Source organism: Anguilla anguilla, chromosome 8 (assembly GCF_013347855.1).
Source record: "Anguilla anguilla isolate fAngAng1 chromosome 8, fAngAng1.pri, whole genome shotgun sequence".
In the NCBI taxonomy this organism is placed as follows: Eukaryota; Metazoa; Chordata; class Actinopteri; order Anguilliformes; family Anguillidae; genus Anguilla; species Anguilla anguilla.
Genome location: NC_049208.1, coordinates 46479709 through 46546946, shown reverse-complemented (window position 1 = coordinate 46546946; position 67238 = coordinate 46479709). Strand labels below are relative to the sequence as shown.

General features: G+C 44.8%; 4 protein-coding genes across 5 annotated transcripts; all 4 read left to right on the top strand.

The window, feature by feature from the left end:
• The first annotated feature begins 15990 nt into the window (after positions 1–15990).
• Positions 15991–26720, top strand: LOC118233659 (cathepsin K-like). 2 transcript variants are annotated; one of them, XM_035429469.1, is made up of 8 exons: positions 15991–16471; positions 18047–18188; positions 21741–21863; positions 22508–22660; positions 23751–23966; positions 24619–24784; positions 25223–25331; positions 25800–26720. In XM_035429469.1, exons 2-8 carry the CDS (start codon positions 18057–18059, stop codon positions 25897–25899), a joined length of 999 nt encoding a protein of 332 aa, XP_035285360.1. In that variant the 5' UTR covers positions 15991–16471; positions 18047–18056; the 3' UTR covers positions 25900–26720. The 2 variants fall into 2 exon arrangements, with proteins under 2 accessions (XP_035285360.1, XP_035285359.1); XM_035429468.1 differs by having other exon boundaries at positions 18043–18188.
• Positions 26721–27866: 1146 nt separating this feature from the next.
• On the top strand, positions 27867–38599 carry LOC118233658 (cathepsin K-like). The gene is made up of 8 exons (XM_035429467.1): positions 27867–28157; positions 29741–29886; positions 33235–33357; positions 34850–35002; positions 36099–36314; positions 36935–37100; positions 37539–37647; positions 38092–38599. The coding sequence occupies exons 2-8, from the start codon at positions 29755–29757 to the stop codon at positions 38189–38191; spliced, it is 999 nt and encodes a 332-aa protein (XP_035285358.1). The 5' UTR covers positions 27867–28157; positions 29741–29754; the 3' UTR covers positions 38192–38599.
• Positions 38600–40212: 1613 nt separating this feature from the next.
• On the top strand, positions 40213–52256 carry LOC118233651 (cathepsin L1-like). The gene is made up of 8 exons (XM_035429457.1): positions 40213–40473; positions 43389–43534; positions 45418–45540; positions 47370–47543; positions 48124–48348; positions 48900–49065; positions 50654–50759; positions 51564–52256. The coding sequence occupies exons 2-8, from the start codon at positions 43403–43405 to the stop codon at positions 51661–51663; spliced, it is 1026 nt and encodes a 341-aa protein (XP_035285348.1). The 5' UTR covers positions 40213–40473; positions 43389–43402; the 3' UTR covers positions 51664–52256.
• A 4707-nt stretch (positions 52257–56963) lies between these two features.
• LOC118233657 (cathepsin S-like) lies at positions 56964–63976 on the top strand. The gene is made up of 8 exons (XM_035429465.1): positions 56964–57106; positions 58243–58389; positions 58880–59002; positions 59764–59916; positions 60961–61185; positions 61729–61894; positions 62762–62864; positions 63659–63976. Exons 2-8 carry the CDS (start codon positions 58258–58260, stop codon positions 63756–63758), a joined length of 1002 nt encoding a protein of 333 aa, XP_035285356.1. The 5' UTR covers positions 56964–57106; positions 58243–58257; the 3' UTR covers positions 63759–63976.
• The last annotated feature ends 3262 nt before the right edge of the window (positions 63977–67238 follow it).

The following is a 67238-nucleotide window of genomic DNA, read 5'->3' as shown; positions in this document are numbered from 1 at the left end:
CCGCGGGGATTACAGTAGTACCAGTTTTGGATTTTAGTAACAGTGTTATTTTGCTTTTTGCAACATTGTGTCCCGGCTGTAGTAAATAGTTTTGATATATCTTTTGATTACGCTATTTTCTTGGTAGCGTTTGTATCGCCATTTACCACATACCCGTACCAGTTTATTTTCGGTATTTTGTTGCCGCTGCATGAAAGCTGACCTTCTGTTGATTGCGGAGCATTTTAAAATCGAAGTGCTCCGCTCTGATACCAAACTGGCCCTCAGAGCTAAGATTACGACCGGTTTACTTGAGAGTAAGGTACTGTCTGAGGAGGACGCTGTCCCTGGAGTATCCAGCGTTAAGGTCGAGAGCCCTGACATTACTAAAAACCAGCAATACGCTCTGGAGGTGAAACGGCTAGAGCTGAGGGAGAAAGAACTAGAGTCGAGAGGTAGAGAGTTGGAGGCTCAGGTGCGTTTGAAGGAGTTAGAGGTGGAAGCTATGCGGGTTGGTAGCAGGGCACAACCAGCTGAGTTTAGTTTCAGCAGGAACGCTAGCTTGGTTCCTCCCTTTCGTGAGGCTGACGTGGATAGATATTTCCCCATGTTCGAACGCGCTGCCATCTTGTTGAATTGGCCCAGGGAAGCCTGGCCACTGATGCTACAGGGCGTGCTGGTGGGTAAGGCTCAGGCTGCTTTGTCGTCGTTGTCGTTGGAGCAGTCTCTCGATTACGACACGGTGAAAGCTGCAGTCTTCAGGGCTTACGAGTTGGTTCCGGAAGCTTATTGTCAAAAGTTTAGGCAGTATCGTAAAACCGACCGTCAGACTTCTGTTGAGTTCGCCCGTGAGAAGGAGAACTTATTTGATCGCTGGTGTACTGCACAGGGAGTTGAGACGTTTGGGCAAATGCGTGATTTGATTATCATGGAGGAGTTTAGGAATTGTGTGCCTGAACGTGTTGCCCTCTATCTGAGCGAACAAAGAGTTACTCAGATCGCTCAGGGTGCGATACTGGCGGATGAGTTTACCATTACACGTAGGGGCGTGTTTTCGGAGAAATCTCCACCGCGTAATAATTACGTCACTTCTCGGAGGGATTCCTCAAATGGCTTTGCCGGTCCGTCTAAACCCCGTTCTCCCGTTTCTGGAAAGCTGGAGGATTCGGAGGCGGAACCGAAGCTTGTGTGCAATTTTTGCAAGAAGCCAGGTCACATCGTGGCTGATTGTTATGCCCTGAGGAGGAAGAACGAATCTTCGAAAGGGGTTGCTCTTGTCAATACGTCTTTGCCTAAGTTTGAACTTAGCGGTATGTTACCCCTTAAAAGGGATAGTGCTCTTAAGGATTTTGCACCGTTCATTATGGACGGTTTTGTGTCATTAGCTGATGAGCCTGGGGTTTCTAAACCAGTTAGGATACTGAGAGACACAGGTGCGGCAGTCTTTTATTTTGGAGGATATTTTGCCCCTGTATGAGAGGTCCTCCATTGGCACGAGTGTCCTTGTACAGGGTCTTGAAATGGGCTACCTTAACGTGCCGTTACATGGTATTCTGTTAGAATCGGATCTCGTGACTGGTCGCGTTGCGGTGGGTGTGAGACCCAGTCTTCCTGTGGAAGGAGTGTCCTTCATTTTGGGGAATGATTTAGCAGGAGGCAGAGTTTTGGCTAGTCCTGAGGTAACACCCGTTCCTCTTGTCAATGATCCTGACGAACTTGCGCAGAAATTTCCTGACGTTTTCCCCTCTTGTGCTGTCACCCGTGCTATGACTAAGCGATCTGAGAATGACGATGACAAGTCTAGTGATGTTCCTGTGTTAGAGGACGTTTATGACTTAAGTGACTCGTTCTTTGGGAAGCTGGAGCATGGAGTGCAGTCACCCCCTACTGGGGTAGACGGGGATGACAAAGCATTTGCAGTTGTGTACACAAAGGTTGATTGTGTCGACGCGCTCGAGAAGCTGTCTCTGGTGCAAGATCAGTTGATCGTAGAGCAGAAGAGAGACACAGATATATCTGCTCTCTTTGAGACAGCAATTTCCGAGGTGGAAATTGAATCAGTGGCCTCTGGTTACTTTGTCAGGGGCGGAGTACTGATGCGTAAATGGACACCAGTTGACGCTTCAGTTCTGGACGACTGGCACACTGTCCATCAGATTGTGGTTCCGTCTGCTTATCGCAAGGAGATACTTGGCCTTGCTCACGATAGCTGCCTTGCTGGACATTTAGGCGTGAATAAGACATATGACCGTGTGCTGAAGCACTTCTTTTGGCCTGGGTTGAAGAAGGACGTTGCCAGATATTGTCAGACCTGTCCGGTGTGCCAGGTTACGGGGAAACCGAATCAGAAAATTCCCCCAGCCCCGTTGTACCCCATTCCGGCAATCGGAGAACCGTTTGAAAGGGTACTTATCGATTGCGTTGGTCCATTACCACGGACTAAGACGGGTAACCAATATCTCCTCACTGTAATGTGCGCGTCTACCCGTTTTCCCGAGGCGATTTCATTGCGGAAAATAACGGCGCCAGTTGTCGTTAAAGCACTCGTTAAGTTCTTTTCATTGTTTGGCCTTCCTAAGACTATTCAGTCTGATCAGGGATCAAACTTCATGTCTAAGGTCTTTGCTCAAGTTCTTGAGCAGCTTGCGATTAAGCATTGTACTTCGAGTGCTTATCATCCCGAGTCACAGGGTGCACTTGAGCGTTTTCACCAGACACTCAAGAACATGTTGCGTACGTACTGCCTGGAGTTTGAAAAGGACTGGGACGAAGGCGTTCATTTAATGCTTTTTGCAGTGCGGGAGGTTGTTCAGGAATCCCTTGGCTTCAGCCCTGCTGAATTAGTTTTCGGACACACGGTACGCGGTCTTTTGAAGCTACTTAAGGAAAAGTGGTTAGCTGACGGAAGTGCCACGATTCTGCTAGATTATGTGTGCAATTTCCGTTTTAAACTGCATCGGGCGGGTGAGCTTGCTAGGGCAAATCTCGAGTCCTCACAAAGGAAGATGAAATTGTGGTTTGATCGGCGCGCCACACTGCGTACTTTCTCGCCAGGTGATAAAGTGTTGGTGTTATTGCCCGTCCCGGGGTCCGCGTTACAGGCTCGCTATACGGGACCATACATAATAGAACGCCGGGTGGGTGACCGTGACTACCTCATTACCACTCCTGATCGCAGGAAGAGGAACCGTCTTTGTCACGTTAACATGCTTAAGTTTTACTGGGACCGTCAGGTCGATGAAACGCATGAGGTGAGGGGCGTGGTGTTGTCTTGCGTTCCTGCATCTCCCTCCGATGAACATGAGGGAGACGGGGATGTGGTTATGCCCCCAAAGAGTTTAACAGAAGGGAGGCTGCGGAATTCGGAGTTTCTGGAAAATTTGGAGGTGCATTTGTCTCATTTGTCGGAATCTGAAAGAGCCGACATTACTAAACTTATTCTTGCGCACATGTCCCTGTTCTCTGATGTGCCCAGTCGCACTCACCTGATAGAACACGACATTGACGTGGGTGTTTATCTTCCAATTAAGCAACACCCTTATCGCGTGAACCCAGAGAAACGTGCACAGTTGAAGAAGGAGGTAGCATACATGTTGCAGAATAACATTGCTGAACCCAGTTCGAGCGATTGGAGTTCTCCCTGTCTGTTAGTTAACAAACCTGAAGGAACTTTTCGTTTTTGCACGAACTATAGGAAGGTTAACACAGTCACAAAGCCTGACTGTTATCCTCTCCCGAGAATGGACGACTGTGTGGATCGTGTGGGTTCTGCTGCCTTTGTTAGCAAATTCGACCTGCTTAAGGGTTATTGGCAAGTTCCCCTATCTGAGCGTGCTAAGGAAATCTCTGCGTTTGTGACACCGGATGACTTCCTGCAGTACATCGTTATGCCATTCGGGATGAGAAACGCCCCTGCCACTTTCCAGAGGTTGGTAAATCTCGTGGTGTCTGGGTTGCCAGGTTGTGAGGCTTACCTAGATGATCTTGTGATTTACAGTGAGTTTCAGGACTGTTGACTGTAACTTTCTGAGAAGCCGCCTTCATAACAGCAACTTGGGCTTGGATCTCTGTGACCTGTCTCTTCAGTGCATTGATCTCAGTCGCATCGTGGTGTTTGGTCTTAGTCTTTGGTTAAAGCGGTGTTTGCATTGCGGTAACTTGAGCTTGCAGTTCTGCGACTTGCCCCTCTAGGGTGTCAGTTTCAGCATCTGCGGCATCGGAAGCATCACAGGAGTGGGCTGTTTGGCGGTGTGCTGCAGTTCGTAGCTTGGGAGCAATGGGAACTTGCTTGTATAGGCCATCCTGATGAGGAACACCAATTCAGCAAAGGAAGGTAGTTGTGTTTTTTTCCGTTCCAGTTGTAGGTCTGTGATCAGCTCATGGTTCCAACAGCCTCGGCAGCGACTTCGCTCAGAAGACAGCGACTTCGCTCCTCCTCTGCAATGCCACCTCTTCTGATGGCTGTACTCAGGATAACTTGCAATCTGTGCAGGTAGCTTTAGGGCTTCTCACCCTCATTCTGCAAGGTGCCCATGAACTTGGCAACCAAATCATCTCCATCTTCTACTGAGCCATAGACTGAATCTAGGAGCTCAAGATACACTATGGGTAAGGCTCGAGGACTCACCTGCTTGATAACGTCTGTGGCAGGAGGCAGTAAACTGTCTATGATTTTCTGTGTTCTATGCAGGTCAGAAATGAATGGATCAGTCATCAGGAATTCAACACTCGCACGCCAGGTGTCGTAGTCTGGTTCGCCATTAGGGCGGGGGCTCTTCCCAGAGTAGACTCGAAGACGAAACGAGACCTGGTGGGAGACGGCAGCTTCGTTCTTCACAATGTGTTCTATTACCATCTTTTGTACACTAGGAGGGTTAACTGTGTTCATGGGGAGGGCTGAGTGGATTATCACGGGGGCATCGACACCATCTGTTCCTGTTGGGAACGTGGCTTCAGGGTCACGGGGGCTCTTGTAAACTAGGGGCAGTCGGGGCCTTAATGTCTGCATGGCAGAGCTGCCATCAAACTCAATAATTACATGACGGTGGTATTCTGAGTTTGGGTCATCAATTAGCAAGTGGCGATTAATAGGGCCATGGATCACTAAACTTTCCTCAAGCTCTGTGTCTAGGCTAGTTTGGGTAATGCCACTAACAATTACAGAGTTAGGGATGTCTACTTTTTCCAATTTTCAGTATATCCATTGTGAAAGTCTTTTAAATGGCTTTTATCTACTTTTGGCATTTTTTTGGTGGGATCACTCTTGGTGCAAACACAATTGCTGTGTCCCAAACGGCATACTTCCATGCTCCGAGTGCGCATAGCGAGCATGCCTCCATCTTGGAGTGCGAGTCCAAACCGAAGTTCGGTAGTGCGGAGCACGGATAAAGTACCCGGATGCGCACTCCATTTGATCAAAATTTGAAGTGTGCATCCGTGCATGCTCCGACTGGGAAAAATACCATAATTCCTTTCGCGAAAACGGTCAAAAACAACGGTAATGGCGGATGACAGTCTAGTGTAGGCTACTCTCTCGGATTGGAAACTGAAATCATGTCATAGGGAAATGGTACACAGGAGTTGGTATATAAATAAAGTGGTACAGTGTTAATGAATAACGCAATATGTAAAGTATCAGTTGTTTTTTTTAGTTTAAAGATATGTACTTTTAAAGAGTGTAACGAGCAATATTGAATACATTGGTGCTAATCGTCGGGTCCCGTTTTGAATTACAAACTGCCGTTTTATCCTCGCCACTGCCCATCTTTTCATTTAATTTGAAATACACCCCTTGCCTATGGAGTAGCCACCACAAACATGACCGGCTCCATAAATGTTGCCTAACTGAGTACCCAGCGCGAAAGTATACAGCGCGAAAATAATGAAAAAACAGACACGACTGTTTACAATGAAATGGCAACTTTATTATGGGGTTGACAGTGCACTGAAAGCTATCCAAACTGCAATTAATATTTTCCAAGCTATCGTTGCCTTCCACTGCTCTTCTGACAGCAAAAAGAAGAATTCAACTGAAGTGGCTAGCTCGCAAAAACTTGCTGATATTAGCCTACTGGTTAGTCTAGATCATAATATTTCAGTAGCCTACTACTTTAGTGTGAGCATCTATCGACCGGGTTCGTTAGGTAGACAGAAAAACATCAGATTTTCAACTGTAGTCTATATAAAATAGGCGAAATATAACTAACAACCTGTACCTAGTTATGTAGAAAAAAACGTCCTTGTTATCCTCCGGAGGTAATTTTTTCAGTACTTTCGCAATTTTTTTCTGTGCCGGGAAATATGTCAGAGGTCGCCCAGTGCTAGCTTTAGTTGCTACGGGGACGTGTATCTGCCACTGCATAGAGATTAATGGAACCTGTCTTTACTTGAGATCATATTGTAGAAGTGTCCCGTCTTGTGTATTTCAGGTTAATATGAAAAAGGCTGGTCCCTACTAGCATTTCTAGCGATCCGTTACATATTCAGTTGTAACCCAAGTAGCAGGAAGCAAAATAGCCATTAAGAAGAAGCGACATTTGCACTACTTAATGTTCGCGATTATGGAATTAATTAGTATATCAATATAACTAAAATGTATTAAGTTGGATTTTTTCCCATTTAGACAGTTGTGTGTAATTTTTACAAGACTTGCATTTAAATAGGTAACGGAGTCCGGTCCGCTTGATTAAATATGAAATAAATGCGGTACCATTTCAGATGGTCGATAATATGTCCTCTCACTCTCACGTTATTCCCCTCAGGTTTATTACCGGAATTTTACCGATAGTTACGGCAAAGGTTAAAGGTTATGGGTCAGATGTCGTCACGAAGTGCATCCCACTCATTTAACTGTTTCTCCATGCTACTGCACTTCCATGGTTTGGAGTGCGTAGTCCCAAGCATTGCCTGGAGTGCGTATTCCGGAGCACGGTAGTGTGGAGCATGGAAGTTTGCGGTTTGGGACACAGCCAATCTCTCTCCTGGCTGGCTCGCCAAATGATTTCCTCTGTAACAAGTGTTTCAATGCTAACACCGTTACTAGAATGGATAAAATCAGGTAAGTATGGACCAGATCAGAAGACAACAGATTCGACTCGAGAGAGAGGCGGTTTGCACATCAAGAATGAAGCACGTGGAAGCAGGATCTATATTTCAAAGGTAAGAGAATGATTTTTTAAAATTAAGTTTTCCCTTTTTGGTTCTCTGTACCTTTTGTTTTTGTTACAAAGTAGAAAGCATTAAACAACAACAGTACACATATATACAAAATGGGAAAAGAAAAAAAAATACAAGTTGGTCCCAAGACCTTTTACTTTGTGTCTGTATTTATATTTTCTCTGGTTCCACTAATTTTTGACTATTTTTCCCATTTTTATACCTTAACCATACTTTTAGTATTTCTTTGATGTGTTTCGGTCTAACCCATATTTTTAGTTATTTGGTTCTAGTATAATTTGTCACTAATTTGACTTTATGACTTTTATTTGGGAACCAGGACTTTTATTTTGAAACCAAAACCCTTATGTAGTACTATTGAAAGTACCTATGTAAAGGAAACTTATCACACTATAACACCAAAACACTTTTCTAAAATACTAACTGCAAATCAGTCCGTGTGGTTGTTGGACCACTTGTTGCTGAGTTCCAGTTCGTAGAATTCAAACACTTGTCCTACCACCGTTGTAGAAGGCACAATTTAACTCTTTTCTTCTCTTTAAAATTGCAGGTCGATCACATGGGTGGCTCGCCAGTCCGCGCGCCGCTGTAGCTCTCCGGGGAAGGCAAGCAGGGGCAGACGAATCCAGGATCCAGCACAGCAGTTCAAATCGAACAACAACAAAAAACCAACACACACAAAAAGAAAAACCCGGCCTTGCAACACAAAGCCAAAAGACTCATCAGTAGTCTGTACATTCAGATTATTAAGACATAGTATACACTGTGAACATCTAAATTGTATAACACTTGCAACTTCCCATTTACTCTGTTAAATAAACTTGGTGAAAGCCCATATCAACTGTCAATCTGTTCTCATTCTGTCAGCATATCTAGACTCCGATTAACTGGAAGTTGAATTAGCCACCATTAGCTCACTCAATTCACTACTCATATCTTGCAGTGCTTCCAAGCTCACCCACTGACGTTTCCTCGCAGCACTAGCTAGCTAGCTAGTTAGTTAGTTACGTTAGCTTTCTAACAGACGGTACCACGACATACACTCGTTTTAAGTAACGTTAAACAAAGAGTAGGCCTACGCCGATGTGGCTTCGATATGCGATTACACAGGAGATACACTTTCAGAACACAACCGGAGAATTCTCAGATGCCCTTATTCTAGCTAACGTTAGCTAGATAGCCGCCCTGCAAAGATAGCTAGCAGCAAGTTAGCGTTACATCACATTGTCCCCGCTTCAATATATTTTCAGCTTGCTATGTGGCGAACTGCCTGGTTCGTCTACCACCACTGTCACAAAGCAGGAAACAGCCCTGCTGTTAGCCCGGCCTACCCCCCACACAACAATTATACACATTTGCCTGTTTAGCCGCGAGTTGCTATAGCTACCCAACTTAGCTAGCTACTACTACCAGAGCTTTAAATCACATGAAGCTAGCTACTTAGCGACCTTCATTTTCGGATTTTTTTGTATTACGACTACATTTAACGTTATCGTTTCTGAACACACCCAAGCTAACTGATACTACGGCAGTGAAATAAGATAGATAGTCTTAGAATGGGGACTCGCCAAGGGAATATGTCCAAAGTTGATCAAAGTTCAGTTTTCAACGATCTTTATGGCGAAGGCAGAAAACTTTCTTTCACGCGATCGTCGCCCAGGGCGATAGAAGAACGCTGGAAACCTTCGTTATTTATTTATAAATCTCTGGTTCTTTTCAAGTTACTGTCACTCGTCCATAAAATATCTGCAATTGTATCCTAAATTCACTTGTAATTCACTTCGAATTAGCTTAATCTGTTCAGAGAAATTTTTGCATGTCTGCTGTCACTCAAGCCATCTTGACCAGAGGAAGTTAGGGCGGGCTTGTCATTAGACTGACCAATCACAAAATTTACAACAAGTATCGTTATCCGCATTGGTTGTCTAATCCTTCTATCAACTTATCTTTCTGCACGTAAAGAAAATGTATTTTTCCTTATTAAAAATCATTTTCTTTTGTCTCTATTTTGAATGATAATTTACTTATTTACTTGCTACTGGTTATTTACAAATTTTCTTTGTTTCACTATCTATTCAATTTGTGTCTTGGAACCCTGGGTTACAGTTGGAACAAAAACCTGCACGCAGATCGGCAATCCAGGACCGGAGTTCTGCTCCCCTTGCTGTAAATTCCCTTAAAAATTCTTCTTTAGGGCCTCTCCCTGGGGAGAGCAGTCATTTTCAGGGGCGCTGCAGACATTTTTATACAGCTTTAAGGATGGTCTGAGGCAGTTGTGATATAGCCAACTATAATTTTTTATGTGTCCTTGAATTTGGGGGGGATGGAATATTGATTTGATGGGACAGGCAATTTTGAGCCTCTGGGATCCCGCTCCTTCCCTGTGAGTCACATGACTTCTGTTGTACCCTGCTGGGGAAGTTTCTCTGGAAGTATAAAATGTAAAATTAAGCGTGAGGATTAATTTGCCCTTTTCCTCACTGCGTTATCGATCTCTCCTGAGTTTAGGGGCCTGACCAGGAGGGTGCAGTGAGTACGGACCGCACTGCGTGACACCATCACGAGTTGAAACAGCTAATTCCTCCGATGCAAATTACTGCCTGTTTATTTTATTAGCTGTATTAATGTGACGAGAAGCGCTTTGTCGTTTGAATGCATGACATGCAATCCTTTGCAGCCATACCCACCAGCACCGACCCTAGTGACGCCACTGCACTGAGTTATGCACCGAACAGGGAACGTAATTCCGGTAAAGGGTGTGACCGTTGCCCGGCAACATACCGTCTTGGCTGGAGGTCAGAGGATCGCAGTCTTTCCTGTCTGGGGAGTCAAAGATATCAACTTGAACTTCAACAGTGGGTTTCAACACAGCGGCCACTGATCTGAATAACGGCACAGATATTACTGTAGACCAGGGGTCCAATCAAAAAGTGCCAGAGTGGCCTCAGATTTTGCTTTAGCCCAGTACTAAATCACCTGATTCTACATTAGGTCTTGATTGAAGACCATGATTTCTTGAGTTGCATCAGGTGTCGTAAAGCTGGGCTAAAACAAAAACCTGCATCCACATTGACCCTTTTCAGGTGAGACTGGACGGTCGTGCTATAGATTGACCAGATTTTCAACTCTGCAATCTAAACATTAAAAGTGGGGTCTCCATTGGCGGCAAATATTACAGTTTGACGTAACTTCTGAAATATACCATGTAGAATCAAAATGTGTGTTAGAATCCTCAGACACTTCTGTTACTTAACTACAAAGCCTTCTGTAGTTAAGGAAAAGTAAGACCAAAAGAACGTGAAATCCGGTTAGTGGTTTGTCTGTGATAGCATCAGTTATATCTCGTCAGGGTGTAGCACAGGGGTCTGTAACCTGGGCCCTAGAGATGCACAGGCTCTGCTGGTTTTCATTGTTGCTCTTCACTTAATTAGTTAGAGCATTTAAATATGCAGTTATCTCATTCTCTTGGTTTCTTGGGTCTGAACTGGGTGCTGATTTTAAGTTGAAAACAAAAACCAGTGTCATTAACAGTACACAGTCACCTTTGAACCTGTAGGAGGAGGAGGAGCAGCGCAGGTCAGTCTGGGAGAAGAACACGTTGCTGATCGAGGCCCACAACCTGGAGTATGAGCAGGGCACGCACTCCTATCAGCTGGGCATGAACCACCTGGGAGACAGGGCGAGTACCCAATCTGCACCACCAAACATGCACCCCACAACCTGCACCGCCCATCCTGCACCCCACAACCTGCACCCCACAACCTGTGCCGCACAACCTGCACCACCCAACCTGCACCATCCAATCTGCAACACCCAACCTGCATCACCAAACCTGCACCCCACAACTCACACCATCCAACCTGCACCGCTCAACCCACACCACCCAACCTGCACCACCAATCTTGCACCCCACAACTCACACCATCCTACCTGCGCCGCCCAACCTGCACCCCACAACCCACACCATCCAACCTTCACTGCCCAACCCACACCATCCAAACTGCACCGCCCAACCCACACCACCTGACCCACACCACCCAAAATGCACCACCCAACCTGCACCCCAGTACTCACACCATTCAACCTACACCCCAAAACCCACACCACCCAAACTGCGCAACCCAACCTGCATCGCCCAACCTGCACCCTAGAAATCACACCATTCAACCTACACCACACAACCCACACCACTCAACCTGCACCACCAAACCTGCACCCCACAACTCACACCATCCAACCTGCACCACCAAACCTGCACCCCACAACCCACACCACCCAACCTGCACCACCAAACCTGCACCCCACAACTCACACCATCCAACCTGCACCACCAAACCTGCACCCCACAACTCACACCATCCAACCTGCACCACCAAACCCACACCACCCAACCTGCACAACTTGACCCGCACCCCACAACTCACACCACCCAACTTTCACTTCCCAATCTACACCATACAAACTGTACAATCAAACCTGCACCATCCATCCTGCACCACCCAACCTGCACCATCCTATCTGCTCCCCACAATTCACACCACCCAACCTGCACTGCTTAATCCACACCATCCAACCTGCTCCACACAGCCCACACATCCAACCTGCACCACCCAACACGCAGCACTTGACCTGCACCCCACAACTCACACCACCCAACCTGCACTGCCCAATCCACACCATCCAACCTGCACTGCAAGACCTGCACCATCTAACCTGCACTGCCCGACCTGCACCACACAATTCACACCACCCAACCTGCATCGCCCAATCCACACCATCCAACCTGACTGCCTGTCCCACACCACCCAACCTGCACCGCCCAACCTGCACCCCACAACTCACACCATCCAACCTGAACCGCCCAACCTGCACCACCCAACCCGCACCACCTGACCCGCACCCCACAACTCACACCACCCAACCTACACTGCTCAATCCACACTATCCAACCTGTACGGCAAAACCTGCACCACCCATCCTGCACCATCCGAACTGCACCCCACAATTCACACCACCCAACCTGCATTGCTTAATCCACACCACCCGACCTGCACTGCCCAATCCACACCATCCAACCTGTACCACAATACCTGCACCATCCAACCTGCACCGCCCAACCTGCACCCCACAACTCACACCATCCAACCTGCACCATCCAGCCTACACCACCCAACACACACCACCTATTCTGCACCACCCAACCTGCACCGCACAACTCACACCGTCCGACCTGCACCACCCAACCCACACCACCCAACCTGCACCACCCAACCCACACCACTGAACCCATGCCACCTAACCCAACCAGCACCCCCCAAACCGCACCACCCAGCCTGCACCGCCCAACCCACACCATTCAACCTGCACCACCCAGCCCACACCACCCAACCTGCACCATCCATCCTGCACCATCCGACCTGCACCCCACAATTCACACCACCCAACCTGCATCGCTTAATCCACACCAACCACCCCACACCACCCAACCTGCACTGCCCAACCTGGACCGCACAGCTCACCCCATCCAACCTGCACCGTCCAACCCACACCATCCAACCTGAGCTGCACCGCCCGACCCACACTCCAGACCGCTGAGGAAGTGGCTGAGAAAATGACCGGTCTGGTGGTTTCTCAGGCCAGAGAGACCAACAACACCTTCACTCTCGATGACATCCCCACAAAACTGCCCAAGGCCATCGTTTACCGCATACTTGGCTTCGTCACGCCGGTTATAAATCAGGTCAGTGTGTTTATAAAGAGACGAGGAACCAGGAACCGAGATCCAGGAACCAAGAACCGGGCCATTTTTAAACATTTCTAACCGAGGCCACAATTAGAGGTGAACTTATCTCCATGCTTCATGACCAGAGAGACAGGGATTAGTGGTACATTTAAATGATTTATCTAAATGAACATTAGGTCAAATTAGATTAGTGTTCAGTCTGTTAAACCACCGAAAGCACAGGGCAGCAAGTTCAGGCGGTTCCTGGGATCATGCATTGAGGCACAAGGAGCAATACCTGCCCTCTGGTGGCAGCAGGGGAAAACTACTAGCTCTGTCACTTTTGGGGACATCTTTTCCTGGATGGAGAGTAGTAGCTGACGCTGTACATTACTCTCTAAACAAAATCTGTTTAATAATCTGAGTACCCAAGAAAAATGTTATGTTTGGTCTCCTCCTTTCAGTCTGAACAATCACGGCAGACTTGTCAATAGATAGCTCTTAGTGACGTTCTGTACACCTGTGTCAGATAACTTGGATTATTTAGTGTATTTAGAGACAGAACGCTCTGAGTGTGCTGAAACTAGCGATGGGAGAGTGACACTTCACGAACCCCGTAATTGGCGAAGCAACAATGAGTTGTCAATCGTTGCTTTGTTCAAACCACTGAAAATTTGTAAGGCCAAGGGTGAAGCCACACATCCTCCGATAAGGAGCTACTCTGTAATCGTCTCAGTCCATTTCAATTGGAGGTTATTTTTCACGTCCACGAGGATCAACCCATCAGATTAAAGATCCGTCATGTTCACACGATCTGATGTGAAAAGTCAATGTAGGATAAAAATACATTTGACGAACGCTGTTTAAAAAACAGGAAACGCCCACATGCTCCAAAGATATTTGGAGAGGCGAGAGTGAAGCCAGCTGATCACGTCAGAGGATGCCTACAAGTACGCAATGAAGATAGGCATCAGCTCTGAGAGGAAATATCCCTACATGAGCGTGGTACATAAACCCCCACTTCCTCATAAAACATACTCACAGGGCACTGTACCTAAACAGCTTTTTTAAATTATTTTTTTTAAGAAATACAAACCTCAGCTGTACTGCCCTGTACCCTTACTGAGTCAAACTGCTGTAGCTAAGTGGCTATTGGCTTGTTTTGTACTTGGATGGGAGATCTCTAGTAGAAAATACCTTAAAACCTTGGGTCTGAGTTTCGTGCTGGGTGGGCAGTTCTGGGCCTGGAGAGCCGGTCTATATGTAGGTTTCTGTTTCCACTAATTACTCTGGCTAAATTAGATAAATGACTGCATACACCAACACTGGTTCTCTTGTAAATTAGATCACAGCAAATGTTTCACTTAGTGACACAAAAGCAGTAATTTACACGCTACATTTCAACAAATGGAGCTAATGTCAGGGCTGATTAAATAATTTAGGCCAGAACCTGCAAGAAAACCAGAAACAGATACGGCTTCCATTGCCCATCTGTGGTCTAATGTGTGTGTGTGTGTGTGTGTGTGTGTGTGTGCGTGTGCCTGTTTGTGTGTATGTGTGTGTATGTGTGTATGAATGTGTGTGTGTGTGTGTGTGTGTGTGTGTGAGTGTGCGTGTGTATGTGCCTGTTTGTGTGTATGTATGTGTGTGTGTGTGTGTGTGTGTGTGTGTGTGTATGTGTGTGTGCCTGTTTGTGTGTATGTATGTGTGTGTGCGTGTGTGTGTGTGTGTGCCTGTGTGTGTATGTGTGTGTGTGTATATGTGTGCCTGTTTATGGGTGTGTGTGGGTGTGTCCCTGTGTGTGTCTGTGTATGCCTCCTCAGGAGCAGAAGTGTGCCTTTGACAGATCAGACAGGGTTGCCCAGATCTGGGACTCTAAGGAGCTCCCTGAGGCGAACGAGCGGGTCTTGCGGGCAGTCGTGGCCGTGCATGGGCCCGTTTCCGTGGGGATCAACTCCAGATCCAGAAGCTTTGTCTTCTACAAGAGCGGTAAGGCCAGAGCCTTCTGCTGGGAGGGAACCATGGGGACGCACTGACCCCTTGACCTGGAAGTATTTTGTCTCCCTGCATGTGATTGGCTGAACTGCAGAGCCAGTCGGGCAGCTGAAGGTTTCACTAGCACAGTGTGAGCTCTCGGCGTGTCTTATTGGCTGACCTCTTTCTGACAATTGGATGAAATCTTAATTATAATGAGATAGGTATGAGTGTGTGAGTGAATGGTGTGTGTGCCCTGTGATGGACAGGTGAACTGTCCTGGGTGTATCCCTGTTATAAACAATATTCTATCTAATACATAGATTAGGTCAACATCTGCATATCAATAAACTTTAAAAATAAATTCTTTGGGGTTTACTGGTCTGTCAATCACTCACTCACTCACTCACTCACTCACTCAATCAATCAATCAATCAGTACAAGTGCAATTATAGTATGTGATTGAGAAAATAGCCAGGATTCACTCATAAAACAATTTATATGGAATGACCACATTCATTAAAGGTTGGAAATGTACTGCCTACTGACATTTAAAAATCATCAGCCATATTAAATAAACACTTCATGTCTTGTTTTTACGATAACCAATCCCTTGGAGGGAAATACATTAACTCTAGATAAGACCTGCCTTGTCTGTGTACGACAGAATTAGCCACAGCAAATTGGAAGTAGCGGTGCAAGGAGAATGTGAACGAGGGGTTGTTTTATAGTTTTAAAATCGGATTACCAGGATTGTTTGGATTGTAATGGCTCTGAGTGTCAATCAAACCATTATCCACGCCTCCCAGCAAGGTGTGCCATTCCATTGTGTCTGTGTTTTGAACAAAATGTTTTCTGAAAACACCCGGGTAATGACCACATAGCGACATCTGCTGCAAAAAATAAAAAAGAAACTTGAAATTAAAATGAGTTTTTTTGAGTTTGTTTTTATCCCTGAAGCTATAGTCAGTGTAGGCCTATACTGCTTACCACTAGAGTAATGCTCAAAAAGCTGTGTTGATCTGAAGTGTACATGTCTTGTGTTTGTATTTGAAGCCAATTATCCCTTATTCAATATACTTTGAGGAATCAGAGTGTTACCTTAAAGTCTTGCAACTTGAATTGATTATGTACACGATCAGGGGGTTGGGGGGGATGCATGTTGATTAAGGGTCATTTAGGTGTAGCAGATAAAAATACTTTAATAGAACAGAATGAGGAAATAGAGACCAGTGTTCCGGCAGCCTCAAGCCTTTCCTGCGCGGTTATCGGCCCGAAATAACTTTCACACGACTGACAGTAAGAAGAAGTGAGAGAGCTGCATAAAGTAAAAGAGAGAGAGAAAGAGAAGGAGAGAGAGAAAGGGGGAGAGCGAAAGAGGGACAGACAGGGAAAGAAAAAAGAGAAAGAGGGAGAGAAAGACATAAAAATAGTTTTCTCTCAGGAAATAAAACTTCCTCTTTAGCTCGTAGATTGTTGATCGCGACATCAAGGAGGGCAGACTTCTGGCATCATCTTCTCCCGTTGCTAGGCGACCGTGCGGAGACAGGTCCTCTTTTCGTTTGGACACGGTCCAGTGAGGAGTGTTGGGCGATCCTGGTCTCACCGTCAGACGCAGCGGTAAGAGCGCTCTCTGTCCCCGAGCCGTCAGAACGGGTCCTTTTGCGGAGAGAGTTTAAACGCTCAACCGGTGTCCTGCACTGAGTGATTTAACACATAATGTTTATCCCTGGGCCGGTTTTGATCTGCTGTGCTCAGTATATGTAAATAGAGCAGCCCGTAAGGTAATGAAGAGTAACTACAGGGATAGGCCGTATTTCAAATGCATATATTTGAAACATATTTGCATGTATGGATTTCAAACATGATATGTATTTTACTCTGTGGCTTACGCCTTTGTGTCACCAACAAAGCAGCCTACCGGCATCTGTGCAGTGATTGTAGTATAGAGCTACATTTATTATTTCTGAAGTATTCAATGTTTTTTTTTTTTTACAGGAAATACTTGAGTGTACTTTTACCGGTTGCACAGCACTTCCTTGTTTTTCATTTGTAGTTATTCTTTGTGTAGAAAGAGGAAGTGAGCTTGAGAGACCTGGAGTCAGAGCGATGGTAAACACTGTCATGCAACAAGACCAAAGATAAAGCAATTATTTCAGGATAAACACCTTGTTCAGGGATAGACTGGCAGCGGGTCCGTGTGGATATGAAAGCCACTGTCCTCTGCTCTCTACCCCAATGCCTCAGCTGCAATATAAATCCTAGTTTCTGTATAAGTCTCTTTTTTGCCACTGCGATTATGATTACTTTCCTGGCATTTAGCATAACTGCTAACCCTGAGCTGGCCAGAGGATTGGTTTTGTCTCCACAGCTGAGTTGAACTTGAGATTTCTTCAAACCTGGAAGTTTTTTTTCCCACTGGGGAATTTTTTTTTCTTACCAAACTTGCTGTTTTTTTTGGGGGGGGGGGGGGTGATCAGGCCTGGTCGTTCCTAGATTCTATTACATTACATTACAAGAATTTATCAGACACTCTTATCCAGAGCGACTTACACAACATTTTACACAGCATTTACATTGCATCCATTTATACAGCTGGATATATACTGAAGCAATGCTGTTCAAGTACCTTGCTTAAGGGTACAACTGCAGTGTCCTCCCTGCACAGCTGGGAATCGAACCTGCAACCTTTAGAGTACTTCATACCCATTATACTACACTCCCGCCCCAGATATACTACACTATATCATCCCTGGTTTCCCATAAAATGTCTTGGTGATGGTGTCTCGGTAGAAAAGATTCTATACAATTTGCTGGAGTCAATATGTTGCCATCAGTGGCGTAGGTTTCGTTTGAACATTGGGGGGGGGACATTAAGCGGGGGAAATTTTGAGTGCCAAATATTTAATTTCCTGCATTCTGGTGAATTTTTATGCACCAATTTGTGCCTTTTCTGTATCAATTTATGGTGGAAATGTCTTTATTTATGTAAAGGAAAACGCAAAATTCAGGGGGACAAATGCACGTGTTCCAAATATTGAGGGGGACGCATCCCCGAAATCTACGCCTTTTGTTGCCTTGGAAATTTTGTGACTTCTTCATGCACTGTATGTATGTCTGTTTTTTTCATTTTTTGTTTGTCTTGAACTCACTACCCCCCTCCCCCACCCACCTACTCCCTTTTTCTTCAGAAAGTAGTTTTAGGATGCATGCCCTGCAGAACTTCTTTCTATTGGTCCTCGGGATCATTAGCCACGCCTCCTCCCATCTCAACCTGACTCTGAATGGTCAGTGGAAGGACTGGAAGGACCTTCACAATAAAGAGTATGGCAGCCAGGTAAGCGTGTCAAAGTCCACACGCCTTGTTTCCAGGGCCTTGATTGGCTGCTGATTGAAAAGAGCCCACAAAAACCTGCAGACACAGCGGTCCAGACCTCAGAGTAAAAACCTGTAGACACAGAGGCCCAGACTTTAGAGTAACAACCTGTAGACACAGAGGCCCAGACCTTAGAGTAAAAACCTGTAGACACAGAGGCCCAGACCTTAGAGTAAAAACCTGCAGACACAGTGGCCCAGACCTTAGAGTACAAACCTGCAGACACAGTGGCCCAGACCTTAGAGTAAAAACCTGCAGACACAGAGGCCCAGACCTTAGAGTAACAACCTGCAGACACAGAGGCCCAGACCTTAGAGTAAAAACCTGCAGACACAGAGGCCCAGACCTTAGAGTAAAAACCTGCAGACACGGAGGCCCAGACCTTAGAGTAAAAACCTGCAGACACAGAGGCCCAGACCTTAGAGTAAAAACCTGCAGACACAGAGGCCCAGACCTTAGAGTAAAAACCTGCAGACACGGAGGCCCAGACCTTAAAGTAACAACCCGCAGACACAGTGGCCCAGACCTTAGAGTAAAAACCTGCAGACACAGAGGCCCAGACCATAGAGTAACAACCTGCAGACACAGAGGCCCAGACCTTAGAGTAAAAACCTGCAGACACAGAGGCCCAGACTTTAGAGTAAAAATATGTAGGGACAGCGATGCCGATAGAAGCCTGTGGGGAGCACATCAGAACGAGGAAGTACCATTTTTTATCATATCTTTGTCTGTGTGGTAGGAATAAAATATTTTACCTCCGGAAAAATAATGTGATTTTTCCTCCAAATATATATATATATATATATATAATGCAAGCCGTTGACATCAATATTTGAGCGGAAGTATTTTATTTTTGCTGTCAAAAATGAATGGAGCCCAATTGGGAAACTTGCTTCTTGAGTGAAAACATAGATATCAACAGGGGGCGACATTACCTCCGGTGCTGAGGTTGAGAACCAAAAGCTGGCCCAGACACAGTGTGGCACCTAATAGTAGTACTAGTAGTAATTTATTTCGGTCCTTATTAACAATTTTCCAAAAAGAATGCACATAGAAATAGATAAATAACAATAAGGCATTAAATTAAATTAAAAGGAAAACAAAAAATATTGACCGAAAAGGTGTTGGCTGAAGCTTTAGCTTATTATACCTACCCTTTTTACATAACATATTCTAATATGCATCCCTTTCACTACTTAGGCTATACAAAAACAAATCAGAACAGTAACAAAAACTAAAGTTCCAAATGTTTCATACACAATAATGATCATAACTCCGTTTTATATTTGTTTAACACATTATTTTTAAACATTTTTTAAAATTTGCAAAGTGAACTACACATTCTTAATTCCTTGTCACAACTATTCCACAAATTAACCCCTTTGACAGATATACTTCTCATCTTTATATTTGTCCTTACCCTTGATTTTTTAAACATACCTATTCCCCTAATTTCATACTGGCTCTCTCTAATTTCAAACAACCTCTGAATACAGTTAGGAAGCAAATTATTTTGTGCTTTGTACATTATCTGTGCAGTTTTAAGATCAACTAGATCATAAAATTTTAAAGCATGTAAGTCAAGAAATGCTTTGGTTGGTTCGTAATAATCCATTCGATTTATAATTCTTATAGCTCTCTTCTGTAGGGTGAAAATTGGATAAGTGCTGGTTTTGTATGTATTTCCCCATACCTCCACACAGTAGGTAATGTATGGAACTATGAGAGAACAATACAGTATATATAGTGATTTCTGATTCAAGATATCTTTAGTTTTATATAATATTGTGGTGGTTTTAGACATTTTTGTTTTCACATTATTTATGTGTGGTTTCCAACATATTTTATGGTCAATTATAACGCCCAGAAATTTATTTTCATACACTCTTTCTATTTCGACATCATTTATCATAATTTTTACTTGATTATTGATTTGCCGATTACCAAATATTATAAACTTTGTTTTACTTACATTCAGTGACAACTTGTTAATTTCAAACCATTTCTTTAAGACTTTCAATTCCCTTTCCACTGTATTCAGAAGCCCTTCCAAACTTTTCCCAGAGCAATATAAATTAGTGTCATCAGCAAATAAAACAAATAAAACAGCAAATTAACAATTTAGACACTTTACAAATATCATTTATATACAATATAAACAGTTTAGGGCCTAGCACAGAACCTTGTGGAACCCCACAAGTAACCTTCAACAAATCAGATTCAACGTTATTTATTTGTACATATTGATGTCTATCATCGAGGTAACTACTTAGCCATGAGTGTGCTATTCCTCTAATACTATATCTCTCCAGTTTCTTCATTAATAAGCCAGGTCAATGGTATAGAGTGATTTTTTTAGGTCTAGAAACACCCCCACAGTATATTTCTTGTTGTCCATTGCAGTAGAAATCTCTTCTACCAGTTCCATCACTGCCATTGAGGTGGACCTATTAGCTCGAAGGTCATACTGATGGTCACTCAATAAATTGTGTTTTTCTATGAAATTATCCAATCTTTGCACAAATATTTTTTCTAAAATTTTTGAGAACTGGGAAAGCAGAGAAATTGGTCTATAATTGGAGAATAGACGTCTATCTCCACTTTTATAAATCGGAATGACTTTTGCTGTTTTCATTTTGCTGGGAAATATACCTGTTTGGAAGGATTGATTGCAGATATGTGTCAATGGTTTCACTATACATTCTATAATATCTTTTACTAACGACATATTAATTTCAGTCCAATCAGTCGACTTTTTATTCTTACATTTTTTAACAATGTCAAGTATTTCCTTTTCAGCAGCACCTCTAATAAAGATGGAGAGTGTTTTTATGAACAATGCCTTCATCTACACCATCCCTATTTCTCGGCTCCGCAATCGTGTTTGCTACATTGTATCCAACATTTACAAAATAATTGTTACATTTATTGTCGATTTCTTTTGTTTTATTTATAATTGTATTGTTATCTTTTACAAAGTAATTTGGTTTGTCTGCTTTTCCAGTACCCTTTTTAATTAGGCTGTTAAGCACTCTCCGTGTTCCTTGAGTGTTACTCCTATACTGCTCCAATAGTTTGTGATAATGCTCTTTCTTATTAGATCTCATAATACTTATTAATTTATTTTTATGTATCTTATATTTGTTTTCTGCTTCTATTGTTCTATGTTTTAAAAATCTCCTAAATAATACATTTTTCTTTTTACGTGCGTTCTCTATCCCCTTGGTAATTCATGGCTTGTCCACATATTTGTGCTTCCTTGTGAGTTTTCTTAACGGACAGTTTTTTTCATAAAGCACAATTAATGTGGACAAAAACGCCTCATAGGCTTTGTTAGGATCATCATTAGCATAAACCTCGTTCCAGTTGTGTTTCCTTAGGTCCACCTTGAGGGCAGCGATGGCTTCTGGTGTTCTCTCTCGAATCCATTTACAAGTGTTAGACCTATTTTCTTTTTTATCTTGATTATTGTAGAGTGTCCTTAACAGAACACAGTCACCTTTGAACCTGTAGGAGGAGGAGGAGCAGCGCAGGTCAGTCTGGGAGAAGAACACGCTGCTGATCGAGGCCCACAACCTGGAGTATGAGCAGGGCATGCACTCCTATCAGCTGGGCATGAACCACATGGGAGACATGGCGAGTACCCAACCTGCACCGCCCAACCTGCACGCCACAACCTGCACCGCCAACCTGCACCGCCAACCTGCGCCCCACAACCTGCAACATCCAATCTACACCCCATAACCTGCACCACCCAACCTGCACCCCACAACTCACACCATCCAACATGAACCGCCCAACCTGCACCAATTGACCCACACCCCACAACTCACACCACCCAACCTGCACAGCACAATCCACACCATCCAACCTGTACCACCAAACCTGCACCATCCATCCTGCACCATCCGACATGCACCCCACAATTCACACCACCCAACCTGCACTGCTTAAACCACACAACCCAACCCACACATCCAACCTGCACCACCAAACATCTCAACAAACGGATTAGATAGTGACAGGTTTCTGCTGGGCCAGACTTGGCACAGTAGAGAGCTAATTTCCTGGAAGACGAGTTCCTCCTGGGCCAGTACTGAGAACTCTGCATTGCTGTTTCACATGGTGTGGGTGGGGGTGGGGGTGGGGGTGGGGGTGGAGGGGAGGGGGGGAATCACAGACAGAACAGCTCGCATTACCAAGTCAAACTTACAGAGGAATCGTTACCCAGCACCTCATCTTCTCCTCCTGAACCATGTCTTCTCCCCCCCTCCACCCAGACCGCTGAGGAAGTGGCTGAGAAGATGACCGGTCTGGTGGTTCCTCAGGCCAGGGAGACCAACAACACCTTCGCTCTCAATGACATCCCCACAAAACTGCCCAATGCCATCGATTACCGCATACTTGGCTTCGTCACGCCGGTCATAAATCAGGTCAGTGTGTTCATAAAGAGACGAGGACCCAGGAACCGAGATCCAGGAACCAAGAACCGGGCCATTTTTAAACATTTCTAACGGAGGCCACAATTAGAGGTGAACTCATCTCCATGCTTCATTACCAGAGAGACAGGGATTAGCGGTACATTTAAATGATTTATCTAAATGAACATTAGGTCAAATTAGATTAGTGTTCAGTCTGTTAAACCACCGAAAGCACAGGGCAGCAAGTTCAGGCGGTTCCCGGGGTCATGCGTTGAGGCACAAGGAGCAATATTGCCCTCTGGTGGCAGCAGGGGAAAACTACTAGCTCTGTCACTTTTGGGGACATCTTTTCCTGGATGGAAAGTAGTAGCTGACTCTGTACATTACTCTCTAAATTAAATCTGTTCAATAATCTGAGTACCCAAGGAAAATGTTATGTTTGGTCTCCTCCTTTTAGTCTGAACAATCACGGCAGACTTGTCAATAGATAGCTCCTAGTGACGTTCTGTACACCTGTGTCAGATAACTTGGATTATTTAGTGTATTTAGAGACAGAACGCTCTGAGTGTGCTGAAACTAGCGATGGGAGAGTGACACGCCCGTAATGGGCGGAGCAACAATGAGTTGTCAATCATTGCCTTGTTCAAACCACTGAAAATTTGTAAGGCTAAGGGTGAAGCCACACATCCTCCGATAAGGAGCTACTCTGTAATCGTCTCAGTCCATTTCAATGGGAGGTGATTTTTCACGTCCGCGAAGGATCAACCCATCAGATTAAAGATCCGTCATGTTCACACGATCTGATGTGAAAAGTCAATTTCTAATTTTATTTCCCCAGTCCATGTAGTTCAGTTAAAGATGTCTTGTTAATTACTGCTCTGTGGGGACTTCCAAAATGTAGGATAAAAATACATTTGACAAACGCTGTTTAAAAATACGCCCATAAGCTCCAAAGATATTTGGAGAGGCGAGAGTGAAGCCAGGTGGTCACGTCAGAGGATGTGTGGCTTTACCCTTGCTCGCCCACCAATAACCGCGATCAGGAGTAACGCTCCCCTCTGGTGGACACGGGTGGAATGACAGCACCACGGTTCCTCCCCAGGGCTCCTGCCGGTCCGGTTGGGCCATCAGCGCCGCGGGGGCTCTGGAGGGTCAGCTAATGAGGAGCCGGAGGAAGCTGGTGCCTCTCAGCCCCCAGAACCTGGTGGACTGCGTCAGGAGCAACTACGGCTGCAAGGGCGGCTACATGACCAATGCCTACAAGTATGCAATGAAGAAAGGCATCAGCTCTGAGTGGAAATATCCCTACATGGGCGTGGTACATGAACCCCCACTTCCTCATAAAACATACTCACAGGGCACTGTACCCAAACAACTTTTTTTATTTATTTATAGAAATACGAACCTCAGCTGTACTGCCCTGTACCCTTATTGAGTCAAACTGCTGTAGCTAAGTGGGTATTGGCTTGTTTTGTACTTGGATGGGAGATCTCTAGTAGAAAATACCTCAAAACCTTGGGGCTGAGTTTAGTGCTGGGTGGGCAGTTCTGGGCCTGGAGAGCCGGTCTATATGTAGGTTTCTGTTTCCACTAATTACTCTGGCTAAATGAGATAAATGGCTGCATACACCAACACTGGTTCTCTTGTAAATTAGATCACAGCAAATGTTTCACTTAGTGACACAAAAACAGTAATTTACACGCTACATTTCAACAAATGTAGCTAATGTCAGGGCTGATTAAATAATTTAGGCCAGAACCTGCAAGAAAACCAGAAACAGATACGGCTTCCATTGCCCACCTGTGGTCTAATGTGTGTGTGTGTGTGTGTGTGTGTGTTTGTGTGTGTGTGTATGTATGTATGTGAGTGTGTGTGTGCGTGTGCCTGTGTGTGTATGTGTGTGTGTATATGTGTGCCTGTTTATGGGTGTGTGTGTGTGTGCCTGTGTGTGTCTGTGTGTGCCTCCTCAGGAGCAGAAGTGTACCTTTGACAGATCAGACAGGGTGGCCCAGATCTGGTACTTTATGGAGCTCCCTGCGGGGAACGAGCGTTTCTTACAGGCAGTCGTGGCCGTGCGTGGGCCCGTTTCCGTGGGGATCCAAGCCAGATCCACAAACTTTATCTTCTACAAGAGCGGTAAGGCCAGAGCCTTCTGCTGGGAGGGAACCATGGGGACGCACTGACCCATTGACCCGGAAGTACATTGTCTCCCTGCATGTGATTGGCTGAACTGTAGAGCCAGTCGGGCAGTTGAAGGTTTCGCTGGCGCAGTGTGAGATCTCAGCGGTTCTTATTGGCTGACCTCTTTCTGACCCCCCGCACAATTGGATGAAATCTTTCAAGCTCTGAAACTAAAACAAACTCTCCGGTGTAATGCAGAGGTGGAAAGTCCATGGGTCAGAAAGTAAAAGTGGCATTGTGGGTAATGACACAAAAGTGGCATTGTGGATAATGACAGAAAAGTGCCATCGTGGGTAATGATGCAAAAGTGGCTTTGTGGGTAAGGACACAACAGTGTAGTGGCAGTTTACCACAGGTAAGAGCAGCTCACCTGTCCCGCCGTCTCCTCTGCAGGTGTTTACTACGACCCCGAGTGTAGCGGGGAGTACCTGAACCACGCCGTGCTGGTGGTCGGCTACGGCGTCACTCCCACCTGCAAGAAGTTCTGGATCGTTAAGAACAGGTGAGCTCCGCCGACCCCACGACACGCCCTGGTCTGGAAAGAGTACGCAGCTGACAGACAGCGTGTTTTACAAGGAGCTCGACGCTCAGAGCGTGTCTCCAAGTGCTCTGCCGCGGAGCTGGGAGGCAGTTACGCTTCAAATCAGGCAGCTCAGCCAATGAAACGCAGCCTTGAATCAACCCCATCAACATAACCCACAATACCTTATATTCAGTGAAAAAGGTATTCTTTTCATGCAGTATGCAGCTCTGGCCTACAGCTCTGGCAGTTGTGCGTTATGTTTGGGTTGTGGAGTAGAATAACAACAGCAGTAGATACAAACTTTCACTTATGTGCAATGGAAAGTATGTTCCAACAAGCAGTCAAGAAATGTTAACCTCTTGTCCTCGTCCCCATCTGTGTTTTTCTCCCACTTTCACCAATCCCCCCCCCAACCCCACCCCCACGCGCCCTCCCCGCCCCGAACAGCTGGGGGCAAGCATGGGGCGATAGAGGTTATATTTTGATGGCCCGGAACAGCAGAAACCTCTGTGGAATCGCCAACCTGGCCAGCATCCCCATCATGTGACCAGCAGGGGGCGCAAAGAGTCCGAAAAGTGGAAATATAGCTCTAATCTGAGCATGACCTGTGTGCCTGTGCCTGTGTGTGTGTATGTGTGTTTGTATGTGGTTATGTGTGGGCGTGTGTGTGCCCCGTGCCCGTGTGTGCGCCCGCATGCCCGCGTGTGTGTGTGTGTGTGTGAGACGTTGTGTGGTTATGTGTGTACACGTGTCTGTGTGTGCATTATGAGGGAAGATTATTAAGACTGTCCACAACTCTCTTTCAACTTTCCTCACATTAGCCAGCTAATATAACAGCATTTTCATCTTCTGGGGTTCATTTTTTTGTTTGTTGATCTTGGATCAGCGGTTGGGGGTAAAATAAAAGAGCCTAGTTTATCCAGTGCCACACCTCTTCTTTCATGCAATGGACAGTGAAAGTGATCATACCATCTCTGCAGCTGTCAAACACACAGATGGCAGTGAACACGCACTTGTGGATTTACAAATCTTTTCAAACAGGAAAGAAAATGTGAAGAAGAAAGTGTTGATTGATTCTGCTTGGAGTGCTGGGCAGGTTATTCAGGTACTGAGACACCTGAGCCAATCACAAAGCTTAGTTTCTGTACTGATGGCTGCCTTTGCCAACATTTGCATAGAAATGGGTGGAGCTTGTGTTTGTATGAGAAACAACACACTTGTATGGAAACTTGGTTTCATCTGACCTAACATGTACTCCTGTATTTAATCCTGTATTACTCTAGGCCAATGGCCAAGATGAAGTTGCCTACAGAATTTCACTTTGCATTTTAAATTAAAATAAAAATTTTATATTTACAATCCTGAAAAGAGTCTAAATTGTCCTAGGTATGAGTGTGTGTGTGCCCTGTGATGGACAGGCGAACAGTCCTGGGTGTATCCCTGTTATAAACAATATTCTATCTAATACATAAATTAGGTCAACATCTGCAAATCAATAAACTTTAAAAATAAATTCTTTGGGGTTTACTGGTCAGTCAATCACTCACTCACTCAATCAATCAATCAATCAATCAATCAATCAATCAATCAATCATTCAATCAATCAATAAATCATTCAATCAGTACAAGTGCAATTACAGTATGTGATTGAAAAAATAGCCAGGATACACTGATAAAACAATTTATATGGAATGACCACATTCATTAAAAGTTGGATATGTACTACCTACTGACATTTAAAAATCATCAGCCATATTAAATAAACACTTCATGTCTTGTTTATACGATAACCAATCCCTTGGAGGGAAATACATCAACTCTAGATAAGACCTGCCTTGTCTGTGTACGACAGAAATAGCCACAGCAAATTGGAAGTAGCGGTGCAAGGAGAATGTGAACGAGGGGTTGTTTTATAGTTTTAAAATCGGATTACCAGGATTGTTTTGATTGTAATGGCTCTGAGTGTCAATCAAACCATTACCCACACCTCCCAGAAAGGTGTGCCATTCCATTGTGTCTGTGTTTTGAACAAAATGTTTTCCGAAAACACCCGGGTAATGACCACATAGCGACATCTGCTGCAAAAAATAGAAAAGAAACTAAACTTGAAATTAAAATGAGTTTTTCTGCGTTTGTTTTTATCCCTGAAGCTATAGTAAGTGTATACTGCTTACCATTAGAGTAACGCTCAAAAAGCTGTGTTGATCTGAAGTGTACATGTCTTGTGTTTGTATTTAAAGTCAATTATCCCTTATTCAATATAGTTTGAGGAATCAGTGTGTTACCTTAAAGTCTCACAACTTGAATTGATTCTGTACACGATCAGGGTGTTGAGGGGGATGCATGTTGATTAAGGGTCATTTAGGTGTAGCAGATAAAAATACTTTAATAGAACAGAATGAGGAAATAGAGACCAGTGTCCCGGCAGCCTCACGTCTTTCCTGCGCGGTTATCAGCCCGAAATAACTTTCAGATGACTGACAGTAAGAAGAAGTGAGAGAGCTGCATAAAGTGAAAGAGAGAGAGAAAGACAGGGAGAGAGAGAAAGGGGGAGAGCGAAAGAGGGACAGACAGGGAAAGAAAAAAGAGAAAGAGGGAGAGAAAGACATAAAAATAGTTTTCTCTCAGGAAATAAAACTTCCTCTTTGAGCTCGTAGATTGTTGATCGCGACATCAAGGAGGGCAGACTTCGGGCCTCATCTTCTCCCGTTGCTAGGCGACCGCGCGGAGACAGGTGCTCTTTTCGTCGGGACACGGTCCAGTGAGGAGTGTTGGGCGATCCTGGTCTCACCGTCAGACGCAGCGGTAAGAGCGCTCTCTGTCCCCGAGCTGTCAGAACGGGTCCTTTTGCGGAGTGAGTTTAAACGCTCAACCGGTGTCCTGCACTGAGTGATTTAACACATAATGTTCATCCCTGGGCCGGTTTTGATCTGCTGTGCTCAGTATATGTAAATAGAGCAGCCCGTAAGGTAATGAAGAGTAACTACAGGGATAGGCCGTATTTCAAATGCATATATTTGAAACATATTTGCATGTATGGATTTCAAACATGATATGTATTTTACTCTGTGGCTTACGCCTTTGTGTCACCAACAAAGCAGCCTACCGGCATCTGTGCAGTGATTGTAGTATAGAGCTACATTTATTATTTCTGAAGTATTCAATGTTTTTTTTTTACAGGAAACACTTGAGTGTACTATTACCGGTTGCAAAGCACTACCTTGTTTTTCATTTCTGGTTATTCTTTGTGTAGAAAGAGGAAGTGAGCTAGAGAGACCTGGAGTCAGAGCGATGGTAAACACTGTCACGCAACGAGACCAAAGATAAAGCATTTATTTCAGGATAAACACCTTGTTCAGGGATAGACTGGCAGTGGGTCTGTGTGGATATTAAAGCCACTGTCCTCTGATCTCAAACCCAATGCCTCAGCTGCAATATAAATCCCAGTTTCTGTATAAGCCTCTTTTTTGCCACTGTGATTATGATTACTTTCCTGGCATTTAGCATAACTGCTAACACTGAGCTGGCCAGAGGATTGGTTTCGTCTCCACAGCTGAGTTGAACTTGAGATTTCTTCAAACCTGGAAGTTTTTTTCCCCACTGGGGAGTTTTTTTTTTTCTTACCAAACTTGCTGTTTTTTTTAAGGGGGGGGGGGGGGTGAACAGGCCTGGTCGTTCCTATATTCTATTACATTACATTACAAGAATTTAGCAGACACTCTTATCCAGAGCGACTTACACACCATTTTACACAGCATTTACATTGCATCCATTTATACAGCTGGATATACACTGAAGCAATGCTGTTTAAGTACAAGGGTACAACTGCGGTGTCCTCCCGGGACACCTGGGAATTGAACCTGCAACCTTTAGGGTTCTTTATACCCATTATACTACACTCCCGCCCCAGATGTACTACACTATATCCTTCCTGGTTTCCCATAAAATGTCTTGGTGATGGTGTCTCGGTCGAAAAGATTCTATACAATTTGCTGGAGTCAATATGTTGCCATCAGTGGCGTAGGTTTCGTTTGAACATTGGGGGGGACACATTAAGCGGGGGAAATTTTGAGTGCCAAATACTTAATTTCCTGAAATCTTGTGAATTTTTATGCACCAATTTGTGCCTTTTCTGTATCAATTAATGGTGGAAATGTCTTTATTTATGTAAAAGAAAACGCAAAATTCAGGGGGACAAATGCACGTGTTCCCAATATTGAGGGGGACGTATCCCCTGCGCCCCCTTCCCCACTAAAATCTACGCCTTTTGTTGCCTTGGAAATTTTGTGACTTCTTCATGCACTGTATGTATGTCTGTTTTTTTCATTTTTTGTTTGTCTTGCACTCACTACCCCCCTCCCCCACCCACCTACTCCCTTCTTCTTCAGAAAGTAGCGTTAGAATGCATGCCCTGCAGAACTTCTTTCTATTGGTCCTCGGGATCATTAGCCACGCCTCCTCCCATCTCAACCTGACTCTGAATGGTCAGTGGAAGGACTGGAAGGACCTTCACAATAAAGAGTATGGCAGCCAGGTAAGCGTGTCAAAGTCCACACGCCTTGTTTCCGGGGCCTTGATTGGCCGCTGATTGAAAAGAGCCAACAAAAACCTGCAGACACAGAGGCCCAGACCTTAGAGTAAAAACCTGCAGACGCAGAGGCCCAGACCTTAGAGTACAAACCTGCAAACACAGAGGCCCAAACCTTAGAGTAAAAACCTGCAGACACAGAGGCCCAGACCTTAGAGTACAAACCTGCAAACACAGAGGCCCAGACCTTAGAGTAAAAACCTGCAGACACAGAGGCCCAGACCTTAGAGTAAAAACCTGCAGACACAGAGGCCCAGACCTTAGAGTAAAATCCTGCAAACAGAGAGGCCCAGACCTTAGAGTAACAACCTGCAGACACAGAAGACCAGACCTTAGAGTAAAAACCTGCAAACACAGAGGCCCAGACCTTAGAGTACAAACCTGCAGACACAGAGGCCCAGACCTTAGAGTAAAAACCTGCAGACACAGAGGCCCAGACCTTAGAGTAAAAATATGTAGGGACAGCGATGCCGATAGAAGCCTGTGGGGAGCACGTCAGAACCAGGAAGTACCATTTTATATCATATCTTTGTCTGTGTGGTAGGAATAAAATATTTTACCTCGGAAATATAATGTGATTTTTCTTCCAAATATATATATATTTATATATATATATATATAATGCAAGCTGTTGACATCAATATTTGAGCGGAAGTATTTTATTTTTGCTGTCAAAAATGAATGGAGCCCAATTGGGAAACTTGCTTCTTGAGTGAAAACATAGATATCAACAGGGGGCGACATTACCTCCGGTGCTGAGGTTGAGAACCAAAAGCTGGCCCAGACACAGTGTGGCACCTAATAGTAGTACTAGTAGTAATTTATTTCGGTCCTTATTAACAATTTTCCAAAAAGAATGCACATAGAAATAGATAAATAACAATAAGGCATTAAATTAAAAGGAAAACAAAAAATATTGACCGAAAAGGTGTTGGCTGAAGCTTTAGCTTATTATACCTACCCTTTTTACATAACATATTCTAATATGCATCCCTTTCACTACTAGATTTAGGCTATACAAAAACAAATCAGAACAGAAACAAAAACTAAAGTTCCAAATGTTTCATACACAATAATGATCATAACTCTGTTTTATATTTGTTTAACACATTATTTTTAAACATTTTTTTAAATTTGCAAAGTGAACTACACATTCTTAATTCCTTGTCACAACTATTCCACAAATTAACCCCTTTGACAGATATACTTCTCATCTTTATATTTGTCCTTACCCTTGATTTTTTAAACATACCTATTCCCCTAATTTCATACTGGCTCTCTCTAATTTCAAAAAACCTCTGAATACAGTTAGGAAGCAAATTATTTTGTGCTTTGTACATTATCTGTGCAGTTTTAAGATCAACTAGATCATAAAATTTTAAAGCATGTAAGTCAATAAATGCTTTGGTTGGTTCGAAATAATCCGTTCGATTTATAATTCTTATAGCTCTCTTCTGTAGGGTGAAAATTGGATAAGTGCTGGTTTTGTATGTATTTCCCCATACCTCCACACAGTAGGTAATGTATGGAACTATGAGAGAACAATACAGTATATATAGTGATTTCTGATTCAAGATATCTTTAGTTTTATATAATATTGTGATGGTTTTAGACATTTTTGTTTTCACATTATTTATGTGTGGTTTCCAACATATTTTATGGTCAATTATAACGCCCAGAAATTTATTTTCATACACTCTTTCTATTTCGACATCATTTATCATAATTTTTACTTGATTATTGATTTGCCGATTACCAAATATTATAAACTTTGTTTTACTTACATTCAGTGACAACTTTTCAAACCATTTCTTTAAGACTTTCAATTCCCTTTCCACTGTATTCAGAAGCCCTTCCAAACATTTCCCGGAGCAATATAAATTAGTGTCATCAGCAAATAAAACAAATTTTAACAATTTAGACACTTTACAAATATCATTTATATACAATATAAACAGTTTAGGGCCTAGCACAGAACCTTGTGGAACCCCACAAGTAACCTTCAACAAATCAGATTCAACGTTATTTATTTGTACATATTGATGTCTATCATCGAGGTAACTACTTAGCCATGAGTGTGCTATTCCTCTAATACCATATCTCTCCAGTTTCTTCATTAATAAGCCAGGTCAATGGTATAGAGTGATTTTTTTAGGTCTAGAAACACCCCCACAGTATATTTCTTGTTGTCCATTGCAGTAGAAATCTCTTCTACCAGTTCCATCACTACCATTGAGGTGGACCTATAAGCTCGAAGGTCATACTGATGGTCACTCAATAAATTGTGTTTTTCTATGAAATTATCCAATCTTTGCACAAATATTTTTTCTAAAATTTTTGAGAACTGGGAAAGCAGAGAAATTGGTCTATAATTGGAGAATAGACGTCTATCTCCACTTTTATAAATAGGAATGACTTTTGCTGTTTTCATTTTGCTGGGAAATATACTTGTTTGGAAGGATTGATTGCAGATATGTGTCAATGGTTTCACTATACATTCTATAATATCTTTTACTAACGACATATTAATTTCAGTCCAATCAGTCGACTTTTTATTCTTACATTTTTTAACAATGTCAAGTATTTCCTTTTCAGCAGCACCTCTAATAAAGATGGAGAGTGTTTTTATGAACAATGTCTTCATCTACACCATCCCTATTTCTCGGCTCCGCAATCGTGTTTGCTACATTGTATCCAACATTTACAAAATAATTGTTACATTTATTGTCGATTTCTTTTGTTTTATTTATAATTGTACTGTTATCTTTTACAAAGTAATTTGGTTTGTCTGCTTTTCCAGTACCCTTTTTAATTAGGCTGTTAAGCACTCTCCATGTTCCTTGAGTGTTACTCCTATACTGCTCCAATAGTTTGTGATAATGCTCTTTCTTATTAGATCTCATAATACTTATTAATTTATTTTTATGTATCTTTTTCTGCTTCTATTGTTCTAAAAATCTCCTAAATAATACATTTTTCTTTTTACGTGCGTTCTCTATCCCCTTGGTAATTCATGGCTTGTCCACATATTTGTGCTTCCTTGTGAGTTTTCTTAACGGACAGTTTTTTTCATAAAGCACAATTAATGTGGACAAAAACGCCTCATAGGCTTTGTTAGGATCATCATTAGCATAAACCTCGTTCCAGTTTTGTTTCCTTAGGTCCACCTTGAGGGCAGCGATGGCTTCTGGTGTTCTCTCTCGAATCCATTTACAAGTGTTAGACCTATTTTCTTTTTTATATTGATTATTGTAGAGTGTCCTTAACAGAACACAGTCACCTTTGAACCTGTAGGAGGAGGAGGAGCAGCGCAGGTCAGTCTGGGAGAAGAACACGCTGCTGATCGAGGCCCACAACCTGGAGTATGAGCAGGGCATGCACTCCTATCAGCTGGGCATGAACCACATGGGAGACATGGCGAGTACCCAACCTGCACCGCCCAACCTGCACGCCACAACCTGCACCGCCAACCTGCACCGCCAACCTGCGCCCCACAACCTGCAACATCCAATCTACACCCCATAACCCACACCACCCAACCTGCACCCCACAACTCACACCATCCAACATGAACCGCCCAACCTGCACCAATTGACCCACACCCCACAACTCACACCACCCAACCTGCACAGCACAATCCACACCATCCAACCTGTACCACCAAACCTGCACCACCCATCCTGCACCATCCGACATGCACCCCACAATTCACACCACCCAACCTGCACTGCTTAAACCACACCACCCAACCCACACATCCAACCTGCACCACCAAACCCGCAGCACTTGACCTGCACCCCACAACTCACACCACCCAACCTGCACTGCCCAATCCACACCACTCAACCTGCACTGCCCAATCCACACCACTCATCCTGCACCATCCGAACTGCACCCCACAATTCACACCACCCAACCTGCATTGCTTAATCCACATCACCCGACCGGCACTGCCCAATCCACACCATCCAACCTGTACCGCAACACCTGCACCCCACAACTCACACCATCCAACTTGAACCGCCCAAACTGCAGCACCAAACCCACACCTCCCAACCTACACCACATAACTTGCGCCGCCCAATCTGCACCCCACAACTCACACCGTCCGACCTGCACCACCCAGCCTACACCACCCAACACACACCACCTATTCTGCACCACCCAACCTGCACCGCACAACTCACACCCTCCGACCTTCACCACCCAACCCACACCAGCCAACCTGCACCATCCATCCTGCACCATCCGACCTGCACCGCCCAGCCCACACCACCCAAACTGCACCTCACAACTCGCACCATCCAACCTGAGCTGCACCGCCCGACCCACACCCCAGCAGAAGCATTCCTCTGAAGGAGCATTAGTACAGCGCTATCACACTGGAAGTGGAGGCTTTTGCACAACAACACCAACAAATCACTTACTAAAAAAAGATCAATACAATGCAATGTAGTGGTTTGGCTCTATAACTGGGCTTATGTAACTCAAAGTTTTTGGGGCCTTCAGCACAATCCTTTCCTTGAACTGCCTCAGTAAACTTTCAGCAATAGAAAACTGTTTTCAGTGAGGAAGTATGCTATGTAAGTTGCTCTGGATAAGGAATAGTTAACTTCACATGAATGAAAACATCTCAACAAACGGATTTGATAGTGACAGGTTTCTGCTGGGCCAGACTTGGCACAGTAGAGAGCTAATTTCCTGGAAGATGAGTTCCTCCTGGGCCAGTACTGAGAACTCTGCATTGCTGTTTCACATGGTGTGGGTGGGGGTGGGGGTGGGGGTGGAGGGGAGGGGGGGAATCACAGACAGAACAGCTCGCATTACCAAGTCAAACTTACAGAGGAATCGTTACCCAGCACCTCATCTTCTCCTCCTGAACCATGTCTTCTCCCCCCCTCCACCCCAGACTGCTGAGGAAGTGGCTGAGAAGATGACCGGTCTGGTGGTTCCTCAGGCCAGGGAGACCAACAACACCTTCGCTCTCGATGACATCCCCACAAAACTGCCCAATGCCATCGATTACCGCATACTTGGCTTCGTCACGCCGGTCATAAATCAGGTCAGTGTGTTCATAAAGAGACGAGGACCCAGGAACCGAGATCCAGGAACCAAGAACCGGGCCATTTTTAAACATTTCTAACGGAGGCCACAATTAGCGGTGAACTCATCTCCATGCTTCATTACCAGAGAGACAGGGATTAGCGGTACATTTAAATGATTTATCTAAATGAACATTAGGTCAAATTAGATTAGTGTTCAGTCTGTTAAACCACCGAAAGCACAGGGCAGCAAATTCATGCAGTTCCCGGGGTCATGCGTTGAGGCACAATGAGCAATACTGCCCTCTGGTGGCAGCAGGGGAAAACTACTAGCTCTGTCACTTTTGGGGACATCTTTTCCTGGATGGAAAGTAGTAGCTGACGCTGTACATTACTCTCTAAATTAAATCTGTTTAATAATCTGAGTACCCAAGAAAAATGTTATGTTTGGTTTCCTCCTTTCAGTCTGAACAATCACGGCAGACTTCAATAGATAGCTCCTAGTGACGTTCTGTACACCTGTGTCAGATAACTTGGATTATTTAGTGTATTTAGAGACAGAACGCTCTGAGAGTGCTGAAACTAGTGATGGGAGAGTGACACTTCACGAACCCTGTAATGGGCGTAGCAACAACGAGTTGTCAATTGTTGCTTTGTTCAAAACACTGAAAATTTGTAAGGCTAAGGGTGAAGCCACACATCGTCCGATAAGGAGCTACTCCGTAATCGTCTCAGTCCATTTCAATTGGAGGTGATTTTTCACGTCCACGAGGGATCAACCCATCAGATTAAAGATCTGACATGTTCACATGATCTGATATGAAAAGTCAATTTCTAATTTTAGTTCCCCAGTCCATGTAGTTCAGTTAAAGATGTCTTGTTAATTACAGCTCTATGGGGACTTCCAAAATGTAGGATAAAAATACGTTTGACAAACGCTGTTTAAAAATACGCCCATAAGCTCCAAAGATATTTGGAGAGGCGAGAGTGAAGCCAGCTGATCACGTCAGAGGATGTGTGGCTTTACCCTCACTCTCCCACCAAAAACCGCGATAAGGAGTAACGCTCCCCTATGGTGGACACGGGTGGAATGACAGCGCCACGGTTCCTCCCCAGGGCTCCTGCCTTTCCTGTTGGGCCATCAGCGCCGCGGGGGCTCTGGAGGGTCAGCTAATGAGGAGCCGGAGGAAGCTGGTGCCCCTCAGCCCCCAGAACCTGGTGGACTGCGTCAGGAGCAACTACGGCTGCAAGGGCGGCTACATGACCAACGCCTACAAGTACACAATGAAGAAAGGCATCAGCTCTGAGAGGAAATATCCCTACATGGGCGTGGTACATGAACCCCCACTTCCTCATAAAACATACTCACAGGGCACTGTACCCAAAGAGCTTTTTTAATTTATTTATAGAAATACGAACCTCAGCTGTACTGCCCTGTACCCTTATTGAGTCAAACTGCTGTAGCTAAGTGGGTATTGGCTTGTTTTGTACTTGGATGGGAGATCTTTAATAGAAAATACCTTAAAACCTTGGGGCTGAGTTTAGTGCTGGGTGGGCAGTTCTGGGCCTGGAGAGCCGGTCTATATGTAGGTTTCTATTTCCACTAATTACTCTGGCTAAATTAGATAAATGGCTGCATACACCAACACTGGTTCTCTTGTAAATTAGATCACAGCAAATGTTTCACTTAGTGACACAAAAACAGTAATTTACACGCTACATTTCAACAAATGGAGCTAATGTCAGGGCTGATTAAATAATTTAGGCCAGAACCTGCAAGAAAACCAGAAACAGATACGGCTTCCATTGCCCACCTGTGGTCTAATGTGTGTGTGTGTGTGTGTGTGTGCGTGTGTGTGTGCCTGTGTGTGTATGTGTGTGTGTATATGTGTGCCTGTTTATGGGTGTATGTGTGTGTGTGTGCCTGTGTGTGTTTGTGTGTGCCTCCTCAGGAGCAGAAGTGTGCCTATGACAGATCAGACAGGGCGGCCCAGATCTGGGACTTTATGGAGCTCCCTGCGGGGAACGAGCGGGTCTTGCAGGCAGTCGTGGCCGTGCATGGGCCCGTTTCCGTGGGGATCCAAGCCAGATCCCCTAACTTTACCTTCTACAAGAGCGGTAAGGCCAGAGCCTTCTGCTGGGAGGGAACCATGGGGACGCACTGACCCATTGACCCAGAAGTACATTGTCTCCCTGCATGTGATTGGCTGAACTGTAGAGCCAGTCGGGCAGTTGAAGGTTTCGCTGGCACAGTGTGAGATCTTGGCGGTTCTTATTGGCTGACCTCTTTCTGACCCCCCGCACAATTGGATGAAATCTTTCAATCTCTGAAACTAAAACAAACTCTCCGGTGTAATGCAGAGGTGGAAAGTCCATGGGTCAGAAAGTAAAAGTGGCATTGTGGGTAATGACACAAAAGTGGCATTGTGGATAATGACAGAAAAGTGCTATCGTGGGTAATGACGCAAAAGTGGCTTTGTGGGTAAGGACACAACAGTGTAGTGGCAGTTTACCACAGGTAAGAGCAGCTCACCTGTCCCGCCGTCTCCTCTGCAGGTGTTTACTATGACCCCAAGTGTAGCGGGGAGTACCTGAACCACGCCGTGCTGGTGGTCGGCTACGGCGTCACTCCCACCTGCAAGAAGTTCTGGATCGTTAAGAACAGGTGAGCTCCGCCGACCCCGCGACACGCCCTGGTCTGGAAAGAGTACGCAGCTGACAGACAGCGTGTTTTAAAAGGAGCTTGACGCTCGGAGCGTGTCTCCAAGCGCTCTGCCGCGGAGCTGGGAGGCAGTTACGCTTCAAATCAGTCAGCTCAGCCAATGAAACGCAGCCTTGAATCAACCCCACCCACACCCACACAACCCACAATACCTTATATTCAGTGAAAAGGTATTCTTTTCATGCAGTATGCAGCTCTGGCCTACAGCTCTGGCAGTTGTGCACTATGTTTGGGTTGTGGAGTAGAATAACAACAGTAGTAGATACAAACTTTCACTTATGTGCAATGGAAAGTGTGTTCCAACAAGCAGTCAAGAAATGCTAACCTCTTATCCTCGTCCCCAACTTTCACCCCCCCCACCCCACGCGCCCTCCCCGCCCCGAACAGCTGGGGGCAAACATGGGGCGATGGAGGTTATATTTTGATGGCCCGGAACAGCAGAAACCTCTGTGGAATCGCCAACCTGGCCAGCATCCCCATCATGTGACCACCAGGGGGTGCAAAGAGGCCGAAAAGTGGAAATATAGCTCTAATCTGAGCATGACCTGTGTGCCTGTGCCTGTGTGTGTGCATGTGTGTTTGTAAGTAGTTATGTGTTGGCGTGTGTGCGCCCTGTGCTCGTGTGTGTGTGTGTGTGTGACACGTTGTGTGGTTATGTGTGTACATGTGTATGTGTTTGTGCGTGTGTGTGTGCGTGTGTGTGTGTTTGGTTATGTATGTGTGTCTGTGTGTGCATTATGAGGGAAGATTATTAAGACTGTCCACAACTCTCTTTCAACTTTCCTCACATTAGCCAGCTAATATAACAGCATTTTCATCTTCTGGGGTTCATTTTTTTGTTTGTTGATCTTGGATCAGCGGTTGGGGGTAAAATAAAAGAGCCTAGTTTATCCAGTGCCACACCTCTTCTTTCATGCAATGGACAGTGAAAGTGATCATACCATCTCTGCAGCTGTCAAACACACAGATGGCAGTGAACACGCACTTGTGGATTTACAAATCTTTTCAAAAAGGAAAGAAAATGTGAAGAAGAAAGTGTTGATTGATTCTGCTTGGAGTGCTGGGCAGGTTATTCAGGTACTGAGACACCTGAGCCAATCACAAAGCTTAGTTTCTGTACTGATGGCTGCCTTTGCCAACATTTGCATAGAAATGTGTGGAGCTTGTGTTTGTATGAGAAACAACACACTTGTATTGAAACATGGTTTCATCTGACCTAACATGTACTCCTGTATTTAATCCTGTATTACTCTAGGCCAATGGCCAAGATGAAGTTGCCTACAGAATTTCACTTTGCATTTTTAATTAAAATTAAAATTTTATATTTACAATCCTTAAAAGAGTCTAAATTGTCCTAGGTATGAGTGTGTGAGTGAATGGTGTGTGTGCCCTGTGATGGACAGGCGAACTGTCCTGGGTGTATCCCTGTTATAAACAATATTCTATCTAATACATAAATTAGGTCAACATCTGCAAATCAATAAACTTTAAAAATAAATTCTTTGGGGTTTACTGGTCAGTCAATCACTCACTCACTCAATCAATCAATCATTCAATCAATCAATCAATCATTCAATCAGTACAAGTGCAATTACAGTATGTGATTGAAAAAATAGCCAGGATACACTGATAAAACAATTTATATGGAATGACCACATTCATTAAAAGTTGGATATGCACTACCTACTGACATTTAAAAATCATCAGCCATATTAAATAAACACTTCATGTCTTGTTTTTACGATAACCAATCCCTTGGAGGGAAATACATCAACTCTAGATAAGACCTGCCTTGTCTGTGTACGACAGAAATAGCCACAGCAACTTGGAAGTAGCGGTGCAAGGAGAATGTGAACGAGGGGTTGTTTTATAGTTTTAAAATCGGATTACCAGGATTGTTTGGATTATAATGGCTCTGAGTGTCAATCAAACCATTACCCACACCTCCCAGAAAGGTGTGCCATTCCATTGTGTCTGTGTTTTGAACAAAATGTTTTCCGAAAACACCCGGGTAATGACCACATAGCGACATCTGCTGCAAAAAATTAAATAAAAAAAAAAAACTAAACTTGAAATCAAAATTAGTTTTTTTGAGTTTGTTTTTATCCCTGAAGCTATAGTCAGTGTATACTGCTTACCACTAGAATAATGCTCAACAAGCTGTGTTGATCTGAAGTGTACATGTCTTGTGTTTGTATTTGAAGCCAAATATCCCTTATTCAATATACTTTGAGGAATCAGAGTGTTACCTTAAAGTCTCGCAACTTGAATTGATTCTGTACATGATCAGGGTGTTGAGGGGGATGCATGTTGATTAAGGGTCATTTAGGTGTAGCAGATAAAAATACTTTAATCGAACAGAATGAGGAAATAGAGACCAGTGTTCTGGCAGCCTCAAGCCTTTCCTGCGAGGTTATCGGCCCGAAATAACTTTCACATGACTGACAATAAGAGGAAGTGAGACCGCTGCATAAAGTGAAAGAGAGAGAGAAAGAGAGGGAGAGAGAGAAAGGGGGAGAGCGAAAGAGGGACAGACAGGGAAAGAAAAAAGAGAAAGAGGGAGAGAAAGACATAAAAATAGTTTGCTCTCAGGAAATAAAACTTCCTCTTTGAGCTCGTAGATTGTTGATCGCGACATCAAGGAGGGCAGACTTCTGGCCTCATCTTCTCCCGTTGCTAGGCGACCGCGCGGAGACAGGTGCTCTTTTCGTCGGGACACGGTTCGGTGAGGAGTGTTGGGTGATCCTGGTCTCACCGTCAGACGCAGCGGTAAGAGCGCTCTCTGTCCCCGAGCTGTCAGAACGGGTCCTTTTGCGGAGAGAGTTTAAACGCTCAACTGGTGTCCTGCACTGAGTGATTTAACACATAATGTTTATCCCTGGGCCGGTTTTGATCGGCTGTGTTCAGTATATGTAAATGGGAGCAGCCCGTAAGGTAATGAAGAGTAACTACAGGGTTAAGCCGTATTTCAAATGCATATATTTGAAACATATTTGCATGTATGGATTTCAAACATGATATGTATTTTACTCTGTGGCTTACGCCTTTGTGTCACCAACAAAGCAGCCTACCGGCATCTGTGCAGTGATTGTAGTATAGAGCTACATTTATTATTTCTGAAGTTTTCAACGTTTTTTTACAGGAAACACTTGAGCGTACTTTTGCCGGTTGCACCGCACTTCCTTGTTTTTCATTTGTAGTTATTCTTTGAGTAGAAAGAGGAAGTGAGCTTGAGTAACCTGGAGTCAGAGCGATGGTAAACACTGTCATACAACGAGACCAAAGATAAAGCATTTAATTCAAGATAAACACCTTGTTCAGGGATAGAATGGCAACGGGTCCTTGTGGATATTAAAGTTACAATCTCGAAGATTTCCGTTCCGTTCTCTTTGGCGGTACCAATGGCGAGAAGCGGTAATTGCAGGTGTGTTTTTGGACCTCACTTCCCATAGATCCAACCGGATCCTACCAGTGTCGCCTGTGTGACGTCAGTCAGTTGGCACCTGGGCCACGCCAACTATTACATTTATTATTTAATGAATAAAAAATGGTTGTTATACAAGTAACGTTACGCACATACTCATTCATTGTCTAACATTAGGCTAACTTAAGCTGTCTTTACACTGCCGAGCCGGGTTAAAATGCTGTAGCAGACCTGGGGTAGAATTAGTGATGATCAATTTCCACAAATGTTCTTTATCCACCTTTTGCTCGGTATCTTTACACTGCAGAGAAGAATTCGCGGGATTCGCTGTGGTTCGTGCAATTATGTGTCGTGCACAATTAACAGTCTTTTTTGTGAATGATTGTTGTGTGATATTTTTGAAAGAATTGCCTTGTTTCTGGTTTTGCTAGCTAATGTTCGAGAATAAAGCTGAGCTGGGTGTTAAATTAGCAATCAGAACAAGAAGAATAAAACAAAAACAAAGGAGATTTCATCAAAAATGGGAATCAAGGCTGACGTAACATATGAGGAAGCGTAATAAAATAATAACAACGCTAATCCATACTGCCATGTTATTTTATTTAGTTTTCTCAGGCTTGACATCTTTACACAGAAATCAGAACCGCTCTGCTCCACCTATACCCCGGCTTTATTCCGATCAATATATTGATGAACATGATGGCAATGTAAATAACGATAACGTTAAGGCCAGTTCAAATCAATGATTCGCAACGAGACGAAACGGTTTTAGAATGTTGCAGAGAAAATTGCAGCGGTGTGAACTGGTTAGTTGCAGAGCGTCTGAAGCCGTTGCCTGGGGTCTCAAAAGACCCACCTTGTCAAATCGCTAAGTGAAGTTTTAGAGCGTTTACAATCAGACGTCTTGGAATTTTGCAGGTTGCATTCAGTCTCCTTGCGAATCATTGATCTGAACTGCCCTTTAGTTAGCTACATTGCAAGGTTGCAACAACGTAGCATTGCATTCGATAGACGGTCCCCTCCCCCCCCCGTTATTGTCGAGTTCAAGGGCGAGCCTTGTTGCGTTAGCTCCGCCTACCCTCTCTGTGGGCCGCTTGTGATGTTTCCCCGGGAATGTCGCCACAGACACCCAGTTCTTTAATCATAATTTTTTATAATAATAATAATATAAATTAATATAATAATTGGCTCAATCACAATTGTGTTACCTAATTCAGCGATAAATAGTGACTTAGCAGAGATTTATTTTAATGAAAATCTTCGAGATTATTACTTTAAAGCCACTGTCCTCTGATCTCAAACCCAATGCCTCAGCTGCAATACAAATCCCAGTTTCTGTATAAGCCTCTTTTTTCCCCACTGTGATTATGATTACTTTCCTGGAAGATTTGCCAGTATCTCCCTGCTAGCATTTAGCACATAGCTGCTAACACTGAGCTGGCCAGGGGAGGCTTGGCTTCCACTCCACAGCTGAGTTGAACTTGAGATTTCTTCAACCTGGGAGTTTTTTCCCCCCACTGGGGAGTTTTTTTTCCTTACCAAACTTGCTGGTTTTCAGGCCTGGTCTTTCCTATATTCCATTACATTACATTACAAGAATTTAGCAGACACTCTTATCCAGAGCGACTTACACAACATTTTAAACATCATTTACATTGCATCCATTTATACAGTTGGATATATACTGAAGCAGTGCTGTTTAAGTACCTTGCTTAAGGGTACAACTGCAGTGTCCTACCGGGACACCTGGGAATCGAACCTGCAACCTTTAGGGTACTTACCCATTATACTACACTCCCGCCCCAGATATACTACACTGTATCCTTCCTGGTTTTTCGTAAATTGTCTTGGTGATGGTGTCTCAGTAGAAAAGACTTTGTACAATTTGCTGGAGTCAATATGTTGCCATCAGTGGCATAGGTTTCGTTTGAACATTGGGGGGGACACATTAAGCGGGGGGAAATTTTGAGTGCCAAATACTTAATTTCCTGCATTCTGGTGAATTTTTATGCACCAATTTATGGTGGAAATGTCTGTCTATTTGTGTAAAGGAAAACACAAAATTCATGGGGACAAATGCATGTGTTCTAAATATTGACGGGGACGTATCCCCTGCGTCCCCCCCGAAATCTACGCCTATGGTTGCCCTGGAAATTTTGTTAATTATTTTTGCACTGTATGTATGTCTGTTTTTTTAATTTCTTGTTTGCCTTGAACTCACTACCCCACTCCCCCAACCACCTACTCCCTTCTTCTTCAGAAAGTATCGTTAGGATGCATGCCCTGCAGAACTTCTTTCTATTGGTCCTCGGGATCATTAGCCATGCCTCCTCCCATCTCAACCTGACTCTGAATGGTCAGTGGAAGGACTGGAAGGACCATCACAATAAAGAGTATGGCAGCCAGGTAAGCGTGTCAAAGTCCACACGCCTTGTTTCCAGGGCCTTGATTGGCCGCTGATTGAAAAGAGCCCACAAAAACCTGCAGACACAGAGGCCCAGACTTTAGAGTAAAAACCTGCAGACACAGAGGCCCAGACCTTAGAGTAAAAACCTGCAGACACAGAGGCCCAGACCTTAGAGTAAAAACCTGCAGACACAGTGGCCCAGACCTTAGAGTAATAACCTGCAGACACAGTGGCCCAGACCTTAGAGTACAAACCTGCAGACACAGAGGCCCAGACCTTAGAGTAAAAACCTGCAGACACAGAGGCCCAGACCTTAGAGTAAAAACCTGCAGACACAGAGGCCCAGACCTTAGAGTAAAAACCTGCAGACACAGAGGCCCAGACCTTAGAGTAAAAACCTGCAGACACAGCGGCCCAGACCTTAGAGTAAAAACCTGCAGACACAGAGGCCCAGACCTTAGAATAAAAATATGTACGGACAGCGATGCCGATAGAAACCTATGGGAAGCACATCAGAACCATGAAGTACCATTTTTTTTGCTGAACAGACATGCTCAGTTGTGTCCCTAAATCACATGTACAACGAGGCTAGCGCAGACATAGGCTAAAATAAATAATAAATAAAAATTTATATCTTTGTCTGTGTGGTAGGAAAAAATATTTTACCTCGGAGCCCAATTGGGAAACTTGCTTCTTGAGTGAAAACATAGATATCAACAGGGGACGACATTACATCCGGTGCTGAGGTTGAGAACCAAAAGGTGGCCCAGACACAGTGTGGCACCTCTGATGCAAATGGTGAACAAAGACTGAGAATATTCTGTTTTGATTTGAGGTTGTGGTTCACAACTGATTTCCTAGATGGAGCCCTTATCATAACTACATCTCACTTTGTTTTTTAAATTTCATTTTGTTGGTCTGTTTTGAATCAGCTCATTTCAGGACTGATTCAGTCTTTCGCCAGGGGAACAAATCCTTTGCGTAGCCAAACGTTAAGCCTCACAACCATACAAGCTTGTCTAGGGACCTATTTGTATGAAAATATTGGGGGTGAGGTGTCTCCCTATCTTCCCCAAAATCCTATGCATATTCTGGGGAATTGGTGGCAGCTGTAACACACAGTGCGTCATCCTGAAATGTCTACGTATACATGCCTCTGAAAGAGATATCTACAGCTGCACAAATGGGGGCTAAGCTAGCATCTGGCAGCTAGCATGATTTGTGTTGTTTCTCCCCCCTGAGTTTAAACACAATGGCTCAATTGCACTGTGCTTAGCTGGAGTTTAAACCTGTAAACGACAGAACTGCATTACACCTGGAACAGCTAGTCCTTTTTTTATTGCTTTGGATAGATGCTCCAGTTGTAATGCACGTCTGTGGTCCGTAGGTTTAAAGTTAAAGCCGTTAAGGTGTATAGGCTGCGGTGTGAAACAGGGAAGCTCTGTAGAAATGCAGAGTAATTGTGGTTTTCCGGTCTCACCGTGTTCCTCTTCCACTGTGTATTGCGAGGGTCACCTGACCTGTGTGTGCGTGCATGTGTGTGTGTGTGTGCGTGTGTGTGTGTATGCATTCATGCATGTATGTGTAGATTGCGTGTAAATTGTGTTTGTGTCTGTATGTCTCTGTGGTGTGTGCCTATGTGTGTGTGTGTGTGTGTGTGTGAGAGAGAGAGAGAGAGAGAGAAAGAGAGAGAGAAAGTATGAGTGAATTTGAATGTGTGTGTATGTGTGGATTGCATGTAAATTGTGTTTGTGTCTGTATGTCTCTGTGGTGTGTGTGTGTGTGTGTGTGTGTGCATGTACATGCGTTTACGCAAACGTGTGCTCATGTAAGTGTGTGCATGCATGTAAGTGATTAATTATCTGTTTAAAATATTGATCAGGGGGAGGAGTCACAGAGGAGGCAGATCTGGGAGAAGAACCTGAGGATGGTGGAGAAACACAACATGGAGGCTTCGTATGGCCTGCACTCCTTCACCATGGGCCTCAACCACCTCTCAGACATGGTACACTAACAGATCCCCCTAAAGTGGTACAGTTCTGCAACAGATTCCCCCCTAAAGTGGTACAGATCTCTAACAGACCCCCCCCCCCCCCGAAAGTGGTAGAGTCGTGTAACAGATTACCCCCTAAAGTGGTACAGTCTTATAACAGATTCCACCTAAAATGGTACAGACCTCTAACAGATTCATCCACACAGTGGTACAGTCCTCCAACAGATTTCCCCTAAAGTGGTACAGTCCTCTAACAGATTCACCCACATAGTGGTATAGTCCTTTAGATCCTTCCATTGAGTAGTATAGTCCTCTGGTCGATTCACCCATATAGTGGTACAATCCTTTAACAGATTCATTTATACAGTGGTACAGTCCTCTAACATAGTCATCCCTAAAGTCCTCTAATAGATTCATCCACATAGTGTTATTGTCCTCTAACATATCCCCCCCTAAAGACCTTGAATAGATTCATCCACGCAGTGGTACAGTCCTCTAACATACTCCCCCCTAAAGTCTCATATAGAGGTACAGTCCTCACGGTGACTTGCCTCATATAGAGGTACAGTCCTCATGGTGACTTGCCCTCATACAGAGGTACAGTCCTCACGGTGACTTGCCTCATATAGAGGTACAGTTCTCACGGTGACTTGCCTCATATAGAGGTACAGTCCTCATGGTGACTTGCCTCATATAGAGGTACAGTCCTCATGGTGACTTGCCTCATATAGAGGTACAGTCCTCACGGTGACTTGCCTCATATAGAGGTACAGTCCTCATGGTGACTTGCCTCATATAGAGGTACAGTCCTCATGGTGACTTGCCTCATACAGAGGTACAGTCCTCACGGTGACTTGCCTCATATAGAGGTACAGTCCTCACGGTGACTTGCCTCATATAGAGGTACAGTCCTCATGGTGACTTGCCTCATATAGAGGTACAGTTCCATCTCAGTGTGTTGATTGTATCCCGTATACTGCCATCCTTTATTGATTCTGATGCCAGATAGAAAGACTTGATGACTCCAGTGATGTTTAAACAGACAACATGCATCTGTTCATGTATGTGACAGTCCTACCCTGAGCAACATCAGTAAAACTTTTCAGGTATTTCAGGCTAATCTGGCAACTTTTTGTACTGAAGTTTTGACACTATTTATTTTTCTACAACATTATCCAACTGAATTATTTGTGCTTGGCAAAAGGTTCAATTTTAAATCAACTGTCCAAAAATGAATTCAACCCTAAAGTAATTTATATTACATAGTAAAGCTGGGATAAAATCTACCCTTCTATGAGAATCTGAACATTTTGTGCTTTCACAGTGACCTTCTTATAATTACTGGTAACAAGATAAAATTAAACTTTAATGTGAAGAAGGCTGTTTAAAAAGTGGCTGGTCATGTGAGACCCCGATGAACTCCTCGGTGTTCAGAAGTTCTGTGAGGTTGTTTGTCGCTAAGTAACGAGCATGCTGCCGTTATGTTGCCACACGGCAAATCACTTTCGACGAGTGAGCTGGTTAGCCACGCTCATGTTTCAGCACCACAGAGAAACAGAGTAACAGAGCGCGGTTTTACCGCGTGATTAAGAGTCAGTGTTTCATATTTCGGGTCAAACTCGATGACTGCAGGGGGCCTGTTGGAGAACTGCAGCTCTGTCTGGGGCCTCACGCTTGCAGGGCCACATGTGGTGGGATGACACTGGCCTGATCTAATGACCCGCCCGTCAAACGGGTTGCCATGACAACGAGGGGAAAACTCTTCCTGAGTGTGCTCCTTTACGTCCAACCCACCCCACCACTCCCCCCCCCCCCCCCCCCCCAAACTGTGACCGGTTCAGATGGCAGAGGAGGTCAACGCTGTCCTCAACGGGCTGAGGGACGAGGAAGAGGTGGTGGAGGAGCTCCATCGTCACGGCAACCTGACGTTCACCTTGCCAGACGACGGCAAGGTCCCCCTGCCCCCGTCGGTGGACTGGAGGAGCAAAGGCATGGTCAGCCCAGTCCGAAACCAGGTGAGCTCTTCTATTGGTTACGGGGGGTGAGGGGGGTGGTGGGGGGAAGGGAGAGGCACAAAGCAATTTATGCGTATCATACTGTACATAAACAGCTTACCCACTCTCAGCTGACATTGAATTTTTTATCCGGAGAAATAGGCAAAGGAAAATACATTCTGTGAACTTAAAGAATCTGATCATATCTGTATACAGTAACAACCTTGCACAATTGTGAACAAATTACACCATAACATTAGCCTAACATTGGTCTAGCATTAGCCTAGTATTTGCCTGGCAGTATTATATCATCAGCTTAACATTGTCTTAGCATTCAGTGGTAACATAGCATTACCATAGCATTAGCCTGGAATTTGCTTAGCAGTAGCCTAACATTAGCCTGGTGGTAAAATATCAGTAATCTAGAATTTGCTTAGCAGTAGCCTAACATTAGCCTGGTGGTAAAATAGCAGTAACCTGTAATATGCTTAGCATCAGCCTAGCATTCGCCTAGTGGTAAAATATCAGTAATCTACTGATATTACATAGCGTTAGCATAGCCTGGTAGGCAGTCTCACAGCCAATCGTGCGTCTCCCTCAGGGACACTGCGGGTCTTGCTGGGCATTCAGTGTTTCAGGGGCCATGGAGGGACTGATGAAGATGCAGACGGGCAAGCTGGTCCCCCTCAGCCCCCAGAATCTGCTGGACTGCAGCAGCAGCTATGGCAACATGGGCTGCAGGGGTGGCTACCTCTCCAAGACCTTCCGTTACATCATCGAGAACAAGGGCATCGACTCTGACAGCTCTTACCCCTACGAGTCCAGGGTAAGGACAGGGAGAAGGGGAGGAGAGGAAGAACTGCCTCAAAACATCATGGGAGCAGTGGAAGAGGAGACTTGGGGCTCTTTCCTGATTGCACGTTTTTATCCGTTCTTGTCTCCTCGTAGCAGTCTGGCTTCCTAATCATTCTTTGAAACATGACTTATTTTGAAATATTTATGGCAGTGAGAGGGTAAACCATCCCTCATTAAATTAATATAAGTATTACTTTATAAACTATTTATATAACAGTGAATAGCCTCTTTGTACTTCAGACATGGCAGTTAAGGATGGAACAAAGGCCAGTGTGTGTGAGTGCCCCAGAACTGAGGTAGAGAAGCGCTACATCGGCGAATGCGTAATGGCGGTAACAACGTGGAGAAGCGCTACATCGGCGAGTGTGTAATGGCGGTGATGCTGTGGAGACGTGTGTAATGAATGCATAATGGCGGTAATGATGTGGAGAAGCGCGTAACGAATGTGTAATGGTGGTAATGATGTTGAGAAGCGCGTAATGAATGCGTAATGGTGGTAACACGGCTCTCTCTTCATCCCAGGAGGGGAAGTGCCGTTACTCGGTACGTGGCAGAGCCGGGCACTGCTCGGGGTACCAGATCCTCCGGCGGGGTGACGAGAGAGCACTGCAGCTGGTGGTTGCCAACGTGGGCCCCGTCTCAGTGGGCATCAACGCCCTGATGCCGTCCTTCCACAGCTACAGAGGAGGTGAGAGCGCCCCCCCCAACATGCTGCCAAAACCCCTGTCACTCAAGAAATGACATTTTGAAATTACATTTGCTCTCCACTCTACTGCACTCACATAGTAAAATAACATGTTTGATGCAGAAAAAACACCATAAAACCAAGATATGATGAATTACTATTTGTGTGTGTGTGTGTGTGTTGGGGGAGGGGAGGGGGGGGTTTGGGGTTGAGGCACATTTTTGACAGAATTTTCAGGCAGTACCTTAAATGAGCAATGCTGTTACTCATAATTGAATATAATCAAACGGGATAGAATACAATGGAATCTGAAGTAGAATAGAATTGAAGAATCGACTATTCTGTTCTTGTCATGCTGGCACTAACACTGTATAGAGTACCTCTGTATCGAGTAAGTCTGTATAGAGTATCTCTGTATAGAGTAACACTGTATAGAGTATCTCTGTATAGAGTAACACTGTATTGAGTAACTATATACAGAGTAACACTGTATAGAGTATTTCTGTATAGAGTAACTCTGTATAGAGTAACACTGTATAGAGTATCTCTGAATAGAGTAACACTGTATTGAGTAACTCTATACAGAGTAACACCGTATAAAGTATCTCTGTATAGAGTAACTCTATATAGAGTAACACTGTATAGAGTAACTCTGTATGGAGTAATCAAGGAAAATTACACATGCATACCAATGGAACAGCAGGTTCTGCTGCTGTTTTTGCAGAATTTTTTTGTCCGTAATGTGAAAAGAAGTTCTAAATAAATTTCTTGACGAAGGCCAAATCACTTTAGACTTCAGACAAAACCTCTCCTTCACCTTATTTTGACCAGGTAGCCATGTAGAATCAACGTTGGAGTGTTCCGCACCACACCGGAGTGTTGTAGGTTTTATACCCCTGGTAATGAAATGAGTTTGTGCAGGCATGCGTACAGGACGTAAACGTAGGTTAAGTAACATCGCATCAAAATTAACATCAGATCAAAATCCTCATTAGCGGACAACCGATGTACAAAATCCCTAAATATATATGATTAAATAACTATTATGTTTCACAAGCTAGATATTGAGCTGTATTACTGACTAGCCCCAGCCAGCTAGCTGGACAGTAGAACAGTTGTACCTGGCTAACTTTTCCAAACGGGCTGTTAACTATTTAAACAGCTGAGGTTACACTTTTCTGGAAAATGCATTGAAAGATCCATGAATGCAAGAGTCCTGGACTTGGCTTCAGCACCCTCTGGTGTGAAGGTCCATCGCTCTGACCGCTGCACCACACCATCTGGTGTAAAGGTCCATCGCTCTGACCACTGCACCACACACTCTGGTGTAAAGGTCCATCGCTCTGACCGCTGCACCACACCCTCTGGTGTGAAGGTTCATCACTCTGACCGCTGCACCACACCCTCTGGTGTAAAGGTCCATCGCTCTGACCACTGCACCACACCCTCTGGTGTAAAGGTCCATCACTCTGACCGCTGCACCACACCCTCTGGTGTAAAGGTCCATCACTCTGACCGCTGCACCACACCCTCTGGTGTAAAGTTCCATCGCTCTGACCACTGCACCACACCCCACTGTGTCTCTCGGCAGGCCTGTACGATGACTCGTCGTGCAGCTCGGCGAAGACCAATCATGCGGTGCTCGTGGTTGGGTATGGGACGGACAGGGGGAAGGACTTCTGGCTGGTGAAGAACAGGTAAACATCTCATCCCGTTCCTCTTTATAATGCATCTGGGTGAGTCTCCTACAGGATCATGCTCAAAGTTGAAAATATAGAATGAACTGGGCTTTAGTAATTGTTGCACTGAAATATTTTGTCACAGGCTCTTATTAATAAGTAAGTCATATACAATGTACGGACGCATGGAAAATTCCATGTAGGATGTAATACTACATATATAAACAAACAAAACCAGTGACATAGAGGTACACAGCATTTGGACAGGTATCCCATGATTTCGGAAGTTAAAGAGGAGAGGTGTGGAGAAGGGAGGAGAGGGGAGGGGGATTACAGGTTTTCAGCCGAAAAGCAGTCACAAGAAGCACGTGTCAGTTAGAGAAGAAAAAAGAACCCTCACAACAGGCTGAACAGAAGCAGCGCCTTCCTCGCTATAAATGTTGTGCTGGCGACATCCAGTGTCAATTTACGGACATTACATCATCCATGGCTTTTTTAACCTACAACTGTTAAATGCTAGTTTGCTTTTCTGATTTAATTAGCCTGGAAATCACAGAAAAATTACATTATTGCTAGATTTCCTCTTAGTCTTTGTTTTATAAAATTCTGAAGCACTGAACAATGAAAATTGTTATTTGTGCAGTTTAGTTTTGTTCAGATTCTCAAGGTATTGAATTGTACTGGGATCTATTCCTGCCTCTCTCTCAATGCATGCTGGGATAGGCTACAACACCCCCCTACGACCCTGACCAGGAGTAAGCGGGTTAGATAATGGATGAATGTATTGAATAATGACTTCTCACGTGTTTGCTTGTTTTCTAGCTGGGGAACAGCTTGGGGTGAAAGCGGATTCATCCGAATGGCCAGGAACAGGAATAACCAGTGTGGAATTGCTAACTTCCCCATATATCCCACCATGTGAAACCATCAGTGTACCAGGTTACGCTAAAGCAGATCTCAGGCTGTTAATCGCCTCTTAATCTTCACTTAGACAACAGAAAACAAACTGCATGAAATATGCATATATCTACATCAGATGTGGGCAATTCTGGTTATAGAGGGTCGGTGTGTGTGCAGGTCTTTGTTTCCACCAGTTACCCTGCTTAAATGAGCTAACTGGCTGTATGCGCCAACACTGGTTTCATGTGTAGATTAGATCACAGCGAAAAAATTATGTAGAAACACAAGAACAGACTTAGGTTGTCATTCGTGCACGTTTCAAGAAGCGCAGCTAAAATGTTAAATTGGTGTAAATATTAGAGCTGATTAAGTCATTAAGGCCAGAGACACAGAAACCGATACGGCCCTCATTGCCCACCTCTGATCTGCATGCTAATCGCGATCTTTATTGAAATGTATTTATATTTGTAATGATTGCGATTTTAAAAGGGTAACAGGTTGAACAGGTTTAACCTGCACGTTTTGGAATTGTTTTAAAGAACTCCGTACTTACAGGTCAAGGTTTTTTAAATGCATACAAATAAACATTGCTTTTACAAAATGTTCCTTGTAAAATTCTGTAGGTGTTACTCTGTGTACTTTGTCGTGAGTGTGTGTGTGTGTGTGCGTGTGCGTGTGTGTGTATATGTGTGTTTGTGTGTGTGCGTGTATGTGTGTGAGAGCATGTGTGTGTGTGTGTGAGAGTGTGTCTGTGCGTGTGTGTACGTGTATGTGTACATGCGTGCGCATGCACGTGTGTGTGTGTGTGTGTGTGCGTATGCGTATGCGTGTGTGTGTGTGTGCGCGTATGCGTGTGTGTGTGCGTATGCGTGTGTGTGTGTTTGTGTGTGTGTGTGGGTGAGAGAGTGTGTGTATGCGTGTGTGTGGGTGAGAGAGTGTGTACGTATACATGTGTGTGTGCGGGCGTGATGCAGTTGTAAGATGGTACTTTGGACAGAATCTGACGGGGAAACATTACACATTGAGGATTATGTAGACAACAGAATCGCTTAAAGTTGCTTAAAGGTTTAATTCCCAACAGGACACTGAAGTTGTGCTGTTGAACAAGGTGCTCATAAATGATATATATGTATACAGTGAGCTACATATTTTATTCTTTGATTTGGCTCTGAACTCTGCATTTTAGATTTGTAATCGGACAATTCACATGTGGTTAAAGCACATATTCTCTGTTTTTTTAAAGGGTATTGTTAAACATCTTGGTTTTGCCATGTAGAAATTACAGAACTTTTTTTTTACATAGACCCTCCCCCCTGATTTTGGGCACCACAATGGGCTTCACGGGTGTTTCTGATTAGTCTGGTGTGCTCAATTACTTCCTTAGTGCAGGGATAAGATAAGTTTCAGTATCTAGTCTTGTTTCTAGGCTTTCAAACGCCTTTGGAGTCGTCGTTATTGGTGACAGCACTGTGGTACACCTACTGTATCTAGCATCGGGTTGAACGGCCTAAATTCCTATTGACTCGGATTCGACCAGTTGCTGGAAACATTCCTTTGGGATTTTGGTGGAGGCTGACTCGATAGCATCACACAGTTCCTGCAGATTTCATGCTGAAAACCTCTCATTCCACCTCATCCCAAAGGTGCTCTATTGGATTGAGATCTGGGGACTGTGCAGGCCATTGGAGTGAACAGCATTTAGTTTTGATTCTAGGCTTTTGATTGATTTGGGTTCTGTTACTGATGTTTTCAGCATAAGGACCAGAGCTGTGCCAAGAAACCCATTAAGAGCCTGAGAATTATGAAGAAGAAAACAACAGTCAGAGACATAGGCCAAACCTTAGGCTTACCAAAATGTACTGTTTGGAACATCGTTGAGAAGAAAGAGAACACTGGTAAGCTTAGTAATCATAAATGGTCGAGTAGGCCAAGGAAGTGGTGGGTGTGGGAGTGCTGTGGTTTGGGTATGCATGGCTGTCACAGGCACTGGCTCACTTGTCTTCACCGTTGATGTAAATGCTGACAGCCGCAGCAGAATGAATTCTGGCGCATGCAGGAGCATCTGATCTGCTCAAGTTTAAGCAAATGCCTTCAAACTCAATGGATGGCATTTGATCCTGCAGCAAGATAATGATCTCAAATATGCTGCTAAAGCAACAAAGGAATTTCCCAACAAAGGATGATGATACTGAGAAGATGTTAATGTTTCCCAGACATTATGGTGCCCTGAAATGGGAGGACTATGTACGTAATGTGCAGTCATTTCCACAAGGTGAAACCAAAATGTATAAAAAATACCCTTTAACAAAAGCTGAGAATGTGCATATGTAAACACACACAAACACACATACCTGTTATACCTGAAATGATAGGTGAGGTGTGACAGGCATGTAAATGTGTGTTTATATTTGTGTATTGTGCTACGTGGCACATAAGGCACACACACACACTCGCACAAACACGCATACACACACACACGCACCCACAAACATACACACACACACATATATGCACCCACAGAAATACACACACACACACACATACACACTTGCACACACACACACACACACTCACACACGCACGCACGCACGCACGCACACTCACACACACACACACTCACGCACGCACGCACACTCACGCACACATGCACACAAACATACATTTATGTAATAATTTGACAAGATGGGCACATTTAAACCCATCCTGCTATTCTCAGAATGGACCTGAAATTAACTTTGGCTTAAACGTTTTGCATGGGTCTTAAGTTCCGTCAGAAGAACAGTTTGTACCCTTAAATAAAACCGACACATAAAGTGATCTTGTCGACGCTGCGTTTTTCTCTGGCTGTAGAGGCTGTTCCCATGACGGGCATGTGCCAAGCGCGTTTCCATGACACGCGATGTGTGGGTTGATGCGTAATAGCGTGAGCCTTGAGCTTGTGCACGTTCAACTTCCCTGCGTGGAATTTAGAAAGTTGACAAGGCCCCGATGTCACACAAGAGCTACACCTCTACACTGCAGACCAGGGGTGTACAACCAGGGCCCATTCATTTCAGGATTTTGAGCCAACTTCTGTTCTTAATTATTTAATTAGCTCAATTATATCTGACATTTGTTCAAACACCAGCTACAACCACAGAGTGCAAGTGCGTCCTCTAGACTTTACGGTGCTGACGAGCAGGAGTAAAGCGGCGTGGTTCATAGAGCTGTCAGAAAACTACGGTAACTGGTTGGAAAAATAATCTCTACTCGAGGCCTTTCTTCTGCATGAGCATGAACTAATGATACGGTGACACACAGCTGGCCAAGACACAGCGGAGCGGCTAACTGTCCCGTTATTTTTTTTCCTCTAAAATGGGGGAAATACGTGTAAAACGGGCTGTAATTCCTACACGGATCACCTGATGTGGATGCAAATACCCTCAAATAAAAAAAATGTCAGTCTGCACTTTACCCTCTACCATTGCAATCATTGTGTCATTTCAAATCCAATGTGCTGGATTATAGAGCCAAAAACACCCAAAAGTGTGTCACTGTCCAAATACGTATGGACAGCACGGTGGTACACCTATCTAGTACCAGGTTGGACGGCCGGAATTCTTCAACAAGATTCAACAAGGTGCCGGAAACATTCCTTTGGGGTTTTGGTGGAGGCTGACTCGATAGCATCGCGCAGTTCCTGCAGAGTTTGTGCTGCAAACCTTCCTTTCCGCCACATAGCAAAGGCGGTCTATTGTGCAGGCTATTGGAGTGAACGGAAGTCACTGTCACTGTTTATGGAACCAGCCTGAGACCACACATTCTTTGTGAATGGCACATTATCCTACTGCAAGTATCCGTTTTGAAAAGGTAGGCCGTGGTGATGAAGATATTGCACATTATCAGCAGCAATGCTTGGGTATGCTGTGGGATTGAAATGATGCTCCCTTGGTACTGCTATGTGTGCTAAGAATGCATTCCCCACACCATTACACACCATTACACCGCAACCAGGAGCCCGCACCTTTCACACAAGGCAGGATGCATCCATGGATTCTTGGAAACTACACGAGCACGTTTACGCCAAGTTCTGACCCTACCACCTGCATGTCGCTGCAGTCTTTGAGATCTGTCCATCCAGGTGACATTTTTCCAATCTTCAGCCCTCCAGTTTTGGTGACCGCCTTCCCACTGCATCCTCATCCTCCTGCTCTTAGTTGACAGGAGTGGAACCCTGGTGGCCTGGTCTTCGGCTGTTGTAGCCCATCCAGTTCAAGGTTTGATGCGTTGTGCGTTCAGAGATGCCCTTCTGTACTCTACTGGTGTAAGCAGCTGTTAGTTGAGCATTTGTGGCCTTTCCGTTAGCTTGAACGAGTGTGCCCATTAGCTTCTGACCTCACTCATTAACATGTGGTTTTTGCCCACAGAACTGCCACTCACTGGATGTGTCTTGTTTATGGCACCATTCCCTGTAAACTCTAGAGACAGTAGTGCGTGAAAATCCCAAGAGGGCAGCTGTTTTTGAGATGCTGGAACCACCACGTCTGACACCAACAATCATACCACGGTCCCTTCGATCACACATCTTGCCCATTTATAATATCTGGTTGAACAACAACTAAATCTCTTCACCATGTCTGCGTACTTTATATATAGAGTTGCAGCCACAAGACTTGCTGTTTGGAATAGCAGGAGCATTAACTTTCAGAAGTAGTGAACTTTCTTTCTGTATCGTGATTAGTTTTATGTGGGAACCAAATGTCATTTGGCCTCTTTGATGTGACTTGGGCTTGACATTTGGAAATCTTCATCTCAATGCCATCTATTTTAGAAAAAGCCAGAAGAGACCATGTTGGTTTCTAACATCAAACTGCTTACTAAGGTAACTTGGTGAAGTCTCTAGAATAAACAGGCCTCCATTTAGTTATATGAACTTTAAAGAATAGTCTAATAAAAAATAGTCAAAAAAGTGAAAGTTGCTTTTCAGCACCACAATCCAATGTGAAATTTGTCACAATTCAGTCAGTTCACTACATATTTCGATCTGAACTTCCTTGTCTTGTGATACATGACTCATGAGATTTTGCGGATTCGAATGACCTGACTGTGGCTTTGACAAGCGTCAACCATAACTATTGTGTCATTTTTGTCTCATGATTTGAAACCACTTGTGAAATTAAAAGTCAGCAATTATTTGTTTAATTTCCATTACAATAGTATATTAATCGAATTTGCGTTAAAAATCCAACGGCGAGCAGATAGAATGTTTTTTTGAGGGGCGTGAAATTGTCAGGTGTACGGAAATGCAAGGTGCACAGTGCACTTGCCGGTCGAGCGCAGCAACAGGGTAACAACAGCGAGTGGGAATTTCCGAAGACACGCTCACGTGACTTTCTGACTATAAAATACAGGAAGGCCAACTTTGTTGAAAACGTCCACTCGCTATTGGGACCGCGAACATCCTGCTCTTCATACACGGTCGAAAGGTAAGCTTTCTTAGTTTTGAAGCACCTATCCTGTCCCAAACCCGTTACTTTTGGGGGGCAGCAGGTATTTTGTGGGGGTGGTATGTCATTGATTTTAATATTTTGGTATACTTTCGGCTTGTTTGCTGTTTTATTTGTGTTTCTCGGTGAAACGTTTACCTTGTGTAGTTTGAATATTGGGTTAACGCTGACTAATGGTAAATGGACTGCATTGTCCAATTTAAAAGTAGAACTTCCATTGAGCTAATTAAAGACTAAAACGATCTCCTTAATTTGATGTAATCGACCATCTAGATTGCCCATCTTCTTGCTTGAATCGGAAGTGGGTTTCTCAATGCATGTCAGTTGACAACGGGGAAATGCACTTCTTTGTTAAGTTCCACCAAAATAGTTTCACTACCGTTAAATGCGGTGTCTTGTGACAGTTGGCATTGCTTGCATATTTAATTTGAGTGTCTTGTATGTTCTGTTAAACGACATGTTTGTGTAGGCTCTAATAGTGAAGTAGTGCGAACTTGTGGGCTAATTTGTCCTTGGTTCACACTCGAAAGCGCTACCCTTCACAGTTCGCGTGCTACTCCGATGCAGCAACATTTTCGTTCTTGCGTGTTTTAAGGAAATTCCTAAACCGACTGCCATGTCCGAAATCGGACCAATGACATCAATGGAGTCATCTGTTGCTGGGAGACACGCTGATTTGGCCGGCGTGTATCCTGAAATTTTACTTGGAAATGTTCAGATCTTTAGAAAACAACCATTGTGTTCTTTGGCCGTATTCACTAGTATCATGTTGTCATTATATAAGGAATCGAAACCTGATACGATATCTTACTGTATAAAGCTGTCCTACTGCTGAGTCATGGAGAATTTAGGTTTCACGAACGTTCATGGCTTGTGCTCAAATTCTGACTGACTGGCTAGCGACTGTAGGCGGAACAACAGATGGTCGATCTGTTGCCATAATTGATTAAGATTAAAACCGACGCACATCGAAATTACTGGCGCTTCCAGAACAAGGCTGGTGGTCTGCAACTAACTAAGAGCGCTGTACAAATACTAGTCTGATTGCGCTGTGGCGCGTGTCTTTGCGCTGTGATTCAGTTTCAGCGCTCAGTTCTTCTCCGGTTACGTTTCAGATTCTGCTCGAGACGATGTTCGGGAGACTGCTGGTGGCAGCGGCGCTGCTCGGGGCGACTGCAGCGGCCCTGATCGACGTCGACCCGGAGCTGGACACGCACTGGCACATGTGGATGGCCAAACACAGCAAGGCCTACAAGCACCAGGTGAGACGCCCAATTCCACTGGTGATTGGGTGAGGGCCTGTGGGGTCCAATTTAGTCTTGTGTCGTGGCGACTCACTGATTCAGTGCAGTCTTTGAGCTTTGCGATAAAGCTCATTTTGTTTATTTGCGCTCTAGCTGAATTTCTCATTCAATTGAGACATAGGACCCTTGAAATAAACCCATTATAATAAAAATGGCTCTTCTGAGCTCCCATCATTAAGCCACCAGTGTCAATGCAGAAATGTCTAAGAATTCTGTTTTTTAAAAGGAGAAGCGGTGAATTTTATGAAGCTAGGTGATTTTATCAGCATCAAGGATCCCTCCCAGCCCCCTTTTTTCTTTTCTTTTTTCTTGACCTTTGCTGTGGTGACATGACATTTTAGATTGCCTGTATGCCATTGGTGGACCGTAGGTGGCCTGGCTAGTTGCGTAGCGTAGCGTAGCTGTGTCACTAGGCTGACTGGGGACTGAGTCTCTCTGTTTGGGGCAGGCAGAGGAGTACGGGCGGCGGCGGATCTGGGAGAAGAACCTGCGGATGATCACCCTGCACAACCTGGAGATGTCCCTGGGCCTGCACAGCTACGACCTGGCCATGAACCACCTGGGAGACCTGGTGAGCACCCGCCAACGTCAAACCCAATCCCAATCCCAAGGGGGCTGTGGTTTCTGCCTGGTTTTGTGATTTCCCTTCAATCGGCTGCCAATTAACGCCTTGAGAACAAAGTGTGTGGACTCTAGCCAATCAATGACTTGACTGAAACGCTTGTGCTGAGAACACCACAAAAACGGACACTGCGGCCCTCCAGGACTGGGCTTTGTGCGTGTGTTTGCATGCTTGAATTTATCCCTGTCGTGTCGCAAACCGCCACTCCTTTGCACCCGTGCCAAAATGTGAATGCCTGCTGTAGAATGAATAAGGTGTTGTGAGTTTTGCTGTATAAATTCAAACATGACTGTAGTTTGTCCTTTACCCACAATTCCTCACAAAACCTTCAAAGGCGAGCCTTGGGTACCCATGGCAGTGATTAGACCCCTGCCCCCAGGGCTGGGCTTCCTAACCCTGTTCCTGGAGATCTACCATCCTCTAGGTTCTCGCTGTAACTTTAACAAAAGCACTCCTTATTCAAGTGCTAGATATCTTGTCGAACTACCAATTGGTAGAATCAGGTATGCCAAATTAGGGTAGAAGTGTAATTTATTAGGGTTGAATGAGGTTGATCCCCCGGAACAGGGTTGGGCAGCCCTGCCCTAGGGGGCAGTTGTGGAGGTAATGCATTTAACTGAACAGGCCTGAATGAAGAACCATAGGGTTCAGTCTGAGGGCTGTCTCCTGATTAACCTCCTCCTCTCTCTCCCTTTCTCTCTCCACACCAGACGGCTGAAGAAGTAATGCAGACCCTGACTGGGGTTCAGGTTCCCTCGGACCTGGAGAGGGGCCCCTCCACCTTCGTAGGGGCCTTCGGGGCCTCCCTGCCTGACTCCGTCGACTGGAGGGACAAGGGCTATGTCACCAATGTGAAGATGCAGGTACGGCACGGCCATAGGGGGGCGTTGGTGTGCCTGTCATCTCAGTGCGAGCCTGGTTTTTAGTGATCTGTTCCACTATGGTTCTAGAGCCACAAAGTACTTTTTCCCTCTCGCTGCCCCCCCCCTTTCTCCTCAAAATTTGAAACCCTAGGTACCAGTTGAGGTGAGGTAACCGATCAACTGTTTTAAGAGTGGAGTAATAAAGAGAATAGGCAGAATAGGCAGACCCCCCCCCCCCCCCCCCCCCCCGAAGTCCCACTGTGTTTGAAATGGTTAGGAACGGAGTGGCCCATTTTAGAAAATTACACCAACAGAGTTCCGAGATTTGACAGGTTGTGAAAATGCCCGCCTGATTGTTCCTGGTCGTGGCAGGTTTTGCGCTCTGCATCAGACGACCGGTCTCTTGCCTTTTTTTTTTTGTTTTTTTGCGAGGCAATGTTGCACCATTCAGCCTCCCACCACTTCCTCTTTGCAACATCCCCAAAGATGGTGTTTCATTCTGACTCTCATTGCATTGTGGGAGATCACGAGTCTGCTAACGTGGGAAGCCATTAAATTGTCGACGTGGGAAAACTCCGTAGGGGCTGATCTGCTCTGTCAGCGGAGAGTGACTAATTTCCAAAATGGCACCAATGCTTCAGCATGAGTTAGGTTTTTTTTTTTTTTTTTTTTTTTCTCGTTCTAGCGCATTTTCTTCAGGTGGAAACCTAGTATGCTGACAATGACCTTTTGAGGCCCCTTCGTGCAAGTAGATTGTCTGCTTAATAGTAGGCAAGTAAGCTGATTCAGATATGGCCAAGGCGTTAGGGAGTTAAAGCTGCCATTTTTAACCAAAGCACACTTGCTTCTAAAGGGGAAATGAGTATGCTGATTTAAGACTTGAGGCCTCTTGGTGGATGATGCCAGATAAGTACAAGGTTGCAATTTCCAAATCTATTTACTTGCCTATGATCGAGTATACATACATACAACTTGCTTACTCAATAGTAGGCTAATTCGGACATTCAGCGGCTGCTGTTTTTAACAGAGGGGCTGTTCTTTCAGGGGTCGTGCGGGTCCTGTTGGGCCTTCAGCGCGGCGGGGGCTCTGGAGGGCCAGCTGATGAAGACCCATGGGAAGCTGGAGTCCCTCAGCCCCCAGAACCTGGTGGACTGCTCCTCGAAGTACGGCAACAAGGGCTGCAACGGCGGGTACATGCACCAAGCCTTCCGGTACGTCATCGACAACGGCGGCATCGACTCGGACAGCGCCTACCCCTACGACGGCACGGTAAGTCCCCCCGCGTGGCTTTTTGGGTGCCGCATTCACAACTATAAAATGGGATGTTACGATCCTGGATGCTGATTGGCTGAGACGCCGTTCTACAGTGATTTGTAAATCCGATACCGTAGCGGGTAATCAGACGGCCTGTTTGAAAACGGTATCACTCTCGCTCAAACTGTTACTTGCAAATTATTTTACTAAATGAATAATATGGCAATTGTTTCTATACATTTTCACAAAGTGGCTGGGGAGGGGGGGATTTCGCAAAGCAGGATTACTGAGTTAGCTGGGTAACTGCGCTGAGTAAAACCCGGAACGGCTCCTTTTACTTCAGTCCATGTTCCTGATTTGGGAGGGTTCCGGGTTTTACTCGGTGCCATTATTCAGCTAATACAGTAAACCTGCTTTGCGAAACAGAGCCCAGCTAACTCCGTAATACCTTTTTTGGTAGGAAGACACAAGTTCCAGCCTTACAAGTACACAGCTGACAAGGTCTTGCCGTGGAGTCTGTGGCCTGCCTTGACGGTGTGACCTTTGACCTTTCTGTAGCAGGGGAATTGCAGGTACAACCCGGCGACCCGCGCGGCCAACTGCTCCAGCTACACTTTCGTGCACGAGGATGACGAGGGGGCCCTCCAGGCCGCCGTGGCCAGCGTGGGACCCGTTTCGGTGGCCATCGACGCCACCAGGCCCACCTTCGCCTTCTACCGCAGCGGTGAACGCGTTTTACTGTCCCAAAACAAATACTCTGCAAAACCCCAGTGTGTGTGTGAGATCATAGCGTACGTGTGTGTGAGCGCGTTTTACTGTCCCAAAACAAATCGTCTGCAAAACCCCACTCTGTGTGTGTGTGTGTGTGTGTGTGTGTGTGTGTGTGTGTGTGTGTGTGTGTGTGTGTGTGTGTGTGTGTGTGTGTGTGTGTGTGTGTGTGTGTGTGTGTGTGTGTGTGTGTGTGTGTGTGTGTGTGTGTGTGTGTGTGTGTGTGTGTGTGTGTGTGTGTGTGTGTGTGTGTGTGTGTGTGTGTGTGTGTGTGTGTGTGTGTGTGTGTGTGTGTGTGTGTGTGTGTGTGTGTGTGTGTGTGTGTGTGTGTGTGTGTGTGTGTGTTCATAACGTACTGTCCCAAAGCAAATCCTCTGCAAAACCCAACTGTGTGTGTGTGAGCGCGTTTTACTGTTCCAAAACAAATACTCTGCAAAACCCCAGTGTGTGTGTGAGATCATAGCGTACGTGTGTGTGAGCGCGTTTTACTGTTCCAAAACTACTCCTCTGCAAAACTCTACTGTGTGTGTGAGATCATAACGTACGTGTGTGTGAGCGCGTTTTGCTGTCCCAAAACAAATCCTCTGTAAAACCCCAGTGTGTGTGTGTGTGTGTGTGTGTGTGTGATAATTATGTGTCTGCGTGATAATGTGCGTGTGTTAATAGTGCGCGTGTGTTAATAGGGTGTGTGATAATAGTGTGCGTGTGTGTGTGTGTGTAAATATAAAATGTAAACCCAGCTGCGTGATTTCCGTCGTCGAGGAGTTCAGTTTAGGACTGGCGCTCACGCGCTGGTTTTGCTGTTCCTTAACGGTTCGTTTAGGTGTGTACGACGACTCCGGCTGCGGCCCGACCGTGAACCACGGCGTCCTGGCGGTGGGCTACGGCACTTTGGACGGGAAGGACTTCTGGCTGGTGAAGAACAGGTAGGGCATCGCGCGTCCGACGCGAAGGCGTCTGGGTGTTCAATGCCCGCGCGAAGGAAGTCTGTGAAATTGGCGCATGACGCTGCTCGCTGAAGATGTGGAGTGATTTGTGGTTGGAACTGGTCTTCATTTTGGTCCCCTGCTGGTGTTCTTTGAGAAAACAAGACCACCAATGTACAGACAGAAGAACATGGGCGCTTGCATTGTGGAGCTAAACAAATTATTAATTGATTTATTTAAAAGCGAACAAAAATATTTGATTACAATTTAAAATCCAGTGATGTTTGAAACTGTTTTTGCTTGCAGCCAATTGATGGGTTTATTTATTTTTTTGTTGAGCCAATCCAGGCTGTTTCCAGAGTGCCTAGTTTTCCTAGATTTGTCCTATATTTTGCACTGCAGTCAGACGCTGCTAATGTATGCCAGGATCTTTAAATTTATCCGTAATGAATGCTGGAACACTAAGTGGCATCGTACCGCATAAACACCCTTTAAGGTGTGAGGTCACAAAGGTGATTCAGACTTAACTGAACATTCTGATGCTGATGTGACGATCCCTACTGGTGATTGTAAGCAGTGGAGTTTTAGAACACTGACTTAGAATTTTGAAAACATTCTGAAAAATGGGGTAAACCTACTCAAGTCGCCTCTAGTGATTTCTGGGGTCCGAGTTTTCGGCTGATTTTTAAGGTGACAAACTGAAATGGGCAGACTCTGTGGTTCTCTGGGGCTGGGCTGGCTACCCAATATGCTTATAAATTCTAATCCCCCGCCCCCCCCCTTCTCTATTCCAGCTGGGGTGTGCAATTTGGTGACCAAGGCTACATCCGAATGGCACGGAACAAAGGGAACCAATGCGGAATCGCCACATACGCCTGCTATCCGGTCATGTGATTTCCCGGCCAGGATGAGCTTCCAGACTCAATTAATTTTGTTTAACTACAGTGGAAATCTTACTTCATCATCGCACTTTCTCTATCGTGTCATTTTCAGTGTTTTTAGTTTTAATGCAATTCACTTGTGTAGTAACTTTTGAAATCAATGTTTTAATTGTTTAAAAGGAAACCTGCTGTATTTTAAAAAAAAACGATGTAATAAAATGTGTTTTAAAACAATTTTTTTTTTTTGCCTTTTATCTGGAGCAGTAGTTTTAATTTTATCGGTGTGTGAAGAGACTTGTGTGTACTGGGGGTTTTTTTTTTTTTTTTTTTTTTTGGTTCCAGCCACAACTGGAACTCCTGGATGCCAACCGCGTGAGGGGAAAAGCAGTTGAAAGCAAAGTGAACTACAAAAGAAATCCCATTTTAAATAAAATATTTGGGAAGAATTTAAGCATGCAAACTGGCTTTGACAAGATTGCTTGCTAGTTTTTCTGAAGGTGTAGCAAGAATGAATAAAACAAACATTGGAAGCCATCAACTCGTCAAACTGCATCTGTACACACTCTCTCCAGAAGCAAGGTCATTCTCTGTCAACCAGAACAAGGTGATCTTTGTGTGGAACATGGCTGCATTAAGAATCGGGTCCATCACTAGACTAAGTGAACAGAACTGTTCTGACCCAAATTCTGTGTGTGTGGGGTGTTTTTAAAAAAAAAAAAAAAAAAAAAAAAAAAAAGTTTAAATGCATAACCAGGAAGGAGGAGGTAAGGAGCAAACTGCAAAATTTACAGGTCAGTTTTAATAGTTTAGTGCAACATCACAACATCACATGAGGTAATAGGAGAGTTCTTTTACTTTTGTTGGTACAAAAACGTCCCACAATTAGATTTAAACTTCAAAGTGTTATAAGCCTTTGGTAACAGCAATATTAATTCTGATTTCAAGGTTTGGGGGGAGGGAGGAGGGGGGAAGGGTGGGTGGTCATTTTGCAAGTAACTTTACAATTCCACACTTTAAAAGGGACAATATACTTGGGCAGACACAAACGCTTCTCACTCGTGCGTACACACACACGCACACACACGGTTGGAAAGGAATACCAAAGCCACATTAAAAAAAAAATAAAACACACACATCATGACCCTTGATCAACTTGGATTGGGTTAAATGTAAAAATAAAAAAACATGAACTCTACGGTCATCCATAGAAAAGAACCAATCGTTTCTGTTCTATGTTTGAACACCGCACTCTTCTATCATTATTAGGATCGGTTCGAAGTTCAGCAGGTGACAGGTGTCCGCAAGGCCACAACACAGCAGTAGCAGTCACCGTCTTTCTGCTGTGACCTCAACATCCGGTTCACCGACTACTTTACTGTCCTATTTGTCTTTCAGTTCACGTTTCCTGTTCCTCTTTGGTTACATTGGCCTGTTCAGATCACAGGTATAAAAAAAAACCCACTTACAAACAAGAACTCCCTTTCTCAGATTGTCACGTATATTATTTGGTCTTCATATGATTCTTTGTTTAAAGCAAATATTAAAAACCCAGGGTTAAAGCTTCAGTAACCAAACCAAACAAAGTTATTGTAGAACTGAACTGGGCAGTGGCATTCACTGTCTAGCAAGCTATTTACATTTTTGAGAACATATAAATACACAGTGGTGTCTTGTGTGATCCGGCAGGAGGTGTATCGGAGGAGGAATATCGCCAAACAAAGTGTGTTTGCTAAGCTTATTACTCACAGCATGGAGTAAAATGGCACCCCACCCCCCACCCAGTACCATCAACGACTTTTTGAGATCTGACGTTTTGAGATGTAAAGTTTTAATATCAAAGCCAGATAAGGCTTTTGACAGTTCGCAAGACATGATTAATCGCTCGCGCTTGGGGACAAAAGGTTTTTATTTTCTGTACAAGGGTCCGCGGTATTCCCCCTGTATTCCCGAAAAGACCTGGGGCTCGTTCCAATCTTTTATTTTATTCGTCCTTTCTTCCTTTCTCTGCATCCTTTCCTAGTATTAAATGCCAAACAGGTAAAGAAAAGTACATGAACGTGAGGTTTGGGATACCGAGTTGTCAACACGAGTACAACATGCTGACAATGCTGCGTGATTCCAGGCATCGATTTCAAGCATTTTTGAGCCTGTTCGGCCTTCCATACTAGGAAAGGACACAAGGAAAGGAAGCAAGGACAGAAAAAATGAAGGATTGGAATGAGCCCCTGGTCTCCTTCTCCGTGGGCCAGGAAGGATTGTGGGACTGGAAGCTTCCGGCTGATCTGTGTGCGCGAGCAGGGAGCAGCATCATGGCCCGGCAGCCATCAGACGTATCGATTCGCCATGTTTCTTATTAACACACTGATTATGAAGAGAGGGGAGAGGAACAGAATGTGAGGTTCTCTCTCTGCCTCTCCCATTCCCCCTGTCTCTGTCTCTCTGTCCCTGTCTCTCTCATTCCCCCTCTCTCTGTCTCTCTCTCTCTCTCTCTCTCTCACACTCTTTTTACCCCTCTCTCTGTCTCTCTCTCGGACGCTTCACGTCACAAGCGTCCTCTTCTTTGTCCCTACCCCCAGGGGATTATGGGATAGCGCGTAGCCCGCGTCAGGCGGCGGCGGTTCGATGCCCCGCCCGTTCCCCGCGCGGCCCGGACGCGCCCGTAACTCAGCCGCCGGGCAGACCGGCGGAGGAGACCCGACGCGGAGACTCCCGCCGAAGCCGTAAAGAGGAGCGCGGAGGAGATATTTAACGCCTCCGACACGGCGGGGTATTGATTTTCGCCACGCCGAGCGCTTCTTTGACCTTGCCAGACATGACGTATTTTTACTTTTTTTTTTTTTTTTTTTTTAACTTATACCCACCCGGTCTGGTTTGGAGGGGGGGGGGGGGGTGGGGGGGGGGGGGGGGGGGTTGGAGGGGGAGGGAGGAGAAAAAAGAGAAAGAGGATTTCACTTTGCAGCCGAGCGTGCTAACGATGGCCGAGGTCCAGATGGACGGCCCCCGATACTGCGAGGTGACATTTGAAGGCGTGACACAGCCGCACAAAGGCCAATTTGCTTCCGCACGCACGAGGTTCGACTGTTTAACCCCCCCCCGCTTGGCCCCCCCCTCCCCGCTTGTCCCCCATTAAATTTTCAGCAGGCCCCCCTTCTCCCCCCCCCCCCCACCACCCTCCGTTCTTTACTTCCACTGTCCCTCTGATCCCCTCCTCTTTCAATGCCTCCAGGCCACCCCCCCCCCACCCCCCCACCCTGGCCCCCCCAGCGTGGAGTGGGCCTCGGTCCAGAATCAGCCCGGGGGGGTGGGGTGGGGGGATCTGGACAGAAAGAAATGGGGGGGGGGGAAGCAAACTCCCGTGTCCTCCGCTGTCTTTGAAGTCTTACAAAGGTCGACGAGCCCTTTCATGACTCCGTATTTCAACTGTGCAGCGGTGAGGTCGCGGGGGGGGGTGGGGGAGGGGGGGCGGGGTCGCACCACACACCCAACAGCAGCA

Coding starts and splice junctions, on each gene's coding strand:
- LOC118233659 (XM_035429469.1), top strand. CDS start 18,057: ATGCATGCCCTGCAGAACTTCTTTCTATTGGTCCTCGGGATCATTAGC. Junction 18,189..21,740: donor ATAAAGAGTATGGCAGCCAG/GTAAGCGTGTCA, acceptor TTGAACCTGTAG/GAGGAGGAGGAGCAGCGCAG. Junction 23,967..24,618: donor AATATCCCTACATGGGCGTG/GTACATGAACCC, acceptor GTGCCTCCTCAG/GAGCAGAAGTGTACCTTTGA.
- LOC118233657 (XM_035429465.1), top strand. CDS start 58,258: ATGTTCGGGAGACTGCTGGTGGCAGCGGCGCTGCTCGGGGCGACTGCA. Junction 59,917..60,960: donor TCACCAATGTGAAGATGCAG/GTACGGCACGGC, acceptor CTGTTCTTTCAG/GGGTCGTGCGGGTCCTGTTG. Junction 62,865..63,658: donor TTCTGGCTGGTGAAGAACAG/GTAGGGCATCGC, acceptor TCTCTATTCCAG/CTGGGGTGTGCAATTTGGTG.
- LOC118233658 (XM_035429467.1), top strand. CDS start 29,755: ATGCATGCCCTGCAGAACTTCTTTCTATTGGTCCTCGGGATCATTAGC. Junction 33,358..34,849: donor TGAACCACATGGGAGACATG/GCGAGTACCCAA, acceptor CCTCCACCCCAG/ACTGCTGAGGAAGTGGCTGA. Junction 37,101..37,538: donor CTTTACCTTCTACAAGAGCG/GTAAGGCCAGAG, acceptor TCTCCTCTGCAG/GTGTTTACTATGACCCCAAG.
- LOC118233651 (XM_035429457.1), top strand. CDS start 43,403: ATGCATGCCCTGCAGAACTTCTTTCTATTGGTCCTCGGGATCATTAGC. Junction 47,544..48,123: donor TCAGCCCAGTCCGAAACCAG/GTGAGCTCTTCT, acceptor CGTCTCCCTCAG/GGACACTGCGGGTCTTGCTG. Junction 49,066..50,653: donor CTTCCACAGCTACAGAGGAG/GTGAGAGCGCCC, acceptor GTCTCTCGGCAG/GCCTGTACGATGACTCGTCG.